Raw genomic sequence first — 72089 nt, forward strand, 5'->3', positions numbered from 1 at the left:
CTTTGGTGGTTTTGGGTGTCCCATGGTTGGTCCAACAAAATCCTCAGATAAATTGGGTCTATCGAACTGTAACCTTTAGGGATGGATTTTATCAAGCACCAGAGGGAAACGAAGCCCCAGAGGAGGTGGTGGGGGTAGTGGCAGCTGCGACTCCGCAGTACCCAACCCCTCCTCTTGAGGGTCTACCAGAGGAATACCAGGCATTTGCTGATGTGTTTGGGGAGAAAGAAGCGGATCAACTTCCCCATCGGAAAACTGACTGTGCCATTGAGCTGGTGCCTAACACCCAATTGCCTAAGCCAAAGATTTACTCAATGACTCAGAAGGAACTAACTTTGTTACGGGAGTTTGTGGACAAAAACTTGGCAAGAGGGTTCATTGAACCAGCTAGCTCGCCAGTGGGGGCACCGGTTCTCTTCCGCCCGAAGAAAGATGGGACATTAAGACTCTGTACCGATTTCCGTGGGCTCAATGCAGTCTCAATATCAAATAAATATCCCTTGCCTTTGATAAAAGATATCACATCTGGCTAAGGGGAAAATCTTCTCGAAACTGGATTTAAGGGAAGCCTATTACCGTGTGAGGATCCGGGAGGGGGATGAATGGAAAACGGCATTCAATTGCCCATTGGGAGCTTTTCAATATAAGGTTTTACCGTTTGGTTTGGCTGGGGCCCCTGGGGTGTTTATGCAATTGATCAATGAAGTATTACATGAACATCTGTTTAAAGGGGTATTGGTCTACTTAGATGATGTATTGATTTATACTGAAACTCTGGAAGAACATGTACAGTTGGTTAAGCAGGTGCTTCGCAAGCTAAGGAAAGCTGAGTTGTATGCCAAACTGTCCAAATGTGCATTCCATCAAACACAAATTGATTATCTGGGGTACAGGATCTCAGATAAAGGCATTGAGATGGATCCTGCTAAAATCCAGGCCATCTTAGAATGGGAGAGACCCCGCACCCGCGGGCAACTTCAAAGTTTCCTGGGGTTCAGCAATTACTACAGGTTGTTCATAAAGGGGTTCACAGAAATAACTTTGCCCCTGACAGATTTGCTTCGGACGAAGGGGGTGGGAGAAACCCGCCGGGTAAAAAACCCAGGTGCGCTGCTTAGATGGACTCCGGCTTGTCAGGCGGCGTTCAATAAGCTGAAGGAGTCTTTTACACAGGAGCCTATTTTACAACACCCTGACCCCTCCAAGCCTTTTGTTGTTCAGGTGGATGCCTCTGATTATTCTACTGGAGCCCTGTTGTTGCAAGCAGATGGGGCGGGTTGTTTAAAGCCATGTGCCTACCTGTCCCGCAAATTCTCTGAGACGGAGAGATGTTGGCATGTGTGGGAAAAGGAGGCTTTTGCAGTCAAAGCGGCTTTGGACTCTTGGCGCCACTTGCTGGAAGGGGTTAATCATCCATTTGAGGTGTGAACTGACCATAAGAACTTGGAAGCCCTTAGTACCCCTCGCAAGCTGAGCCCTAAACAAGTTCGCTGGGCTCAGTTCTTTAACCGGTTCAACTTCAAACTGAAGTTTATCCCAGGGAAAAAGAACTTCTTAGCAGACGCGCTGTCCAGGCAACCCCAGGACTCCAGCTCAGCACCAGAGGTGGTCAGCACGCTGTGGACACAGCCACAACTGGGAATGCCGGCTGTGACCCGCAGCCAAGCCCGTGCGCAGCAGCCTGCCGGCAGTGATTCCACTCCGCAAGGCACCTTGTCCATTTCATCTCAATTGCAACAAAAGTTTCTAAAGGAGCAAAAAACTGACACTTGGTTGCTAGCCAATAGAGACAGTGTTACTTTTGACCGGGGATTTGCTTGGAAATCCAATCGTCTCTATGTCCCTGACAGCTTGCGAAAGGAGGTTTTACTCCATTCGCACAATGATAAGGTTGCTGGGCATTTTGGCTTTGTAAAAACTTTGCACCTGGTTCGCAGAGAGTTTTAGTGGCCTACATTGTGCAAAGATGTGAAGGATTATGTGGCATCTTGTTCTGTTTGTGCTATGTCTAAACGTAAGGTGGGAAAGCCTCAAGGCTTGTTGCAACCAGTGGCCAGTCCCGCTTGCCCCTGGGAGGAGGTTTCCATGGATTTCATAGTGGAGTTGCCTCCCAGCCAACGAAAAATTGTTATTTGGGTAGTAAAAGACTATTTCTCCAAGCAAGCTCATTTTATCCCATGTGTCTCCATTCCTTCGGCACAATTGGCCCGCCTATTCCTTGTACATGTGTACAGGTTACACGGATGTCCCTCCCGCTTAATTTCTGACAGGGGCACACAATTCACCTCTCAATTTTGGCGGGCATTTTTAAAACTTTTGGGCACTAAACAGGCATTGTCCACGGCGTGGCATCCTGAGACTGACGGGGCCACAGAGGCGCTAAATTCAACACTGGAACGTGCTTTCGTGAATTATCAACAAGATGACTGGGTTGACCTCCTTCCCTTTGCTGAGGTTGCCTACAACAACACCATTCATCAAAGCACCGGTCAAACCCCTTTTCGCACCGTTCACGGCAGGGATTTTGTCCCAATCCCTGACTTGCCACAGCCATCTATCCCGCCTGCTTCACCATCCGAATGGGCAACACAGCTGGCGGACTCTTGGCCGGTCATCCAGCAGGCACTAGCAGACGCACAGTCTGCTTACAAACAGTACGCTGATAAAAAGCGTGCCCCTCACCCTTCGTTTCAAGTGGGTGACATGGTGTACCTGTCTACCAAATTCATCAAGTCCTCTCAACCATCGAAAAAATTGGCTCCTAAATTTGTGGGTCCATTTCCTATTGTGGCACAAATTAACCCAGTGACTTTTAAACTTGATTTGCCGCATAATTTGAAATGCTTACACCCTGTCTTTCATTGCAGTTTGCTCAAACCCCTTACTCGCTCTGACCGCTGGCATGATCAACCTCCGCCGCCTCCTCCCATCATGATTGACGGGCAACAACACTTTGAAGTAAAATAAATTCTTGACTCTCGCCGGCTTCGCAACACACTGCAGTACCTAGTTCGCTGGAAACATTTCCCCCACCCGGAATGGGTGGCCGCTTACGATGTGGCTTCCCCTATTCTTGTTCGTCGATTCCATAATGCTTACCCCTCCAAACCGGGTCCATAAATTTATTTTTGGGGGGGGGCAGTATGTCATGTTCACCGTTTCAATGTGCTTGGTACATCGTAACGGTTCGCATGTCATTTGCCTGATACGTGTTTGATCTCGGGAGAGAGGAAGATTCGTCAGGGAGTTGTTATCTGTTGGCTGCTGGGTTGGAATGTGTTTGGGTTATCTCATGTGTTCAAGGTTGCTTTCCCAGGATGTGTGGAAAATGGTTACCAGCACCTGGGAGGGGGGTGGTTGCTATGGCTGGTAGGGGGGAGGGATTACGTTTGGAGCCGAGGGTTTTTAGTTTGTATTTGGCGCGCTTTTAGTCATTCTCAGCTTTCTCTGTATCTGCCATAATTTCCCTAATAAATCAGATTTCATTTAAGTAACCTCTTGTGAGTCTGAGTGTTTGGGGTAGGCAACCATTACACCTAGCTACAAGAGGTTTCCACTGAGCATCCTTATGCCATTAGCTGGCACCAATGGAATGGAGAGGACATGGATGGATAATTTTTCTTGATTTTCAAGGACATCAGTTGGGGAGCTTCTTCTGTCACGTTCACCTGCCTACAGAGCTATCAAGAAGTAGAGCTGCAATCTGGCAGAGGATGTTTGTTATAGCTCTCCAGGTAGAACAGGGCAATCCAGCCAATATTGGCAGGACATAAACAGGAAACATTCACCAGCAAATTACCTATTCACTATTACTGGCCCAACACACTGTGGAGCTCTTTATTTAGTCCACTTTGATGCCTTGCCTTTTGCAATCCTGGAGGAAAGATATAAGAATACCCCTTCTGGAGAGTGAACCTGCCCCTATGTCTGTGAACTCAAGACTCTAGCCCCTACGTTCTTTCAATGCCCTTTCTACAGTAACTTGTGTCCTACCTTCATAATGTCTCTTACTAATAGAAGCTCCACCTGTTTTGTTGCTTGGCTTTTTGCTGTTTACCTAACATTTCCAGGATGGCCACACCATTTCTGTCAGCTGCCATTGCTTTAAACAAGGAAGCATTCTTCTAATTTTAGGATTTTATAAATGTACAAGGCTTAGATTTTAAGATGATTAATAGAAATAAATAAAATGAATCAAGCTGCAAAACACTATAAATACTAGCAGAATACCTTTAAATCTGTATAAACCTACTTCGTGAATAAAGTATTAAAATATTAGATCACTACACTATTGGATATGAGTATATGTTTGTTTTATTTTCCACATTGCTACCTGGCAGCAATAAGAGATGGTATATGTGGATATGTAACTTTATTGCAGTCAGTGACCAGTGAGATGTGACAGAAAGACATCAAAACGTAATATAGAAAGCATAATGCCAGATCAGTAAAGGAAGACTTACCCTGCTGTGACTCTCAAGTTTGTAACTGAAAATAAGAAACATTCCTGTGGTACTTTATATAGCAAATTTATGATGGAGCTGACACCCAGTAGTAAAACGTATACTCTGCCTGTGGAAGATCCCGGGTTCATTTCCCACCATTTCCAGATGAGGTTGGAAAAAATCCTGGAGACCTACTGCCACTCAGTAGGCTAGATGGGTAGTTTGTTGTTTATTCGTTCAGTCGCTTCCGACTCTTCGTGACCTCATGGACCAGCCCACACCAGAGCTTCCTGTCGGTCGTCAACACCCCCAGCTCCCCCAGGGACGAGTCCGTCACCTCTAGAATATCATCCATCCACCTTGCCCTTGGTCGGCCCCTCTTCCTTTTGCCCTCCACTCTCCCTAGCATCAGCATCTTCTCCAGGGTGTCCATAATGAGAAGACATTATGTGGCCAAAGTATTTCAGTTTTGCCTTTAATATCATTCTCTCAAGTGAGCAGTCTGGCTTTATTTCCTGGAGGATGGACTGGTTGGATCTTCTTGCAGCCCAAGGCACTCTCAGAATTTTCCTCCAACACCACAATTCAAAAGCATTCCTTCTCTCAGCCTTCCTTATGGTCCAGCTCTCGCAGCCATATGTTACTACAGGGAACACCATTGCTTTAACTATGCGGACCTTTGTTGTCAGTGTGATGTCTCTGCTCTTAATTATTTTATCGAGATTTGTCATTGCTCTTCTCCCAAGGATTAAGCGTCTTCTGATTTCCTGACTGCAGTCAGCATCTGCAGTAATCTTCACACCTAGAAATACAAAGTCTTTCACAGCCTCTACATTTTCTCCCTCTATTTGCCAGTTATCAATCAAGCTGGTTGCCATAATCTTGGTTTTTTTCAGGTTTAGCTGCAAGCCAGCTTTTGCACTTTCTTCTTTCATCTTCATCATAAGGCTCCTCAGTTCCTCTTTGCTTTCAGCCATCAAAGTGGTATCATCTGCATATCTGAGATTCTTAATGTTTCTTCCAGAGATTTTAACTCCAGCCTTGGATTCCTCAAGCCCAGCATGTTGCATGATGTGTTCTGCGTACAAGTTGAATAGGTAGGGTGAGAGTATACAGCCCTGCCGTACTCCTTTCCCAATCTTAAACCAGTCCGTTGTTCCGTGGTCTGTTCTTACCGCTGCTACTTGGTTGTTATACAGATTCTTCAGGAGGCAGACAAGATGACTTGGTATCCCCATACCGCTAAGAACTTGCCACAATTGGTTATGGTCCTCACAGTCAAAGGCTTTAGAATAGTCAATAAAACAGAAATAGATGTTTTTCTGAAACTCCCTGGCTTTTTACATTATCCAGCAGATATTGGCAATTTGGTCCCTAGTTCCTCTGCCTTTTCTAAACCCAGCTTGTACATCTGGCAATTCTCGCTCCATGAACTGCTGAAGTCTACCTTGCAGGATCTTGAGCATTACCTTACTGGCATGTGAAATGAGTGCCACTGTTCGATAGTTTGAACATTCTTTAGTGTTTCCCTTTTTTGGTATGGGGATATAAATTGATTTTTTCCAATCTGATGGCCATTCTTGTGTTTTCCAAATTTGCTGGCATATAGCATGCATTACCTTGACAGCATCATCTTGCAAGATTTTGAACAGTTCACCTGGGATGCCGTCGTCTCCTGCTGCCTTGTTATTAGCAATGCTTCTTAAGGCCCATTTAACCTCACTCTTCAGGATGTCTGGCTCTAGCTCACTGACCACATCATCAAAGCTATCCCCGATATTGTTATCCTTCCTATACAGGTCTTCCGTATATTCTTGCCACCTTTTCTTGATCTCTTCTTCTTCTGTTAGGTCCTTGCCATCTTTGTTTTTGATCATACCCATTTTGGCCTAGATGGGTAGTAGAACCATAAAATGAAAGGGTTCAAAATAATCTTGGAGATCATCTAGTCCAACCCAGGCCCAGTGCAGGAATTCACTACTACAACATCCCCAATGGATGACTGTCCTGCCTTTGTTTAAACACACCTCCACAAAGAAGACTCCACCACCTCTTGACTTGTAGGATACCTTTTACAGTTGGGACATTTTTCCTAATGTGCATCCAAAATCTGCTTCTTGAACTTAAACTCACTGGATTCATGATCTAACCTTGTATATAAAGCAACTTCCTCTGTGCCATAAGCATTTGTTGTCTGCACTCTACTCCTATTATAATATGGGGCATTATGCCCATAGGGCTGGGGCAGGAATACTAACAAGTCAGAAAGAAATCAAATGCAAAGGTATCAGCAGCAACAAGGGATCGGTAGCCGTTACCAGGCAACGTAGACAGTAATCGGCTGGATGGGCCAAAAGTATGGACTTACTTCTAAATCCGTCTCCGGTGTGCTTTGTTGCTATTGCTACGAGGCTAACGTGTGTCCTTCTCTGGAAATGATTAAAGATTGCAGGATGCTCTCTGAAGTAGGGCACTCATTCTCTGCATTTGATCGGGGGACGATTAGAATCCCCTTTGGAACAAGCGCATTTGCCCTACTCAGCCCAGGAGGCCTCAGCGAGAGAGGCCTTTCCGCCTCCCCCACCCCAACAGCGCTTGCTTTGCTAGCTAAAACGCAAAGGTAAGAACGCGGCGAGCCCGTAATCGTCCGCACACCGTGACCGTGCGACGGGATAAAGCGTCTTGCCAGCTCCTGCTCGGCGTCGAAGACGGACTGAGCAGGGACAGGCATCCACGAGCCGAGTATCCGGGCAACAGGCTACGCAAAGCCACTCAGATAGGAAAGCCGCCGGGGCAACCTCGTTCGCGCCGCCCTGCAGCGAGCGCCCCCTCTGGGCTGCAAGGGAAACGCGGCCGCTTCAGCTGGCTTTGCGCCTCCTATGGCTTTCCGGCTCGGCGATTTGGCTCGGCTTTGCCGTCTGGACGCCGCCGCCAGCGACAGGATGCTTTGTGGAACGAAGAGCTAAGGGCGCGAGCGTCTCCAGGCTCTCCCCTCCCGGCTCTCCTCGCGCGGCAACTTCTGGATTGCTCCAAGCTGCCCCTCGCGAGCAGCCCTGCCCCCTACGGCCCCTCCCAGTCCTGGAGGAGGGGAAGAGAGGAGAGCGCGCACGAGAGAGCCCAAGCCGTCCAAGCAGTGCGCTCGTTCCACTCCCTCTCGCCCTCCCACAGTCTGAAAATGATACAGCGCCGAGCGGGCTCGGGTTGCTCCCGCTTTCTCGCAAGCGCACCTGAAGCTCGACGAACCCACCCGCCCCCTTTCACCTCGGCCGCGGAAAGACCGTTGCTCTCCCGCTTAGATCCGATGGTCTCCGACGGGAAGCTGCTTGTCTCGGGAGCCTGAATCTTTTTTCCCAACCCAGCGGACCACAGGCAGCCCAGCCCGCTCGGAGCCTCCCTGCCCTCTCCTATCTGGGATTGCTACGACGGAACCCGTTCAGCCGAAGACTCAACCGCCGAGGATGCGCCTTGTTAGATCGGCTTTTCCTGCCGGCTCCTCACCTCGTCCGGGAAACCGTCACGGCACCTTTCTGCTGCGCTGACAAGGTGGATGTTTTGTGTCTCTTGACCGCCTGGCAGGGAAAGGCGGGCCGTCAAGCGAGGGGTTTGGAACGAGGAGAAGGCAAAGCGAGACCCGGAGAGTGGGTTGCTTATCTCTCGGGGGTGCGTGGGAGAAAGGAGCGTGTTTATCCAAGGAGGTCTTCCGAAGTTTAAAATCGTCTTTAAAGTCGCGTCAAGCTCTCTTCTCTACTTTGCGAGGCTGGGCTGTTTACCAACCTGCTGAGCCCTGGCGAGCGGCGGAAAGCAGAAGAGGCGTTTCTTCCGGGCTGCTGCTCCTACCGCACTCCTAGGAATATCTGGCGGTGTTTGCTCTCAGGCTCTTTTTTGCTAGACCGGGAGCCTGTGCCCTAGATGAATTGCCCGCCCCGCCGCTCCCGTTCTGTGCCCATCTTCCAGCCCGCCTAAAAGGAGGCGGAATCCTTCGGCTATCTCGGCTGGCCAGACAGGGCCGTTTCCTTCCCACGTCCGGGCTTTGCTCCCGGCGCACCGAGGCACTTGTTGCAGCTCCTCGCTGGGGTTCGGGCGGCTTCAGAAGACTTTCCTCCCTCCAGAATAGCGGCGGCTGCTCAAAATTGTAAGCCAGCCGAGCTCGATCGCAGCAACCCCCTCAGGGCGCAGCCGCCGCAGGGCCCCGCTCTGCTCCTTCCCCGCGCGTGCTTCTGGGCCAGAAGAAAACGGGTTATTAGAAGCACCTCTGGCCCACCTAGCCTAATCTATGATCAGCTCCGTGTGTGTCTCATCTTACCGTGGGCGCAAATCGGGGAATAAGCCACCCTCCAAAACATGCCTGAAGGAAGAGATGGGCAAAGGAGAGGAGTCAGACAAGATCACGATCAACGTGGGGGGCACCCGGCATGAGACGTACAAGAGTACTTTGCGCACCCTGCCAGGAACCCGCCTGGCCTGGCTGGCGGATCCCGATGCCCAGAGCAATTTTGACTTTGACGGGCAAAGCAATGAGTTTTTCTTTGACCGTCACCCAGGCATTTTCTCCTATGTGTTGAACTATTACCGCACGGGCAAACTACACTGCCCAGCAGACATTTGTGGGCCCCTCTTTGAAGAAGAGCTCACCTACTGGGGCATTGACGAGACTGATGTGGAGCCCTGCTGCTGGATGACTTATCGCCAACACCGCGATGCTGAGGAAGCCCTGGATATCTTCGAGAGCCCTGAGCCTGGCAGTGGGTTGGCTGGGGAGGAGACTGAGGATGAAGGGGCCCGGGAAATGACCCTTCAACACCTGGGCATGGAGGATAGGCCTCCTGGGGCTGGAGGAAGTGGCTGTTGCCGCAACTGGCAGCCCAAGATGTGGGCACTTTTTGAGGATCCCTATTCATCAAGGGCAGCCCGGGTGAGTCACTAAGAGGGCTGGGGATGGGTGACCGCAGTGCACCAGTTTCCTAGGGTGGGTGGGTATGAGCTCCCCTTCTAATGTATAGAATACAATTTGGTGGCCTTCTGATATGTAGGACTGCAAGTCTCATCATTCCTAGGCAGCCTTGTCAGTGACCAATTTGATGGGGGTGAAGGGCAGTGTGTTGTAGCATATCTGATCCGGGAAGGTTGAATTAGTCCCTGGAGTTTTGTGGCATGCAACAACAACAAAAAAGCCCCCCTCCCCATACAAAAGTATGTTTCTTTGGGGATTTAGTAGTTGCTTTACATTTCAAGCTCTCCTCAAAAGTTTTCAGTGGAGCTCTTCACCCTGAGAGTGACCCCCTCTTGCTTTTCTGCTCCTTCTCTTCTCTTATTTTCCACTTTATTTGCCCTTGCTGATACAGGTAACATGTCTTGCTCTCTTCTTTTTCATTGTGCAAGTGTGTTTCTTTATTGTGCATGAGGAATACCTAGCTGTTTTATATTCCCAGGTTATTTATCACTACTGTACAACTTTCTGCAGACAAGAACAGAGCTTGTATTTAGGGGTCTCTTTGCAGGAATTGGAAAAATCTGCTTACCGTAATACCCTAGAACAGATTCTTTTTTCTCCCCTTGAATCCAACATTTGAAAGAGTTTGGGGAAAGCCTGATAAAAGTTTTCCCCCCTGTATATCCTACTTTTTAGCTGTATGATTGCCAGGTGCTCTGAATTTACTAATGGTATAAGATCTAGTGTATATCAGGATGGGAGTGGATCCCTGGGTGTTAGCCAGACATTTCTAATTCTCCATTGTTAAACAATAATAACAATAAAATGATTTTTCCCTGAAATTAGGTGGCTAAAATACAAGAAAGGTTTGTGTAGTCATGAGTGGGCTTTTGCATAAAAGAACCGTGATCTGAGTTAAATTTGGGTACAGAAAATTTCCTCCTAGGCTGAGAGACATCCTATTACTTAATTTTAGGTCTCCTTTCAACAGGGCCCCATCAAGAAAGATCATTTGTCCAAGTCTGCTTATCTCCAACAAACATCTTTCTCTTGTGTCTGCATGTATACAGAAGTCCATGTATATGCACTCACATACACACAAACAACAAAAGTAAAAAAAAAAACTTACTAGACTTACTTTTGCCCTTCCCTTTATTTCTTTCTACTGTGCTATGTGAGGTTTTCCTATAGTTTCCCCATAACTGCATGAATTTACCTGTTTTAAAACACTTCTTTTGTGCATATTAATAGAAATATATCCATTTCATTCCCAATCAAGCCCATGAGAATTAATAATGGGCAATGTCCACACTTTTTTGCTCTTCCTTATAAACTTTTTTTTTAATAAGCTCATCTTTGCCATACAGGCATACTCTTTATTTTATATGCAAGAAACAAACATCTATATACCTGTTTTCTTAGTCACATGGTATACATACATGCTGGCATACATATTCTGAGCTTTCCATTTTGTATAGAACACTTGGGATGAAGAACATATTAAGATTTAAAAGTGCGAACTCTGAACCTAGTTTTGCCCCTCATATAGTTCACCTCAAAATGTATATGCCATGGGGAGGGTTAACTGGGAAGTGCCAATAAAATTTATCCAAAATATTTTCTTTCAGGCGGACAATTTAGGCAGTCATATCCTCAAAAAATACATTTTAGATGGAATTTATACCCTGTTTAGGTCTCAGAGGTCTTAGATTTCCAAAGCTACTCTCTGTTTATGAGAAGGTATAAACAGATTTGTTGAAAACAACATCCTGGGATTTTTCTGTATCAGTTTTGCCAGAATCTTGCCTTCTTTAGAAAAAAAAAAATCAGTCATTGATCTCCATGGCCTGGCAATAAAATGATCATCATAGGTGAGAAATTAACAGTTTTGCTAGTAATAATCATCAGTATCAAGCAAGTGGAGAGCGAGGACAGCCTCCTCCCAGCTTGTTATGAATCTATGAAAACATGACCATTTCCGTTTTCCCTCAGTAGCTAAGTACCTTTTTAAACCTTCCTTTTTCTTTTTAAAGGAAAGTATCAGTGTTATTATTTAAGCAAAAATTTCAACCTGTTGGAGAAGATAAAGATAAATGGCCCAATGTCAAGGTCAGAGAAAGAATCTGGAAAGAAATGTGGCTCTCCCAGGCACAGAGCCATTACGTAAGAGCATCCAGTGTTGTCTAAATTAAAGGAGACAAAATATATATTAGCATTTGGCCAGCATGTCCTGGTTGATTCCATTGCACTCTACAAGAATTGACAACAGTTGGCGATAGAGGTTCAATTCTTCTTCATTTCCAGGCTTCCTTCCAACTATGATAAAGATTCTCATGGAGTGCAAATGGTACAGTACAACTGATTTTAAAATCTAGAAAAATTCAGCAAGGTTATCCCAACATTTATCAAGTACCTATTCTAATATCAATGCTGGATTTAAAAAGAGTGTTTAAACAGTGCATGAAACATGAATGGGATATCTTGCGAAGTGTTTTTATACTTAGGTAGTGCAGAAATACTCTTTTTCCTAAGAGGTTTTGCTGTAAAGGAAAGAAATATGAATACCTTGTGACAGCCTCATCCCCAAATGTTTCCACAAAAATATATCTGTTTGTTCATAAACTCACTGTGGTTGCCTGTCCCTCCCCACATCCCTCAGCACACAACAGCCATTTTGTTGACTCCCACCTCTCTTCATCTTCCTGTAGAGCAGTGTTTTTCAAACTTGGCAACTTGAAGATGTGTGAACTTCAACTCCCAGAATTCCCTAGCCAGCATGCTGGCTGGGGGATTCTGGGAATTGAAGTCCACACATCTTCAAGTTGCCATGTTTGAAAAACACTGCCATAGAGCCACAGAGGACAGAACATAACCTGCCAGACAGAATCTCAAAAAGCCTCTATCATCACCCTGATTGTGGGCTAGTTTCCCTGAATTGGCCTGCAGGAAGAAAAACACTCCCATCTTCTTGGCAAGGGAAACAAACCCTTACAGTAATGAGGTGGAAAAGCAACAGTGAAGGAAACAGCTGTCCCTAATCATGAGGAGCTCAACAGGGGGTTGATGGAGGCCCAGAAGTGGAAGATGGCAGGGACAGGAACTTAAGGCATATCTTTGGCATCCAGGACAAGCAAGCAGGATGGGCAGACCACAGAAAAGAGAGCAGCAAACATCATCCTGCTCTTTCATCATCTATATCAAATATGCAAGTAGGGCTCTCCGGTAGTGTTGTTAGGAGCCTGTTTGTTTACATTTAGGGGCAAGTGCATGAAAGGTTTCAGACTTTCGGCATGGGGGCACTATAGATGGTCTTTCCTCCCCCTTGGTGTCCTTGATGGTTGTGATTCCAGAACTCCAGGGGTGAGTTCTATAATGGAGAATCTAGCTTTTCCAGCAGCTCTACAGACACTTTCCTTTTTCCTGGAGTAAGCTGGGCCATTCGCCACACTTTTTGACTGGGTGAGGACATTTACATGACGCAGATGGTGAGGGAAAGGCCTGTTAACCCAAAACAAACCTGGACTGATTGAGGTTAACGCTGCCCCTCCATTATCACACAATTGCCTGGGTTGAGATGATCACGCAACTCAACTCTGCACACAATCCAATTAAGCATGTTGGAGGTTATGGTGTGTGTGTGGGGGTGCACGTGTGTTCCTGAGAATTGGACTATGGTTTGAGTAATGATTAGTGAAGGACATTTTATAACTATAACAGGAAGGAAATTTATTTACAGGAAGTACAGGGATAGGCAAAGCCTAGAACCTAGCTAACTACATCCTACCAGGGGGAGAGTCCAGGAGCATGTGATCTGCATATTGTGTGCCTGAGAAGAAACAGAAGGAAGTGACCTTTAATTAACCATCGCATAATCAGAGCAGGCAGAGTACTAGACCAAGAAGGGACACAGTAAATCCTTAATTTTCTATCTACACCCTACTGCCTACTTGTGGCCACTAGGTTATGAGGCATTGAAGAGTCAGCACCATTGGATTTAGACCTCCAGCAGTTCCAAACCTAACTTACAGATTCATTGTGAAATGATTGTAAATCAAGTCACAGTGTTCTTTGAAGACCACATTGGCTTCAGGTGAATGCATGTCTGGCAGAGGAGGATTCACTGCTTTTTGCCAGGAAGAAGTCATGCGCTCCTGTGGTGTTGAAGAAACAACATGCAGAGAGTAGCGTTACAGTGACCTGTAATTTGGAACATAAAATGCAACAGACTGATTCCCAAATGAAAGTGGTTCTTTTACCTCAGTTACTCCCAATTATGGCAGATACTGGTTTTGCTTCCAATGCTGGAGGTAACTACAATTTCTGTAAAGACAGAGTTGCATTAAGAGTTTAGGTCTTTAGAGGCACCAATAGAGGCGCACATACTTACCCTGCCATCATTGGGCAAATGGGTTGAGGGTAATGGTGATGCAGGGAGCTTCTCACAGAATGGATGGAAATAGTGTGATGTTGTACAGTAGCTCAGAATGCCAGGGAAATTCAGATTCAATCTCCCTTTCACTCATTAATTTTATTGGGTAAACCAAAGTAGCTATGCTCTCCCAAGTTAATATAATGTATATCACAGGTTACGATTGGTCTATCCTGAATATCTTGAAGCAATAGTAAGGAACAAAATAATAAATGCAAACATAAATTTATTGGTTGATTAACCCTGGTTTGATCAAAGTAACGGTCTGCTTGATGGCTACAGTCACTGTCTATGCAGTTTCTCCGAGACATCAGACCTGCTGGAGAAGAAAGACATGTCCGTGCACTGCATGTATTGAACCCAGCAAACTCCTTTGGAGTGAGAGTTTATGGGAGAGCTGGGGGTGAGTCAGTTGAATGTTTATCTCAGAAAAGGCAACTCAGTCCAGGTGCTGAGAGATCTGGGGAAAATACTTTTTGCCTTAATTAGCTCAGTGTAACAAAGCCTGGGAAAATATTATTACAGGGTTCAAGATTCTGTATTAATCTTGAACTAGTATTAAATATAACTTACTGAAATCCATGTCATTCTTGGTTCCTTGGTCTTGCCGTGTGTGAGTGTGTGTGCGTGCGCTTAACGCTTAATCAACAAGAATGTGCATAAGCTTAGACCCACCACTTCATAGAATCATTGAGTTGGAGTAGATCATCTAGGCCTTCAAGTCCAACCACCTTTTCAGTATGGGATCTCCAGAACTGAACATGTTGAATTTCCAATCCCTCTCCCATCGAAGCACTGACCAGCCCCAACCCTGTTTAACTGCAGCAGAATAATTACATCTTGGCTGGCTGGGGAATTCTGGGAGTTGAAGTCCATACATCTTCAAGCTGCCAAGGTTGAGAAACACTGCTGTAGAGATTCTAATGTTCTAGAGATTCTCCAGGGTGAGGATTTGCAAGATACTAATAATTTGTCCAATAAATTTTGCAAGATGCCAAAAGCTGTTTTAGAAAATGAGAAGAAGTGACTTGACCTTCCCATGGACCAAGGTCTTTCCTTTAGCAAACACTGGCTGGTTTCACACCTGATTTGCTTAATTGTAGTTTGTTGAATGGACCATAGTTGGCTGGGTTCACAGTTCATAATAAATCTTGAATTATAATTCACAAATCATTTGGCTGAATTCACACAACATCAAAACCAAACATATTATGGCTTAGCATGTTGGATAAACCTGGCTATCCAACATACGGATTGAGGAAATGGGAGAATGAGTATAGTCTCATGTTTCAGTGAAAACTGATTGATCTATGAAATGATTTGACAGCAAATGAGCAGTGGTTACTTTTTGGTAAGGAAAGTGCCAGGTCTCAGTTCTGCCAGGGGGCATGACTTCTAATTTGTGCATCTTGCTCCTAATCCTAGATTGTGAGAATCGGTTATGGTCCCACCATGTAATGAGAGATAGACTTCTAGGGCATTTTTGATATCTTTTGGGAGTCAAGCCTGACTTGAAGACGACTTTCCTTTTTTTTGTCATCAGGCTTTTAACTGTTCATTAATTTTAGTCTTGATTTTAAAACCTTTTAATATTTTGTACGATAGTCATTCTTAGCCACTGAAGTAGAAAGACAGCATATACATGAATTAAATGGAAACAGTTAAGACTCATATACAGAGTACCACTCATTTTAAATGTGTACACAAATGTACAGTAATATTTCTACACGAAGGTTAAAAACAATGCTCCACCATGATTTAAATATTGCAGTGATCACAATGCTTGATTATATTGAACTTCCCTTTTTAACTATCCAGTTTATAATGGTGGGGGAGAGCTATTACATCAGTTCTGTCCAACTTTTCCCTTTAGATCAAAAACACCTCTGTAACACAATGCTTTTTTTTTTTTTACGGTACTGATTTGCCGGATGTCCAGCACATCCCAGGCAGTGATAGCTTCATCACTGTTTATTTGTAAGTTAGCAAGCCTGTTTATGCCATGCAGGTAATGTGTCATAGCAAACAAGTGGTCTCATTTGCCTTGCTGAAGCAGTTTGAGTGTCCATAGAACCACTTTGGGTCATGCTGTTGGGCATGTGCTTCCAGGCTGTGTGGCTTTGGAACTGCCCACTGCATGAGCCACTCAGACTGGTCCTTTGGCACACAAGTTTTTGGTAGGTGGTTCAGAGGAGCAAACAGCTTTGGATCTGTCACGTCTTCCTTTGTGCAGGATGTGCCATTTGTCTCCTCTGGATTACTCACCAAAGCTTTTGATAAGCAGTTTGTATATGAGCGGTGGCTCCTCTGCAGTTCTTGTTGAAAGTGGAGGCAAATAGCAAATGAAAGAGCATTGCCACATACCAGAGGGGGGTACAGTCCAGGCTGGCCTCCTTCAGCTGTCACTGCAGGCAATCCTGAGGTCTTTGCTGAAGCCACCCAGCTAGAAGCATATTGGCTAGGACTGTGCAGATATGGCAGAAGAAGGCTAAGAAGGGCTCTAAAGCAAAATGAGATGAAGCAACCCCATTGTTTCACGTTATGTCATTCCTCGAAGTGAGGGGACCATGTTGCTTTACAAAGCATCTTTGAGGGTGTGCTTCATTGAAACCTTCAGCGAAGCACTCCTTTGAAGCTTTGCTCAGCCCTTAAATTAAATTGATAGTATTCTGAATTGATTGCTGTAATAAGGCTATTCACAAGTCCCCATTGGTTCAGAAGAGGACAACTAAATTATTGGGTTTAAAGGACCAATTTACACCAGAATTCTTCAGCTAACAAGGAGTGTTCAGTGCATACTCCTCTGATTGTATGCTGTGACTCCTCTTATAAACAAAGATGGCTTAAAAACCACAGCTTTGTCCAGTGTTTGTTTATGGTGCTCTCTGGCTCTGGCTTGTTCATTTGGCTTTTTGTGGCTTGTTTTGACAGTAAGAAATCAAAGTTCCTGGATCAGACAACATACCAAATTGCAGATGGATGGAATTGTCCATGGTTTATTAACTGTACTGGTAGCAGGAGGAACAAGTAGATATTGCTCATTTTGGCAAATTCTGGTTTAGTGTGCCATATGAATATGATGGTTAGCTTGTTTTCAGGTTGAAGAGATGAGCTTTGATTTATAAATACTAATTGTTTGGAGGTCAGGGAAAGAAAGAAAATTAGAGCCCTAATATGCCTTCATCTCATATTAAATTGTTTTCTTCCCACTGACTGAAACTCTTAGAAATGATCACAGGGAAGTCACAATGTTTAGGAAAGCAATTTTTTTGCCACTACTTCTGATACGTGTTTCTCTAGTAGTAAAATATATGTTCTGCTAAAATTCTGTTCTCCTTTCTTATGATGAAAATACATTCCTAATTGTGTACTTTACTGAGCAATAATTGTTTTTTAATACACCATTCAGAATTTATGGGGATCAGCATTGCTCCAGAGATCTAAATGGAATCCTCTCTCAAGGAATATTTGTTTCCAGAGTGATCCTTAAAATTCACTTGATCCTGGCTGCTTGTTCTGTTTTGATTTAAGATCCTGGGCTGAACATCTAATGGATTATCTTTAGTGCTGCTGATTTTAGATTAATTTTAAATTAAAAAAAATATGGAAGTGTGCTGAATTAGCAGAATTATTTTCACCTGCTCTTTTACATAAGCGTATTTACTTTAAAAAGAAGACCATGTTGTTTTATGGTTATTTTTTGGTAAGCTACTTTGTGGGGGCTTGGAGGAAAAGATAGCAGAGAGATAAGTGAAATTACTGACATTCTTTCATGCAGCTGTACCTGCAGACTAACATTTCCATCCAGAAAACAGGGTTTATTAATCTCCTTTTGAGTTGTTTTCCACAATATGCCACTGTAATGATTAGAGTTTAACCAGTGCCACAGAGGAGAATGAAAAAGCTCTTGGCAGCCATTGCCTTCTCAGCGTGCCGGTCGCTAATTCAGTAGGAATGTTGAGTAGACTGGTTTTTCAGATAAAGCATCCAGTGGCTTGAAGAAAATGGTGCATATTTGTGTGCGTGTGTTCATATTTGTTTTACATTTGTCCCAGTTACGCAGCTTTTGAAATATCCTGCATTTTGAGGAGCTGCAGCCAAGAATTTTTTCTTTAGAAAATAGGCTGGAAATGCCATCAACTTGAGTGGTGCAATGTAAAATGACATCCTAAGCAAAGTAAATCCAAATGGATGATTTTTTAAAAGTGTGTTTAGGCATTATATTCTTAAAGTTTCAGTACAGTTTATGCATATTTGAATTAGATGAAGCTCCCCTGTATTTAATGGGCTTTTTAAAAATCAGATTAGGTGTAGAGTTTGCATTTGATTGTTCTGTTATACAACCATTGATTGCATAATTGGAAATGGGACTTAGTTACTTAAGAGTAAGTTATGATATCATGTAAGAGATTATTATGGGGAGAAGATAGCAAACAATGACTCTGTATAAACTGAAATGAATTGGCATTTATTTCCATAACACAGAATAAAACAGCTTTGTTCAATAGCTACCAGCTTTTGCCTTTAGAAAATCCTCATTTTCAAAACTAGTTTGATTTGTGATGTGGGTGACTCTTGATCAGAGGAAGCAAACCTGCAGCTCCCTTGGGTATTTAATTAGTTTTACTATGTGTCCAAGCATAATATCCTTCCATGTGTACTCAAAAAGCAAAATGAAATATATTAAGTGATAAATGATCACTTTTTGTTAGTGATATGTCAGTTCCATCCAAAAGGCATGTTGTAGGTTTAACTATAAAAAGACTTTTATTCTTCTAAGTAACATGAAGATACCAATCAGTAGCAAATCAGTAAAACTACTATAGGGTAGCAAAAGGATTCATGGATTAACAAATAAGAAACATGATTTTGTTTCCTTGTTCTTTGGAATTGTCAAAGCTTCGCTGCCACTGTTAATGAAATAAAGTAGAGAAATAGCCATCCTGCATATTCATATAGGTGTTAATTCCTCTGTTGGCAAACTAATCTACAGAGGAAAATGAACAGAAATGAGGGTGAAGCACAAGCAAATATAAACAGTCACAGCTGGGCAATTGAGTTTTTCTGTTTATTATTACTATCAGGGGAAAGTGTTAGATTAGCCTTTGGGATGGAAGGCAAACCAAATCTGCCAACAAGTGTTACTGTAGCCTATGAGATGGCAAACTTCATGTTGCAAAAGAACTGAACTGAATTAAGAGAACCTGAGTCTCATTTGCTCAGTCTGTATCTAACAACTGGGTACAAACATATTTATTATTATCCCTATTACACAATTTAGTGAAGCTAAGTTCAAAATAAAATATATAGCATTAGAATGTGAATAACTCAGATGGGTAGATTGAAAACTGGGATCTTCCATTTTGATGGTCTAAAATGAATCATAGGAAAGAGAAGAGGAAGACCCTATAAACTGTGTAAGGATGTCTTTCAATGGTTATTTCTCCTCCTAGACTCAAATGAAGCATGCTTCTTTATTCTGGGCCTTCTTTGTAGTGATTAAAATGAAAGCGAGGGAGAGAATAAAACTGATTTTAAAACTTGCAAGCTGGTGTCTTAGGTTGCTTTTCTTCTCCCATAGTTGTTTTAACCATTGAGCATATTTTTCCCTTCCTTTCCAGATCATTGCCTTTGCCTCGCTTTTTTTTATTCTGGTATCCATCACAACTTTTTGCCTGGAGACACATGAAGCCTTCATCATAGATACCAATGTGACTGAGACCCTAGTAGTGGGCAACACGACTGAAATTGTTGTGATGAACAAGACGGAGACAGAGCCTATCCTCACCTGTATTGAAGGGGTTTGTGTGCTGTGGTTCACTCTGGAGTTTCTGGTGCGCATTGTTTGCTGCCCGGATAAATTGATCTTCATTAAGAACCTTCTTAACATCATTGACTTTGTGGCCATTTTGCCCTTCTACCTGGAGGTGGGGCTCAGTGGCCTATCATCCAAGGCTGCACGGGACGTGCTGGGCTTCCTGAGGGTAGTTCGTTTTGTCAGGATCCTCCGGATCTTCAAGTTGACCCGCCATTTTGTGGGACTTCGGGTGTTGGGCCATACACTCCGGGCCAGTACCAATGAATTCCTCCTTCTCATCATCTTCCTGGCTCTAGGAGTTTTGATTTTTGCTACCATGATCTATTATGCTGAAAGGATTGGTGCCAAGCCATCTGATCCTAGTGGTAGTGACCACACTCACTTTAAGAATATTCCCATTGGGTTTTGGTGGGCAGTGGTAACCATGACAACTTTGGGTTATGGAGACATGTATCCCAAAACTTGGTCAGGCATGTTGGTGGGAGCTCTTTGTGCCCTGGCTGGTGTTCTTACCATTGCTATGCCTGTTCCAGTTATTGTCAACAACTTTGGAATGTATTACTCGTTGGCCATGGCAAAGCAAAAGCTCCCAAAGAAGAAGAAGAAGCACATACCCCGTCCAGCACCACTTGACTCTCCAACTTTCTGCAAATCAGAGGACAACTCACCTCACAACAGTATTCAGAGTTATAACAGTCCTCTGGCCTCAGCCACAGCAGCTGGGGTGATGGAGAGGAAAAGATCAGGTGAGATGGAAGATTTTGGGCTAAGCAAAACCCAGAAAGAGACAGAATTATAGCAATTGGAGACCGAGCATTTCTCCTTCTGAGTATAAGGTCTCATTCTGAAGCCTATATAGAACCTGATAGGCAACCTATTGCCCACCCTGTCTTTTGGACAATAGCGCCTGTAATTCCCAAATAGCCAATATTCTGGCTAGAATGCATGAAGTTATTTTCTAAAATATTGGGAGAATCTAGGTTGTCATTCATTGCACTGCACAAAGGGTTAAACTAAAATTCTTTTTAAATTTCATATCGGTTTTTTTCTTTTTGTTTAAATTAAAATACCTTGTGATCTAGATCCTAGTATGGGGAAGATGGCTGTGGATGATCACTATGCAGCAACAAAGAGATGCAGAAAAGTTTAACTCTTTGCTGCCATCTGTCTATGGTCTATACTTTATACACCAGATACGTTAACCTTAGTTAAGCCAAGTATAGGCAACGTTTTAGTGGTTTGGGGTAACTCTTGACATTTTGGGGAGGATTCAGGGCCCATAGTTCACAGGGCTGAATTACATGGACAGGCCAGAACATTGTGAATGTTTCTGGCTTTGGGAGATAACATGATAAACTTATCTCAGATGTAATGTTATAATTTTCATGTGTTTCTCACCTCCAAATGGCAAGAAAACTCTCTACTGATTTTTGGCAACTGCAATGCTGAAATTTAATCCAGTAATTGGAAGAAGCACCGGGGGCTCAGAAAAGGGGCCTAGGAGTGGCTTGAGGTCTTTGATTCACATGTTGTCCACCTTCAGATTAAGCCAATCTCTCCCACTCATGCTTTTTCTCCATTAAAAAAGTAACCCCCTACCAGGGCTGCCAATGCTTCTGTTAGGAGTGGGATGAGGTAAGGGTTCAGCAGGAAAACATTAGGATATAGGAAGAAAAGGTTGAAAACCTATGCCATGCTCCTGATATTGCTATGCCAATTTTAAAAACAAAAGAATCCCACTTGTGGAAGCCAAAGATGTGTTTAATGTTTTGTGTGGCTTTTGTGAGGGCTGACAGCTTGAGCTTAAAACTGCCAAAGAAAATGCACAGTCTCTGAGTGCCTACTTCCTCTAATATGTAAAGTCACGCTCTTTGCAATCTAATGTTGCATTTAAGTGGTCTGTCATGCCTACTCTGTTTGAAGGATAGCTGTTCTTCTTAAGCATTGATTAACCATCTGACCTTTTCTACAGCAGTAAGTCTCTAAGGATTGTCTTTGGAATCCCAAAGTCAGCCAGGCAACCCTTAATGGTATGTTCTCTGGAGTGTGCAGCTTGTTAGCATGAAAAGTGGATGTTCATAGATGCAGGTGATGTATGTTCTGATTCCTGCTGTGCCTTCTGTTTCAGCAGTGGGTGGTTCTTAAGTTGTTTGTACTTGCTGTCTATGGCTGTGGCTCTCCAGGGCCTCCTGTTGCAGGTTCCGTTTCACACCGGGAAGTGCTTTGGGACACCTATGGGAAACCTAAATGTACTGTATATCAGCATAGAAGTAAGAAAAGCCATTATCTATCTATCTATCTATCTATCTATCTATCTATCTATCTATCTATCTATCTATCTATCTATCTCTAATTTGTCCCCGCCCATCTCCTCCCATCGGGGGACTCTGGGCGGTTTACAACAATTGATTAAAAACAACAACCATAAAATACACAGTATAAAAATACAATAATAAATAAGATAAATAAAGATAAAAATAAAGAATCCAGGTGGCGAAAGAATCTAAAACAGTCCAAGTGTGGGAGGAGTGGTCTATAGCAACCATCCCCATGTAGATCTATTCCCCTCTCCAGCCCAAGCGAGGTGGCAGAACCAGGTCTTCAGACTCCTCCAAAAGGCCAGGAGCGATGGGGCCAGCCTCACCTTCGGGGGCAGCATGTTCCACAGGGTGGGAGCTACTGCAGAGAAGGCATGCTTCCAGGACCCCACCAGATGGAATTACAGACAGGGTCCACATGCCTTCTCTGCATGATTGGGTGGGACGGGTTGATGTAATGGGGAAGAGGCAGTCCCTCAGGTAACCTGGCCCCATGCCATGTTACCTGAGGATCATGGTAAAGATCATGCTTTTTGACTCTTTACAAGAGGCAAAGATTTTTTGTTAAAGAGCCATCCGGTAAATGACTCCAGAATGGATTTGAGGCTGTGTGGTTGGTATATGCATACCTGCACATCTTAAGCTCAGATGTGCTGTGGAATCAGGGCAGCCCAAGAGCAGATGGCTCTTCCTTTTCAAATATCTTGTCCAAATGCTGCTCTTTTGACACTTAACACTGAAAATCCCATGTTTCTCTTTTTCTCTTTCTAATTAAAAATACAATTATTAATTAATAATGAAGTAAGAATGGATTCATATGTCGCACTAGCTGTGTGTTCACTTAATGTACTTGCTTACTCATCCCAATGCACAAAACCATAAAGTAACCATGTGGGCTGTGTTTGTTCAACATGTGAATACTTGGCTATTTTCTGATTCAGTGTGTCATGCAAACACTTCCACTAAGTCATAAGGTGGTGGGCATTCTTTTGATTTTGTCTTGGTGTATTGTCTCAATCCAGTCATTTTGGTTTGTAAATTATGGCATCTGAACCACACCCATGGCTTATTCTACTAGCCATGGTGAAAACAAACTACACTTTAGTGGATGTATAAATCTAGACTGTGATATATATGCTAAATATAATAGGGTCTTATTTTAAAGGAACTCAATGTTGGAAAAACATACTTCAACTGGTGGGAGAAAAAGAGAGTCAATGGAGGAAAACATCTGTAATCTTTGTTGGCAGATTGCTAGGAAAGCCTTTGGCCCAGGAGAGATCAGAAAAGTCACACACCAGGCATTTCTATAAAAAATAATTTTATTTACAGAAAGCAAACATATTTACAGGCTCTCAGTGAGAGCTGCTTAACTCTCTACATGCCTACACAGAAGGGAAACTGAAACTAAAACAAGTCCAGGCAAGTTCTTCCCCCCAGGTGCAAAAATTAACATCTGAAAAGAGGACAATTAAATTCAACCTCTTTACCTGGCCAAAATGATTAGTTACCATAGTAACCTTAATCTGTAGTAGAAAACATATTAACAATCTTTAGGACCTGTGGGGCTTCTTTGCTACTATTAACCCTCGAGACAGCTTGCATCTAAGGGCAGAAGGGCTAGACAGTAAGACAAAAGCAACTGGAAAATTCTTTCTTATATTAGTTTATACTAGCTTGCAATAGATCTGATTGCTGTGGAAAACAGCAAGGAGCAGAGACTGAAAGTCACAGCTCTCCTTCAACAAGCTAGAGTCTGGACAAAGAAGCAGCAGCATTTCTCACTGAGGAATCCCCGATGGTTGAGGGTATTTCTCCACTTGTGTCTATGTATTGATGGTACATAGCAGCAGCTCAGCAGAATTATGAAGAAGGTGACTGATTCTCTGGCCTGAGAGATGGGACAGGATATGGCTGCTGCAGTCCTTCAGACCATCAGATGAACAGCAGCTAGGAGAGCAGCAATGGTGGCCTGAGGCCTTGGTCTTCCTCTGCCTCTCTGTCCTCACTTGCAGAAGTTGCTTTCTTATATGCTTCATCACATGGCTAGGCCTGAATGGAATTTGCTTGAATGGCTTTTCTCTCTATTTAGATAATAAACAAAACTCAAAACAACATAAATGATCTCAGCTCTAAGAGTACTTTGCTTTCCCCTAGTGCAACTCATCTAAAAGAAAGCAAATCTTTTCATTATTTTATATTTGGTCAGCTTCTTCCAGTTTGTAACTGAAAGCCAATCAAATAGTTTCAGTGACTGGATTAACAGACTATGCTATGTTGCTGGGTTCACACATTGTACTAAGCCATAGGGCTGATTCAAAAGTCATATTTAACCATAGTTTGCTGAATAAGCCCCAGTTAGTTAGATTCATACATGCACTAAGCTACAAGCCATAATTTATCACTCACAATGGCTAGTTTCACACAGCATGTAAGTGAAAACCAAATAAGTCACATTTGGGCTTAGTTCAGTTTGTGTAGCCAGTCTATAACATCTTTTCCCTCATCTAGTGCCTTCCTGGTGTGTTGGAACAATAAATCTGATTTAGTGTTTTGCACAAATCGTAGGCAGATTGCATCCCTTGTTTAGTACTAATCTTGTCACTCGAAAGAAGTTCGAAAAGTCTTGTGAAACCTTTCCTCAGCTTGCGGCTTTGCAGATATGTTGGGACTAATGCTGTCTGGGAATTCTGATTTCAATACATTTAATACACCAGGCTGAGGAAGCTTGCTCTGTTACCAATAACTTAGGGAACCAGGTATGGTACAACTTTCATCAGTGGCATTGACTGAGCTTCTAAATGAATCTCACAGCAAGAAAACCAAGAAGTCTGAGATGTGAGGAGATACGAGCAGGTCATTTGTATCATCTTCTTCAGTCTCAGATAAGGAATACCGTATTAATCAGAATTAAAGATTTAGCCTACCACAATCTTATCAGTACTAGAGTGATACCTTTGCTATATTATAAGTGATATCTGGGCTATACATTCATCAATCACATGAACAGAATTCTGTTTCCAAAAAACATCAGTTTCTGTGGAAACCATACTGCAGCATTAACATATGGAATATGTTTACAGGCATTTTCTGTAAGCTCTGTCTCTGGAAACATAAGGGTGTACAGGATTGAGGTTTCGACACTTTTTTCCCTCAATATTGGTGGATTCACCATCATATAAAGGTGAAAGGACTGAATGCAGATCTCCAGCCAAGAAGGTGAGAAATTGATTCCAGTGCAGTTTGGAAACATCACAGGATTATGGCCAGACTTCCAGATGACATTAATTGCTGTAAATCAACAGCAAAAGAATGGCTGTACATTGCCTTCCACTATGATAAGGGCTTGAAAGGTACAGTATATGTATAAGATGCAACTTGTGTTGCTCATGTAGCTAGTATTTTAGTATCAATAAAAGAACTAGGGGGTGAAATACTGTCTCCCCTGGATTATGTAGTGGCCAGACATCCTGGTCTCAAGAGTGTTTTAACAGGGCAAAGGAGGCACATTTTTTAAAATTAACAATTCATTTTCCTGTTGCCAAAGCAGGTGCAAATCTGGCCTCTTCTGGCTTCAAAGGTTGACTTCCTTTCTTTTCTTTCTTTCTCCTTCTAAGACACCAAGCAGAATGGAGATGCCAATGTGGTTCTGTCAGATGAAGAACAGCCCCTTTCATCACCACAAGAGGAGAAGCAGCTCATGAGGCGCTCAAGTACCAGGGACAAAAACAAGAAAGCAGCAACCTGCTTTCTCCTAAGCACTGGAGATTTCTCTTGTGCTGCCGATGGCAGCATCCGGAAAGGTATGAAGGAGATTCTGAGATGTATGTTGGTGAATGGAGGGAAAGTTGTGAAATATTAAACGATATCTATGAAGCAAGTTTCTCAGTTGGGTACAAACTGAAAAACAAAGGCAATGCTACTTTGGAAGGCTGTTGATCTCTCTGCACTTTCTGGGTCTGTGACAGGGTTGATAGGTTGAGACCCAGGTTATATTTCTATAACCCTTCCCAAGCAACAGTAAACAAAGCAGCTATGGCTTTTCCCTCCCATTGCATTCCTGCCCTGGTTCTGTTGGTTGACCTCTTTTCCCACTGGGTCTGGGAAGCAAGAAGGTAAGGACTAGGGAGAAAATGGATGGGAGAAGCAACATTGCCTTTCCCCCACTGCACTGTAAGATTTAAATTATTATAGTTTAAGCTTAAAGAATAAGGACTTTTGTGATGCTCATACAACCCCCCCTCCACACACATGATGGCTGTGCTCATGGAAGCAATGCCTTCCTCTAATCTGTAGCTTATTCAAAGAAGAAGAACTAATCCATGGCTAAGGCATTCTTGAACCACCCATACCTACAAACTTTTGATTCATCTTCAGCTATTGAGGTTAGGGCAGTCTTCTCCTGCTTGGTGCCCTTCAGAAGTCTTGGGATGATAACTCCCATGATTCCCAACTTCATGCTGGTTGGGAATTCTGGAAGTTACGTACCTTTACATCATGAAGTGCCAGGTTGCAGAAGGCTGACGGGAGATAACATCTTTGATTATGGTACCAAATGTATTTTTTCCTTTGGATATCAATCTGTTACAGAACTTTTTTTTTCCATTTTCATTTGTTGTTCCTTAATGTCATTTTGTGTCCATTGTATTTTGGTGCATTTTATCCTATTAGACTGCACATATCTGGCATTATTCTAAAACACAGCAGAGTGGAGAGAGGAGAAATACTATGGCTGGGAGATGGGACAAGAGGGTAAGAACATTGCATTGTATGTTCACAAGCATGGGACAAAGTTAATAATTGGTTAACCAAGCATTTTCATGTTAATAATGCAATTTCAGGTTTATTTTTAATCAAAACAGTACACAGGATGATATAGATGGCAAAAATAATTAGCAGTACATGTGGTACAAAAATCATGTAAAGAAATTAGTGTAGATACACTTGTCTTAGTGGCATTATTTCACTGTTTCTTTCACCATTTCCTCTATCTCCATTTTTAACCTCTAACCTTACAAAGTAGCTTAATAGTTTTTCTTGAAACATACTATAGTTTTATGGACCAGGAATAGACAGCCTAGAACCATAGGATTTCTATTTCTATTGAATCCAAGTTAAATTCTGGCATCTCCAGATGGGTCTGAGATAGATTTCCTGTCCCTAAACCTAGAAAGTCTCTGCTGGTCAATGTAGATAGTATTGAGCTAAATGAATTGGTTGGTTATAAAACGGCTTCCTGAGTTCCAGATAAATAATTCAAAGCTTGTTTTAATATCCATAACATCTAGATCTGAAGTTCACTCTATGCTGGACCTTTCTGATTCACACAGTGGACAGGGACATGCACGGCATGTGCAGTCTTCATAGAGGGCATCTCACAATGAAGATTTGTGCATGTCCTGAAAGAAAGGAGAGAGATCAACATCTAAAGAAGCTTTGTAAAATACTTTAATACTCAGGTGTGGGTGAGGGAAGTTGCAATCAAGTCAGAGTGGAACACACCAAGAAACGTATCAGCTTTCATGCTTCAAGTAGCCTTTAGCCTAAAAATGTTGCAAATAATCAGGTCAAACCTTTAGTAAGAGTTAGCTGCTTGAAAGAGAAATAGAGGGGCTGCTTGATTCAGACCATCTGCTTATTTCAATGTCACCCCTTCCCCAAATTATCCCTGAAGAAATTAGGCTCTCAGCAGCTAAGAGGTTGCCCAACCTTACTTTAACAGGATTGGGTAATTTGGGACTAACAGATGAAAGATGAAAGAGTGAGAAGTATTTGGGGGAGAATGTTTTAAATGACAGTAGAATTTTGTGGGGAGGAGATATTACTTGTAATAGCCTTTTAAAAGAAACTTGCACTTTGTATGGACTTTGGCAATTTACATAATTACCATTTCTAAAGGGCAGGTGAACGAACAGTCATATGCAGTCAAATATACAATGAATGTGCTTGTTTGCATCATCTAATGTACAATATGAATTGCTCAAATTCATGCCTATGAATATAGCAAGGATCTGATGTAAGTAAATATCAGATAAGAGCATATGGATGGTCCTGGCTTCAAGCCGTGATAGGCTTCCTATTCTTTTCATAGTTCTGTAGAATCAAGAGTTTTATCAGGTTCACATTCTCCCAACTGTTGATAGCCTCCCACTCCTGTAGGTTCTGGCAATCATAAACTAAAGGTAAATATGTAAGCAGACACATATAGTTTCTGACATGAGTAATTGATCATAAGGCTATGTGGTTCATTCCATGTGCATGCGTTCCTATATTATCACTTGTAACTGTGCAAATATGCTGTGCAAGTATCTGCATATGGAGAATGCTGAACTTCTAAAACAGTTGGATACAAGAGAATAATATCCCCTGTCTTTCTGTGATGCATCCAAACAGAAGATTCCTAGTAGTACTGATGAAGAGGCACATATTTATATCTTTCTCTTTAATAGATTCCTTTTAATGGTTAAAAACAAACCAGAAATACTGGGACAAACAGGAGGGTACTCAGCCTGTGTTTGAGGCAGGACAGTTACACAATAAAGGATGCTTCTAAAAGCACCGATGGTGGCACAGATCTCTTTATGCATCCAGTCAGTTACTTGGCAACAAACAAATGCATTTTTATTCACTTAGAATGGCTTTAACTAGCATCTGTACATATTGCTGGGAAAGCTGCTTTTATCTAACTTGTGCTCCTAAAAATCAGCACAAAAATAATGAAAATGTGCTCTTTAACATTTTCCTAACAGGTATTTCAGTGTAGTTTGCTACCAGTCCCCATTGCTTGTGCTTGCTCTGGAGTTTCATTTGTTCCTTCTGGACATAAATATCAATTAGAAAGATACAATCTGGTGCAATATAATGATCTGCCAACACCATATCTGTATTTGCAGATTCCAGGTTAGCTATAGATTGTTTTCATCTTTTTCAAAACAAGCCATACTTTGGAGGTGGTAGGCAACCTGTGGCGCTCCAGATTTTGCTGCAGTACAGCTTCCAGAACTAGTGGCCATGGCACTTAAAATGCTGAGTATTACTGTATATTTCCACAGCATCTGGAGTTTTCTGATTACTGGGGTTTGTACAGATGTAAAGAACAGTTGACTTGATATGAGAATAAGCTGTTTTTCTATGATTCCATGAAAAAGGACAGCTGCCATTTCAAAACCTTTATTCTGTCCATTTGCTTCTTGTGCTAAGAGGCTGTCTTACAAAACCTAAACCCACAATACAAATATAAAACTTCATTGGGTGCCCCTGAGGCCAGAGCATAAAATGTTATACTTTGTTCCTCTGCTGCTCATCTTGCCCAACTTTCTGTGGTGTTAGTTTCACCCAGGACAGACTCAGGAACAGACAAAGCAAGATTTGCTTTTTCAAAGTGTCACTGAGCATTATTTAGACCTGGATAATTCTGCTATCACTATTCACTCTTTTCCTATTCTCTTCCAACCTTCTTCCTCTCCTTGTCTTGTCAGAAGGAAGGAGGGATGGGATGGGATGGGATGGTACTGTGGGTCTTGATATGACTCATCTGGCTTTAGGATGCAATTGCTAAGGGGTTTCTCACCAAGAAACAGAAAATCAATGTTTTAAAGAAGAGCATATGCAACTTAATGCTGTGTCTGGTTGTTATTAAAGTCAACAAACTGGCATAGAATTTTCATCTTGAAGTTATCATTTGCAGGGACTTTCAGTCCCAGAAAAAAGGAAAAAAAACCCTGTAAATAATGATCTGAGGTTGAGGTTTCTAGGAGATCTGAGTGGATGACCTCTCAAATTCTTTCTGACTGCACCATCCTGTTTTGGAGGTGACCTATGTACCTCAGGTTCTAAAACATGGAAGGAGACAGATAAAAAGGCAAGACTTTCACCACATGTATAAGCCCTATGCTTTGATAGCTGTGAATGACTTCTTCTGTGTTGTAGTGTGAGTAATATGCTGTTTAAATCCAGCAGGTTTGTCAGGCATTTGTTTCATAACGGCGTGTTTTGGCATTGTGCGATTTTACTAATTAAGTGTATTCATTTGCTTATTAAGCTTTCAGTTCTCAATAGTTAGTGAGTCATGCAATAAATATGCTGAATGCTGTATGCCTTATTCATCTGTGAGAAATAATACAGCTTCAGATAATCATTATAATGATAAGGCACTAATATATGGCTCCTGTTTTCATTGGCGTATCTGAGAAGAAAATGTTATTTGTAATGGGCCCAGCTGTGGACCACCCCAGTGTGGGATACTGTCAGTTTTGCAGGCTGAAAGCCACGTAGCCTGCATTTCAGTGGTTGCTTAAGCAGTCTTGTGTATGTGTAAGCTCCTTCTGTGCAGGCCTTATGGAAATAGATTGGATTGAAAGTAGCAACACTGTAGATTGAAAACATTTCCTTTGGTAGAACCACAGTGTATAAACATTTCAGCAAATATAAGGTTAAACATACAAGTGGCCTAATTTAACACAAAGGGCAGATTCAGAGCCCTCCTCTGTCTGAAAAAGGCAATGAAATCTTGCTTTCAACTTTAGATTCAGCTGGCCCAAATGTTCTGGCTCCTCATGGTGCAGGGAACTCTGTTCAAAGCTGCAGGATAATATCATTAACCATCAAGGTAGAATTTTGCCTCCTGAAGTCAACTTTGCAATATCAATGCAAATAAAAGCAATTACTGAGATACAGAAATTAATTTCTACCCTTTTTAATAATTCAGTCTTGCATATCTATTTATTTAATATATCTTATCCAAAGTGTTACGAACTCATAATTACAATACAGCATTGTACCATCAGTTTTCCAGCCAAAGCATACTAACTGTTCTCCTCCCCTCCACCATTGTAAATGGTGACTCTGCCAACAGGGCTAAAACCAAAGAATTCATGGGGATTATGAATTCATGTCTACAGTCCTCAAAAGGAAGATGCAGTCAGGTTAATGCAAGTATTATGGGACTGCAGCTAGAATATGCTAATAATGACTGGCTGCAAAAGAGAACAGGACTTTTCAGTACCTACAATTATTCTTGGCCTTACAAGTCAGGGTATACTTCTTGAAATTTCATTTATTAAACAGAGTCTGCGGATGGGATGTGAGGGGAAGAGAGATTTATGAATGATTGGTGGGCTAGTATACAAGACTAATGAGTAGTGATCGTTCAATGGCCAGCAGCTATATGGATCTGGGCTTCATCTATTCCTTGATTGGTATTCAGTGATTTGTACACAATTGTTTCTTATTACTGTTTGAAAGCAGGCTTCTTAACTTCCAATAGGTAAGTAGCAATTACCTATTTCTATAGCAGTCAACAGTAAAATAAAGTGTAAGCACATGCTCTTAAGACCTGGATTTAATTCAGCCACAGTCATCTTACTCATTACTGATTAGACAGCTGTGGCCTTTTGTAAGACAGGATGTTTAATCAAATTATCCCAGTGAGATTTCACCATTCCATTTATATGTTTTACAGACAATATTTATACAGGAAGTTTGTAGGGAAGCCAGTACAGAAAACCAGGAATGGTTTTGTTGTGCTAAATGATTTGCCAATCTTTTAAAAGGAACTTGGATTCTGGGTTGAAGAGGGGAGTGCTTAGCATGATAGGGGACAATAATTAGGCTCTACGTGGCCAGATAGTTTGTTACACGTTTGGAATCTGGCACCAGACAGAAGTTAGGTTTGAATCTGATTCCTGCTTAAAGCAAGGACAAACCTTTACCATCTGTCATAAAGAAACCTTAGTGAGCCAAGTATTTTTAATCAGCAAGAATAATATTGTTTGAGCCAGTGTTTATTAGAAGTGACATGCAGCCCCACTATGCAATTTTTAGACTTGGCATTATGCAACTTAGTGTACAAAGCATGACTAATATCCCTGCTGCTGTGAGAATAAAAACTAGAATTAGGGAGTAAGACACCAGAAAGCTTAGCAGAAGCTTTTTAATAGCAGTAAGACCAGCCCTGATAAGTAAAGGTAGCCCTGCTAGCTGGAAATTGAATGGACTCTGCTAATTTTCAGAAGAGTTCTTTGAATTGTTATAAGAAAAGGACTGTTTGGAAGCTAAGTGTTCTTGAGTCCTGGAACTCTTGAACTCAGATCCCAGTTCACTGATGTTTCCTTCTTAAATAGGAGGACAAAAAATGTATGAGTGGACATTTTCACACTACCACTGTTTTTGTTCTCCAGTTTTCCAAAAGCAGTTCAAAGGCCTGTGATCATTCTGCTGTCTTCAAACTCTGAAAGCACACAATGAATACCCTGAGTCAATCAGAGTTCATCTCTAGGAAATCAAAAGGAGGGTACAAAAATATGAAGTGTTCCACTCCTTGAGCTATCATTGATCCTAGACCAACAAACAGGTTTTCACCCCTACTCGACGCAAAAGGGAAGTGAGTTAAATTGATAGCTCTTGTACCCATCTGTATTTTCAGTCCATGTTCTGTACATTTGATTCTTTGCAAATAATTTCTGAGTGGTTTCCATTAAGGAAAAATTCCTGGCTGTGAAGATGCCATTCCTCCGTTGCACGGAAAAGCCTCCTGCAAGTTGTCATGATGAAACTATAGTATTCAGCATTTCTGCAACCCGTGCTTTCTCCATTATTTCTAAGCATAGTTGCAAGTTACTAGGGCAGCTTGGATGGGGGGTGGGGAGTAATTGTTCAGAATGCTTACAGAGAAGTGCCAGGAACAATACAGAAGCTATGCAAGGGAGGGGCAGTAGAAAGGGTAATGATGGCTGCTTTGAGAAGTGATGAGGCAAGGCTTCCCAGCAACAGAAAAATAGGCTACCTATAGAATTAAAACATTACAAATGGAAATTGTACCTGTAGCTAAGCCAGTAACACAGATGACTGTGTGGGACTATACAGGCACAGCTAATTTTTGGAATGGTGCAAAGTCTCTGTGTAAATCAACTGTACGCTGTTGTACAACTGTACATACACTGTTCTATGTAGATCTCTAGGAAGAAGACAAGGCAGATATGAACTGACATGCTGATCTAGTGAAGAGGTGTGCAACATCTGTTGGTTTGAGAGACCCCACCATGCTCTGCATGGCATGTTGAAGGCTATGCTTCAAAAGTGAGTGTTCCTTAACCCCCACAAGCTCTATAAAATGCAAAAAAGATACAACATTTTCAGCCTTACTCATTCTGGTGGGTCCACAGAGAGAATGCTGATAGACCAGATTTTTGCATTGATCCAGGGCAACATTTTGTTTCCAGAAAATTGTTCAACTACAATATATATTATGGCAAACGTATTGGCAGGGCATGTTAAAATAGCCAGCCTGCTGTGTCACCATCATACTTATCAGTCAAAAGTGCATTGATTCTAAACATGGAGGTTCCGTTGATTTTGACATGAGTGACACTGACAGACCAGTCTCCTGGAAAATTAGTCTGATTCTTTTTAAATACAGAATGAGGCATTTATACATTGTGTCAAGTTATTTTGTCAAAAGAGACAGTGCACATGTGAAATGTTTTGCATATTAATATTATTGTTCTTATTTTCAAATATCTTCATTTTCTCAGAGGAGCACAAGGAGAGTGGAGAAAATGGAAAGACAAGGATATTAGCTGGCCAATATGCTTAAATGTCATAGCAATAATTGAGCTGCCCAGAAATCATCTGTACTAGCGGTTTTCCTGCCTTGCCAGCAAGATTCCTTTTGTGCTTACTGTTAAAAGAAAAATATCAGTAAGGGTTTGCTTGTTGTAATGAACCAAATAGATACTTGGATCAAATACAGTCTTAGCTGTAAAAACAAGCATTTAATTTCTGCAGCATTTATGAAAGCACAGATCTGTCAATCTGAGTTCTCTCTCAAACGTTCATCCAGATCTACCCCTTTCAGCGAAAATGATCACAACCAAATATATCTAAGAGATTAGGCTATAGAACACAAGAAACAGTTACATGTGTGTGAACTCTTGGGCTGATAGGAATGTATTAATTTTGTATAAGAGTTACAAGATACTATAGAAAAAAGGGAGTTCAGAACTGAAACAGAAATCAATTCAGTTTGAGGGCTGGATGTTGAAAATTACAATTCTCTGTGTACTTATTAGGGAACATCCTGGAGAGCTCAGTGGAATTTACTTTTGAGGGAACATGCATAAGTTTGCAAGTTCTTTGATCATGCAATCTCCATTCCCTCTTTTCTTTCTCTCTCTTTTTAATAAAGCAATAGCTTAGGGAGAGGCATGTGGTTGATACATATAAAAAATCCTAACAGATCCAGCTAAGATGGAAAAGACTCCAGGCTGATATTCTAGACTGCTGCTGATGGTCTGTGCAGATAATGAACTAGGTAGACCAGTATCTGACTCAATATAAAAGCAGCTTTCTGAGTGCTGGGACCCCATTTCTCAGGGAAAGGGGTTGTGTGAAGCTCACCCTACATATATGAAACTTCAAAATCCAGGCAAAGGTGATTAAGTTACTTTTGGTTCTTATTCTCATTGGAGATTGTTTCAGTTTAACTGTCCCTGGGCATCTTCTTTCAGTAAAACAGGGAGATGATGAGAGGAATTGAGGGTTGATTCACTTTTACAGAACTCACTTGCGTTGCCTCTCTCTGTGTGTAGTTATCTGTGAAGCATTTGTGTACTCTGGTGTGTGTGAAAAGTACACCATACTACTACAGTAAATAACATCTATATTGTTTCCATGCAGGATAGGGCTTCCATGTATTTTGAACTGGCTGACTACTCCTGGGTTATACTCCCCTGCTTCCCATGTTCATCTATTCAAAGCTGCTCTAATAACTTGTAGTCTTAGGATCTCAGATGCTAAGCCAATGCTTTGATTGCCAAGGACTGCAAATTCAGATTGCTGGGAGAGGAGATGACCTGATATGCCTGTTTCCCCCCTAATTCCCCTCAGTGGAGAAGATTTGCCCTTCATTAGCTGCGTGAGATTTTATAAGCAATATTAGATTTGCATAGATTTCCTCTTTCATAGAGAGGCTTCAGTCTGCTTATAGCAAGCTCACATATAGCTTGGACTGTGCCTCGTGTGAGTGAAACAACCATTAGAGATTAAACACTTGTCATTAGATCTAATATGCTTTTTAACTGAGGCACTTCACAATGCCAGCTGCAGGCCAGAGTGATTAGTCATCAAGTGATGTGATGTTGACATGCATATGTGAAGCAGCTGGAGCTCTTTCTGATCATGACTTGGCTATAATAAAAACCACAGAGGATACTGTGCAATGATAATACAAAACCCCAGATATCACCAGGCTTCAGTCCCCCTTAAGCTGGCTTTGCTATTTTTTTTCCAGACTTCAAGCCTACCAGCAGCAGTTTGGCAGAATGAAATTCAACCAATAAACTTTTCCCCACCAAGGGCTGCAGTCCTGTGGAGAACAGCATTTGTTCAGCCCCTTGAGGCATATCCTTCCATCAGGAAAAACTTACGTTCAGAGCACTGCCTTCTCATAACAGATAATGCTATAATATCAGCAATGGAAGGGAGAGGAGTTTTCTATGAATGGATTCCTTTTGACTTCAAAGGAAAGGCTGGCCCACCAATTAAAGCTATGAATTAAAAATCCAGTCATTTAATTATCAGCTGGATGTTCTCAAACTTAGGTACAGCACTCCATTTATCTATACCCATTTTTTAACTTGTAAAATGAGAATAATGTGCACAATAAATTCTCCTTGTCCAAACTGAATATATATCTCTTATGGCTTGGTTTACAGTTTTGCCAAAAGGGAAGACTATTTTCAGGAACTAATTCTGTTCATTCCACCTACCAAGTTGCCCACAATCAGCCTTTCTGCACCTGGGGTTCCTTAAATGGGTTAGTCTACCCAGAGCCCCCATAATCTGTGCTCATCGTGGCCATTTAACCATGCTATCTGAAGAAGATGCAAATGGTACAGGTCAGGAAGGAGCCAGGTTGTTGAAGGTTACCTTACACACTGTTGGCAAGTTGTGTCCCCAAAGGAAATTGTAGCAGAACTAGAGTTCTGAATCCTTTATGAAGGCAGTGCTCGTTCTACTGGGTAATGAGGGGGAGTAATAGGGAAATTTCATCTGCCTTCAGTGCCACATTTCTTCGCTTTTCATGGCACTCCATTTGGAGATTACCTTTTCCTGGAGATGCCCATGCAGTGGCTTTTGCTTAAAAGACTGCAACTGAAGATGTACCCTTCCAGATGCAGGTCTGGGTATCTGGTATTTCTATAAACATTAGGTGCAATATTCTTGGTAAGGTTAAATTGCCGAAGGCTGTATTATAAGTCTATTTGCTGTTTTTTTACCTCATTGATATAAAAATGTTTTGAAACAGGGTGAAGTAGTTGTCCCTTCCTTTCTTTAAGTAAAAGATTTCTGCCTCAAGAGGCCTGCATTCTTACTATATCATCTGATTTAATTTCCAGTCTCTTAAAGTTTTATTAAAATAATGCTAAAGTAAATAGTGACTCTGCAGATCTAGTGTGTTAGCCAGAAACAGATGTGTTCCAGAAAAGTATTCATACAGTCCAAAATGTGAGGTGGGCATCTCACTGTGAACAGATGCTACCCTGTAATGATCTGATGATCCTTCTACTTTAGGAGATGATACTGTGGTATGATAGCAGTTTCTCAGATACTGGCTACCTAAAGCTAGTAATGAGAATGCTCTGTGTGTAGTTGGTCAGACATGGTGCTCTGAGCTTTTGTTTTCTGAGCTTTCACTGAGGTTTGCCATCTCCTTCTGACTCAGCCAAGCCACCATAGGTGCCATCTGGGCATTTTCTCCAGCCTTTAGAAGGCTAAGTGAATCATCGCTGCTCTTCCCTTCAAAGCACCTTTGGACCTTCCAGCAGAAAGCTCACATTTTTCTGTCATCTAGCTATAAATAAGTTTATTTTAAAACCATTCAAGTCCTGGTAGTCAATGGGACGCAAAAAGTATTTAATAGTGCTGTCAGTGCCAGACCTATTAAATCCAAAGAACTGGAAAAACTAACTCCAAGGCAAACTTTGGTCATGAGACAGAGACAAACTTAAAAGGAGAATTGGATAGATTTTATTTTGTTTTATTGCCTGTTTGGAATCTTTTACTGCGAAAAATCTGAAAATCCTTGTTTTTGCAGGACTGTTGAATCCTCAGTGACTGTCACTAGAAGCTGGGATTGGCTCAAGCAATTTTCCTGTTAAAATGTATACGAGGAGAATGTAAGCTAGAAGGACCTATCTATTTGTTGTAATCCCGCTTGCTATGTATTCAGTGTATAAAAATGTATCTGAGACATCCAGGGTTACTCCATACTATCAACGTCAAGATGGGCTCTCAACCAGTACAAACATTTGAACTGTTTCACAATCAGCCTTCCCCCTTTTACTGTGTTGACCAACTTGTTGGCCAACATTGCTGCTATTTCACTGTAGAAATTTGAATGGTTCCTGGACTTCATTACAGATGGACATTGCTAATCTTAGATACCTTCCAGCAGGCTCTTGCAGATGCTTCAGTATGTAAGTGCCAACTTAGCATTGTCTGCAGATAGTATTTTGTTTTAGACTCTACTGTGTGTATTCCTGGCTTCTTCAATAGAAAATTCCCTTTCTGTATATGATATTCATGGAACTATTTGGGAATTTGAAGCCACAAGATGTTGCAAGGTAAAAGTAGCTTGTGGATGTATTTAACGAAAAAGAAGAACCATTAGACTGTTTTTTCCCCAGTGCTGTTACTGCATCCCAGACAGTATTTAGTACTATTATCCTCTGTGTTGTACACATGCCTCTTGTCAAACTATACAAAAGTCTTAATAAAAAGATCTGGGAGCTGAGATAACAACTTTGGGTATTCTACTGTTGCCTTTTTAAAAATAACTTGGTTAATGGAAAGGTTGACCAACCACCACAGCTAGTATAAGGTTTCGCTGGACTGCCATGACAGTGATACGGACCTTGATTATCTACTCAGAACCCTTGCATTCATGTCATAGCCTCTCACACTCTCCAGCACAGTCCTTGGGAATTGGTTCTCAGAAACCTAGTCTATAAAGTGCTTTCAGCACAGAAATAGGACACTGATGTTCTCATAGCCGTGTAGTTCCCATATTAACTGCTTGACAGCCCCTCTAACTGAAAGTGTTTGTGCATCGCTATTCGTTAGCTCTTTCTGGAATAGCCAGAAGAATTCATATCTTCAGCCAAGATTCTCAAAAATGAGACCCTCAGTGCGAGCAGTTCCAATGGAATTAAAGCTGTCATAAGTAATCCAAGAGACAACTGTCCCTTTCCCACTCCATAATGCAATGTTTCTCAACCTCAGCAACTTTAAGATGGGTGCAAAGCTGGCTGAAGAATTCTGGGAGTTGAAGTCCACCCATCTTAAAGCCACTGAGGTTGAGAAACACTGCCATAATGCAGAGTATTTCACTGTGTGATTTCCTTCCAGCATAGCCAATTGCATTAAGTGGCTGTGCCAGAGGGTAATAGAGATTCCTGCTTTGTGCATGGTTTTGTATATCTCCTACTTCCCCGAAGAAAGACTTGCAAGATGCCATGCATGCATTCGTCCTTCCTGTAGAATACTCAGCCTCACATCTTGGATGAAAGTGAGCCTGTCAATTACTCTCCTCTCTTAGGAATGAAATTGTTGGTCTCTTAGGGATAATCTCCCACAGCATGATAAATCTTTGAACAAGATCTCCCCCTTTTAAAAAAATGTTAACAATAGTTGTACAGGTTCTGAGGGACTTACCCCAATCTTTCCCACTCTGGCAATTTTTTTTCAGAAGCTATAATTTCCTTTATGTGGGGACGGGTAGTATAAGATTACCTGCAGTTCATCCCTGCTAGAGCAAAGAGCAGTGAGGAGTGATTTTAACCAGAAAAATAGCTTGGTATGGAAGAATTAACCCTTGGTTGCTGTGTCTTCAATTAACATAAGAACAAAACACTAGATACCCAGTGCACGAATCTTCCAAATTATATCTAATTTGGTCAATTTTAATATAATCTTCAGTTCACATATGTTGGCAGTAGTAGTAATAATGTATATATATTTTTTTCTGCAAGGAACTTAAAGTTGTATTAATTCCTGCTACTGTTATCCACAAGGCCACAGGGAAGAAAAGATTAAGCACACGTTGCTTAACCAAAGGTCGCCCAGTATTTATTTATTAATTTCCCGTATATTTTGTCTTATCTCAAGGAGCTCATGGCTTTCCCACCTCCAATATTATTCTCAAAACAGCTCTAACCTAAGGAGGTAGGTTAGACTGAAAAATAAGTGGCTCCTACTAATCTTTGTGTGAGCTTCATGGCTTTGTGGGGATTTACACCTGGATTTCTCTGACTCTAATCCAACATATCACACTCACTTTTTGACCTGTACAACACAATTTTTGTCTGTTTTGAAATCTTCAGCAAAATGTTACTCTATAGGTGCTTTATTCCATATTTCTGCCAGTCAGACTTGCACTCTAACATACTTCATTCTGTTCTCTTGCAAGATTTTCTGCTTGCTTACATAACACAGTATTCCGATGCCACTGAGCATGCTCAGTCTTCATTTGGCTGTTTTGGAAAATTTCCCCTCAATTTTATTCCTAAAGATTTGTTATTGTTCTGGAAAATTTGGGGTTCTGTCAATGCTATGTCTACCCCTTTTGGCTACAAGGGCAAGAGCGCTCACCTCTAAAGTCTGGTAGAGGAAGGGATTCCTCTATAAAGAATAAGTAAATGTAATTGACCTTACATTTAGAAATATAAAACATAGTTTGCATTGGAAGGATTCACTGTTATTTCCATTGATTAGAACAATCGTAGGTCTGTAAATCCTCACAGAATATAATCAAAACAAATATAAAAATCACAGGTAAAAGGAATACTCCTTTGTAGGTCAGGGAGCAGGTTCTATTGCTCTCTGTCAAAAGTGAAATGAAATGTTTCAGAACATTTAAAACCAGCATTCTCCAACCTGATTCCCTCTCAGCATGCTGAGCCCATCATTCTGAGCCATTGTGGCAATGGATAGGAACTAGTCCAATGCTGCTGGGGAGCACCAGATTGGGGAAAGCTGATTTAGTTAAATATCAGGTTTCAGTTCTTCATCAAAGGCAACAAAACCAGCCAAGCTGCATTGCCAGCTGCATGTTTCAGCATCGGTGTATTATTAGAGCAGTTTATATACCTTCCACAGCTACTATGTCAGACTGTTTGCGAAGCAGGAGGTCCTTTTACATAATAACATGAATCCAAGTTGCTAAGTAAGATGATTGCTTGTTTGCATGTATGTTAAATGCAGAGTCATCCAAGCAAATGGGACTGACGCACTAGGGAGCATTGCCTTTTCAACTCCCCACTCCTCAGCTGCTTTTTATATTATGACTTGAGAGATGTACATTCCATGGCAGGCATTGTTTTTCTCCCTACAGCCTCCTCCTGTTTGTGTTGCTACCATTGAAAATGTTTCAAGTGGCATTGCTGCTCCTCTGTCTGCTTCAGCTGTACTTGGTAGCCTGGCTGAAGAGAACCCTATGGAAAAAGTCAGGAGGAGGACAGTAGAGCTACAGGTGGGATACAGGAGAACTGCTAGCTCCACAAGGGTTCTCCACAAAGGTGAGTGGTGCATCCCACCTAGAGCACCAATGAGCAGTCTAAACCTTCCATTCCAGTTTTCCTGCTGTGGCATTCTTTCCATCCTGTGGTCTCAACAGAAAAGTTAAGAGGGGCAGAACTGACTTGTCTCTCAGCTGATTTAATGTTCATATTTTGGCAGCAGCAAGTAGGCTGAGATCAATTCTTTCTGTATCCTACTGCCCTGAAAACCCAACACTTTGGAAAGCTGCCCAGTTTGGCTGCTGGCACCAAGCCCACTCATCTGAAACCACAGCCTTCAATCTGGAAAGAAAACAGCATCAAATCCTAAACAATCTAGGCACTGTGGAAGCTGGCCAAGAATCTATTACAGATAAAACTTCTCTGGGAAGCACAAAAAGAAACTGTCTACTTCCACTGAGATGGGGAACAGCCATTTGTAAGTCAGGATGGCCTGAAAACGGTGTCACTGCTGAGTCCGTAATGGCTTTGACTGCATCGCTTGGGCGCTAATCATATTATACTGCAGGGCCTGTTTCCAACTTCGCTAATGATCAATATGAAGAGCTCAAGCTGTCTGTATTTTTGAAGAGATTGGAATCATTCTGCATGTGGGACCAGATTCCTTGATGGCTGAGACAAAGGTATAATTGCAGGTAGGTCTAAATAGGACTTCAGCACTGAATGCAGCTGCACAGGAGTTCTACTATAGCTGGGTTACCGAATGGAGTTCCAGGGCCCTGCTGCCTGGAAATCCCTGTATTGTTGTTTCCACATAACCCTGCCAGTTCCCACTGGTGTTCATACCTGTCCTCCCCACTTTCTCCTCCTTTCTTCCCTTTCCCCCTCCCCCTTGACCACATGATTTAGAAAGAAATTATACTTTTGTCTCACATCTTGATTTCCCAGAATGCCTCTGTCCCTAGATGCTCCCATGTTTTGCATAGTGGCAGTATCATAGAGTCCCCCATATGAGGGAGATGGGCGGTGATAAAAATCTGCTAAATAAATAAATAAATAAATCATAGCCAATGAGGTTAATCTGAGGCACAGTTATTACTCCTCCCCCACCCCCAGACAAATGCATATGAGAGACCTGGGTTCCAACAGCCAACTCCAACTTTTGAAACACAGCAGGTGTGATACCAGTGAAAGCAAAGGGACATTAAGATGCCAGATTATTGCCATAGGGCAGTAGTTAAAAGCAAACAGGTTGGATACTTTTCTGTGCATAGTATTTATAAATACATTCTAATGAACAACATAGGCACCACATAGGGGACAGATTATTTCATCATGGAGTAGGTACGTGGTTTGAAAGTTGAATTTGTAAGTATTATCTTTGATCAAAATAGAGTTTCTGTAATAAAACTCAAGGCTACTCCAGACTTGACTGTTATTGGTTTCTTATTTCCTATACTTTTCTACTTACCGATGTCTTCCTCTTTTTCTGACAGCCAACCCCATCCTGTGATTTCTTCTCTATCCTTTTCCTATCTAAAATGACTTTAGTTTGGAAGTTGGTTGTTATGTATGCAAGAATTAGACTGGGATACCCAGCACTTTCTTTTCTGTCACATTAAAAAAAATAAATCTAGTAACAACTTTTGGAGGTCTCTGGGAATCTTAATCAAGATTTTGGGGAACCCATATAGCCCTGAGGCCCCAGGTTCTGCACCTCTGGACTAGAGGCTCCTGTAATTTGTAAGAGTTTGAATATTTAGATCTCCACTGGGACATAAGCTAACCTCCCCCTTTACAACTATGCTATATGAGAGCTCTGCAGAAGAAATGCACTTCCATTATTCCAAAGGGTAAGGTATCTGTTGTCCCTAGAATTATCACATAAGCCAGCAAAATCACCCATGCAGTAAAGACATTTCCATATATGCTATCTGTGAGCTGTCATTACTGTCTTCCCTGTGTCTCCCTTTCCTGCCAGGTATGACTGGCAGTCTCAGGAAATTCTTCTTACTTCCTTTATGCATTTCAGTTTAGTGCTTCGACCAGCACATACCAGTGCCAGTCAAACACTACGAAATCTTGTGCTGGCTGGAGTTTAAATGATTTGCATTCATTTCTTCCTTGCACAGCTGAAGCTGAACATGCTACTAGCAAAGCATAATGTTACCAAAAATCTAGGTGCCATAACTATTAAAACTGTGATACTTAGATTAATAAAGATGTGATGGGGAGATTTAAGTAAAGGAATTTGTGCATGCATATGTACGTTTATATGAAATGAATTGTGATAATGACTGTTTACGATGATTGGGCAGAGACAAAGATTCCAGAGGAAATCCTATTCCTTGTTTCTAAGAATGCATGTCCTATATGCTTGACCTAGATCAGAGATGCCCAGCCTGAGGTTGCGGGTCCACACATAACCTCAACAGCTTTAAGTGTAATACTTACAGCTTCTCAAATAATGAATATTGAACTATTTTTTAAAATTATTATAAAAGAAATGGAAAGCAAATATATAGCAGTAATATTATTTATAGATAAATTGCCAATGGTATTAAAATTAAGTTAAATGAAGTTTTGTTTTGGCCACCCAACTATTTTTGGAATGCAACCCCAGCGTGCCACAGAAAGATCAGAGGAGAGCCTCAGTTTCCTGAAAGACTCCTGTTCTAATTCTGGTATGGAATCTCGCTTTATTCGTAAGTACTTTTATACTGCCCAGCTCAACAGGATTGCAGGCAGTTTACAATAAAAATAAAAACAGTATCAATGAAAAAACCAGTATGTTAGGAAGATAGATGGTCACCACATCAAACATCACTCTCTTGATCGCCTTGTGGAAGGCTACAAAAGGGATGAGCGTTCCAAAGCATGGGAGCCACAAGACAAAGGACTGCCTTCAGGCCTATGTGCCCATCCTTTCTCACAGGGATGCAACCCTCAGCATATCCTCCCTGCATGAACACACAGACCAGACAGACAGAGTCTACTTGCAGAAAATACTTGCTAAGAAAGCCTGGAGCCAAGTCATAGAGAGTTTTACTAATCAAAACCAGCACTTTGAATTGGATTCAGAAGTTCATTGGAAACCAACACAGCAACCGCAGAAGAAATGTTAAGATTGCATAGTGGCTCTTCCCTGCTAGCATTCTGGCCATCTCATTCTGTATCAACTGTAGCTTCCAAGAAATGTTTGAAGGCAGCCCCATGTAGAACATGGTGTACTGAAACAGCTTTGTGTGATAACTTAGTACATGTGTTGATGAAAAAGTAAAAAATACAGCAAATAAACAGAAATTGAAACTTGATCCTTCTGAGATTGTTTCTAAGGCTACATCATCATTTTGTACTTGAAATTTCATATGTAGTTTTAGTTTCAGTGTTGTCCAGTCTAGAAAAGATGGAGGGGGAGATCTAATAAAACTCACAATGATCCAATATATGAAAGCCTATAAAGAATTGTTCTCTGTTGTCCCCAGGAGGCAGGACATATAATGGACATAGTTTACATGTTGGTAGAATTTTGTTGAATATTAATAGAAACTTCTTGATGATAAACACATTTCATCATTGGAACCAAATACCTGGAGGGATGGGAGATTCCTTTCTTCTTCAGGATCTTGAAAGGACTTTTTGGAAAGAACTATTACCAGATCCCCTGAACTTAACAGAGGGGTGAACTAGTAACATGGTGACCAATAAGCTTGGAGCAACAGGCTAACTCCAATCTATGAAGCTTCTCCACCTCATCTAAGTCCCAATTAGCCACAAGTTGCCTCCCTTTAGCATACTGAAATTGCCTTCAGTACATGAAATGGAAGCTTTGAGAAACATAAATAAATAGAATACATTTGATAAAATTACCATTTTAAGGAAAAATGGGAGAGAGATGTTGCTCAATTTATTTCACAGAATGAACAGAAGCAGTTTTGGAAACATATCCAGCTCATTTAATCTGTTCGGGAAAATGTTTCATGTAGATGATTTCCATTGTCACAGGGCACTTCTGCACCACTTTATTTCTGCTCTCCAATCCCTCCCAGAGCAGTTTGAAGCCAAGCTGCATCCATCTTATCTCAAAATAGCAAGAATGCACAGAGAACACCAGGAACCAATCAGTGCTTATTTCCAGTAGACCAACAGGAGAATACAAAACATGTATTTCAGTCAGGGTTTTACCCCTCAGCTACAACAGATTCTACAACAAGAAACATTGCCTCATCCACATGTCAAACAAAAGGGAAATAAATGAATTGCTAGAACCCTCCTTCCAGGTTTCTAGTTCACATTCTGTGCATTTGTCAGATTTGTCAAAAATAAAATCTGAATGGTTGCTCTGAGAGGAAAACCTTTTCAGCTGCAAAGCTGCCTTTCCTCTTGGTTTAAAATTCTCTTGCATGGTGTAAAGTGAAAGGACAGGATATTGGCACCAAGGCTGCATGCTTCTACTGATGCTTGAATGGGGAAGGAAGAAGTGTTAGCAGATTGCTAGGAAAGCCTTTGGCCCAGAAGAGATCAGAAAAGTCACACACCAGGCATTTCTATAAAAATAATTTTATTTACAGAAAGCAAACATATTTACAGGCTCTCAGTGAGAGCTGTTTAACTCTCTACATGCCTACACAGAAGGGAAACTGAAACTAAAACAAGTCCAGGCAAGTTCTTCTCCCCAGGTGCAAAAATTAACATCCGAAAAGAGGACAATTAAATTCAACCTCTTCACCTGGCCAAAATGATTAGTTACCATAGTAACCTTAATCTGTAGTAGAAAACAATATATTAACAGTCCCCTTTTTATACTACAGAATAAGACACAAACCAATTTTCTTTGACAACTCTGTATGTCTTTCCATTCACAATATTTTAACATTATCTCCCCTTTGGTTTAACATAAAGCTACCATCCTTCTTCCTGTGTATTTCCAAACCTAGGTAATTTGTTACAGTTCCAAGGCTTTTTAATGTGAAATGGCTTTTCATGCAGGCTTCAAAATCAAGCCTTTGTTTTTCTGTTGATGTGAACAGCAAATCATCAACATAAATGCAGATACATACAGCCTTGTTTGTCTTTCTTCATATATACACATGGATCTGCTTTTCCTTTTTCAAAACCAAAATTCTGCAGTTTTTCATCTAATTTTTGGTTCCAGGATCTAGCAGCTTGTTTTAACCCATAGATTGACTTCTGCAGTTCACAGACTAGATTCTCCTTTTTCATAGCCAGGGGGTTGCTGCATGTATAATTTGTGGTCTAAATCACCACAGAGAAATGCAGTTTGAATGTCATAGTGGTGAACTGACGTTCCTTTGAGTGCAACAATTTTTAACAGTAATCTAATTGATTCACCTTTAGTAACTGGTGCAAAAGTCTTGTCAAAGTCTAAATCTTTGAACTCTTTTGCAACTAACCTTGCTTTATATTTTTGGATTTTTCCATCAGCATTCCTTTTCAGTTTGAAAACCCACCTGCATCCTAGACAGCGTTCATTGGGAGGTAGATTTACCAGTTTCCATGTTTTATTTTCTTTCAAGGATGCTAATTCCTGTTGCATGGCAGAATGCCAATTTTGTGCAATCTCAGGTGGTAAAGCATTCACTTGTTCTAAAAACTCAGGTTCTGTGAATATGTGAAAAGCCTTTACTGTTTCAGCCTGAAAACGTGATGGAGGAATGCCTTTATTACTTCTCTGAGATCTGCGAGGTAATACAGGGCTTAAGTTTTGACTCCTATCACTTTCCTGAGAAGCATCTGTCTCATCAGACAGATCTTCAGTTTGCTTTTCTGGTTTAATGTCCTCATCAGGCAAAAGATCACCATCAGCAAGTCCTTGCTGTTCTCTTGTGGTGGTCAGATCAACTGGAGAGCTAGAGTTTAATCTCCCCCAGTTTTGTTCAGCAAAAGAAGCGCTTTTGCTAATTATCAATTTCTCTCCCACTATGAACCTGTAGCTCCTTTGGCTTTGTTCATAGCCAACTTTGTTGTGGGGCCTCCTTTCCTTCTCTGTTGTTTTGGAATATGAACCCAAGCAGTGCTACCAAACACTGTAAGATGGTTTACCTTTGGTTTCACACCATAAAACAAATGGAATGGAGTGTCCTGAATCACAGAGTTATACAATCTGTTTTGTACATAACAGGCAGTAGATATTGCCTCTCCCTAATACTTAAACAATATATGTGAATCTTTAAGCATGCATTCCATCGCATTTTGCAAGGTTCTGCCCTTTCTTTCAGCAACACCATTTTGCTGAGGGGTGTAAGGGTTAGAAAGAATTTATTCTATCCCCTTTTCCACTAGGAACCTTTTGAATTTGTGAGAAAAGTACTCTCCTCCTCTATCACATTGGAGTGCAGATACGGGCCTAGGGAATTTTCTATTTGCCCATGTCACAAAGCCTTTAAATTTATCAAATGCCTCATCTTTATGTTTTAAGATGTAGATAAATGTGTATCTTGAGAAAGCATCAATGATGGTCATTGCATACCTTGCTTGTTCAAGACTTGGAGCAAAAGGACCAATAATGTCAGACTGTACAATTTCCAAAGGTCTAGTTGTAACACTGTCACTGTGCTTACTCACAGGAGATTTTAGTGTTTTGCATTCTTTGCAAACTACACAATCTAAGTATTTGTCACAGGGTTTTATCTTTAGGTCAGCACACAGCTGTGGCATTTGTGCTATATACTTGAAATTAGCATGCCAAATCTCCTGTGCATCAGGTGTACACATTGGTCATGATATGGCATGTTGCCAACTGCAGCCTTGCAGCTTGGCTTCCTTGCATTTTGCACAATGTACAATGAGTCTTTTAATATACCAGTAGCACACAATTTTCCATTTTTATGTATCTCACAACCATTTTTCTTAAATGTTATGATATACCCTGTTGCAGCCAATTGTGCCACAGATAAAAGGTTTGATTGTAAATTTGGCACATACAACACACCTTTTACAGTTTCTCCCGAGCAGGGTAAATACAAGTCACCTTGTCCCATAATTTTGGTCACAGACCCATCAGCCAAAGATACACTTTGTCTTTCAGTTTTAGACAGTGACACAAAAGAGCATTTACAATTACATAAATGACAATTGGCCGCAGAATCTAACACCCATACATCAGAATTACCCTTCTCAGCAACCTGTGCAATTTGGGTTGTCTGAAGAGCCTTCTTCTGTGTTGCCCTTGTGTTCTTCTTCTCTGTCTTTCTACTCTTGGGTCTCAAGGCACAGTCTTTCTGCAAATGTCCAGCTGAACCACAGGTGAAGCATCACTGGCAGGCTAGTGCTGTGGCCTCAGCTTCTTTTCCCTTCTTTTCTGGTACTGCAGCTTTCCAGAAAAGATTGGGGGAGGGGGGAATCTTTCCTTTCTCTTCTCCCATTCAGCGAGTAAGTGCTGTGTAACATACAATGGGGTGAGGTCTGCTTCAGGCATAGCCTCCAGGGTACAAATCAGTGTGTCCCATGTTTCATTCAGTGAAGACAGGAGGATATAGGGTTTTGTGAGAGGTGTAAATTCCATTCCTCTTTCCTGCAACTCAACAAACAGCTGCTGAATATAATGCAGGTGCTCAGGAAGGCTATCTCCTTCTGCAAGGTAGGCTTTGTACAGCTTTTTTGTCAGGGTAACTTTACTCCCTGCTGTTGCCTTTACATACAAGTCTCTCAAAGCGTCCCAAAGTTGCTTTGCAGACTGCATACCTCACACGTGCACTAGCTGATTGTCCTCAACTCCCAGGATAATGGTGGCTCTAACACGCTCATCCTGTCTAAGCCATTCAGCACTGGGATTTTTGGGGGGTTGCTCACCAATTGCCAGCCAAAGATTCTCTCTGCGAAGATACATCTCCATCTTCAGGGCCCAATTCAAATAGTTGGTCTCTGATAGGCGCTCCAGAGGCATCACTGAGGGCTGGGAGGTAGCCATGGCTGCTTCCTTCTTTTGCAAGTCACCTCAGCTGGCTTCTTTGTCCTGTAGACCAGCAGTTGCTGGAAAATCTCCAGGCGGCTCCGAAGAAAATCTTCACAGGTCTTTGCTACCTGCCTTTAAATTGTGCATGAGGTGTGGAGCTGATCTCTCTATTCTCTCTGGGTTTTACTGGGCTTACTGGGCTGCTTACTGGGCCCATAACCTGTTAGCAGATTGCTAGGAAAGCCTTTGGCCCAGGAAAGATCAGACAAGTCACACACCAAGCATTTCTATAAAAATAATTTTATTTACAGAAAAACGTATTTACAGGCTCTCAGTGAGAGCTGCTTAACTCTCTCACAGAAGGGACACTGAAACTAAAACAAGTCCAGGCAAGTTCTTCCCCCCAGGTGCAAAAATTAACATCCAAAAAGAGGACAATTAAATCCAACCTCTTCACCCATAGTAACCTTAATCTGTAGTAGAAAACAATATATTAACAAGAAGTATGTTCTGAGCAATCCCTACTGTTAGGCACCAGGGGTAGGACAATGAGCCTAAGAACGAGGAAACAGGGTGAAGCAAGCATTTCTACCAATAGGAAAATTAAGTGCCCACACAAACCTTAATGGCAATGACAACACCACCACTCCAGTTTCAGATAAACCAGCATGAACGTGACAGTTCTCAAAGACCTATGACCTTATAGGAACACTGGGGTTTGGGACTGATTCAGAACTAGCACAATGATCCTGTGCAAGTGCCCTTAAAGGAAAGTTGCTAGAGTTCAAGAGCATCAGTATCTTACACTCCTTAGTTTATGCAACAGGTCAGAGTGGTCTCCTTCGTAGCTCTCTTTCCTGCTGCTCAGCTATTTTCCAATCTGGGACCAGAGATGAAGACTGCAGGGAAGAGGAATAGCCTATATATATATATAGGCTATTCCTCTTCCCTGCAGATATATGTGTGAGTGAGTGAATATATGTGTTCGTGAGAAAAAGAGGTGTGTCCCTACCTAGAGACAGCACAGTCCCTGCCTACTTTGGTTTTAATTCTGGCAGTGGCAGATGGCTCTGCAAGGTTAATCTTCCCAAAATTAAGACTGAAAAAACTTCTCTACTCCAGGACTAGGATGCCTACATACCTTCATCTGACTGCATTTATTTCACACCAAAAATTATTAGAAGATTTACAATTGCTGATTCAATGAAAGGGGATTTTTTGTAGCAGGTAATCTATAACAGATCTGGATGCAGCTTAAGAAACATTTATCACTAGCATCACATGGGATTTTCGTTGGTGCTTATCTAGATCAGCAAGAGCTCATTTTAACTGGTTTAGCTCACTTAATATGAAGAGCATGGAGAACTAAGCCTTGCTATTATGACTTCTTTTACAGAGATCTTCCTTCCTTCTTGATAGATGAACTTTCCTTTAAAAAAATAACACATGTATTCTTATGTTTCTTAGACTTAATTCACTCTGCACTTGTCACTAGGCTCTGGCTGGGTAAGACTTTTTAAAATTACAGTTGTAATTTAAAATGCCTATCAACCAGGAGTAACTAGAGCATAATGTAGTATAGCTCCATTATTTAAAATGACAGGTACAGAATGTATACAGGTCAGGTTCAGTGTATCTTGTATTCCATTGGCATAGTGGAAGCTGGGTAGAGGTGGCATTGCTCTGAATGACCTGACTTTTGTAGTTAAACTCAGCCTCACCCATGGCATGAGGGGCCCACTGGAAAATTCCTCCTTGGAGGAAGAATACTTAGGAACTGACTAACTAACTTGGCATCTTCTGTTGGAATTATCAGGGGTCAGCTCAGCATTGTCTCACAAGCATAGTAAGGGGGTTTCTCTAGTAGACATATCTCTATTGTGCTTGTGGGATGTCACATGGGTCACCTGATTTCCACTTCCTCCTCGGGTTTGGGGATTAATAATCTCCATTACCTCTTGGGCACACCTGCAAGCAGGAGGTGCTGCAGAATGCAGCTCTCGTCCTCTCATCTCTCTTGCACGCAGACTTTCTATTTCCATAGAAAGTGTCTACAAAGAACCAGTGATGAATAAGTGCTTTCTACTATGAAGCTACTTGTATCCAGATCTACTGGATAAATGTAAGCTATCTTTTTTTTTCCTCTTCATCTAACTACTGTGTGAAGACTGAATTTTATTTCTGAACGTAATTAAGCTTAATGTGCAAGTTTCTCTTTGGTTCACGCCTCTACTTTGCAAGATTGTTGTTAGCTGCTTGGAGTTCTTTTTATTAACCTTTTATTAACTTATTAAAAACTCGATCATTGTCAGGGAAAGCTGTGTTGCCCTTGTCAGCAGCAGGCATTGCTGCTCCCAAGCCTGATCTAGAGGTCAAGATTGCATAGTGAGGGAGAGTGAAAATGAGAGACTCTGGAGTGCTTGATTAGTCTTTGGGATTAATAGATCTATTCAGGAATAAGTCTGTATTCCAAAGTAATCCCCCTGACCTGGTGAACAACAGCTAGCATATCGGAAATATAAAGGCATAAAATCCTTCAGCTGTGAGTGGAACAATATTTCATAACAACTAAACTCTACTTTCCTGTAGCTCCTTGTTTTCTAATTTTTTTGTGTTGGATTTCTTTATGCCTGAACCTTGTGGAAGAATTTTTTAGTTTTTAAAGGGAAAACTATGAAGCAAGTGAATTATGTAACAATAGCAAGATAGGGTTGAAGAAATACCCTGAAGTAAACTCTAATTGACCTGATGAGTTGGCACAATCACTTTAGGTTCTACATTAATTATTCAAAACTGGTCCTTATCCACAGATAAAGGAAGAGTGTCTATAAAAACGGCAGGTGTAAGGAATCTTCTTGAAGAAATGTATGCACGTTTATGAGGTAACCTTGCTTGGCTGCTCTTTATTAATTACATGAAAATTAGTTAAATTAATGAATATGCTGGAAAGATGTATATTCCATTCTTGTTTTTATCCAAGTGCCCTTTTTCCTTTCTGAAGAAGTGTCTGATGAATTTTTTAAATGGAATTAAGATGCCCTTGTTGACTCTCTCCAGCTTCTTGGTTGTTTCAGTTTGGATATTTCCCCAACAGCTTTGGTCCCATAGACTTGTTCTTCTTGGGACACAATTTGATGTTGTTTGTTCTGTTCTCTTATGTTCAGTAGCTTTTGGACTCTTGCATGACTCTTGTCAGGCTTCACCCAACAGACAAATCTGAAGCCACTTAGGCACACTCTCTAGAAATCTAAGAACTTATGACAAGTAACATTTATTGAATGACGTTAACAAGCCATAACCAAAAGAATTTTAGCAACTACTGTGATTCATGAATAAGGCCTATATAGATAGAGAATGTTCAATCTCTTTTGCATTTCTTACATGACAGAATTCTTACCCCACCCCACCCCACCCCACCCCACCCCCAGGCTGGCCTGGTTTTAATATGTTCTTCAGTTTTGCAATGATTAGTTTCTCACCGACTGTGTGAGAGCTCTCTCTCACATCTCTATTCTTGGATTTTACTTTATATAAAGATTAGCAATGGCCAAGTCCATACATTATACTAAGTCATGACTTCTTTAATTATTGTTTGTTGAACAACCCCTTCAAAGAATAATAATGCTTAGTATGTTGCATGAACTCAGCTTATGTAGAAGTCTTCCCCAAACCTGGCTGCAGTCTAACAAATGTGTTGGATTGCAACCTAGATTTTTGGGTTAGGGCCATGCTAGCTAGTATTTATCATGATCCTAACACACTGAAACAGCATTAAATTGGGAAAATCTAATTTCATTGTGGAAGGCTACTAGATCTGGCCTGCAAATACTTGGGTGACCACTCAGACACAAAGAGTCATCTAGATTTTTCAGCCCAGAACTGGTAGTCCTAAATAATAACTATAAGGTATGATACTAAAAGTGATTCCTGGTTCACAGTTCCTTAAACCACCCAGAAGTTTGAAAGAGAACTGCAGTGAATGAGCAGGCAAGCTACTTGCCCATCTGCGCGCACACCCCCGCACATTCCTCCCCATCCAGTGAAAGCCAGATGCATCTGAGTTTCAATCAGCATTCATTCATCTGAGATATTTAGTCATTTTTTTCTTTTATTTGCCAGTAAAAGTCCATAGACTCTGGGAGTCTTCTCTCTTACATGCCAGGGTTGGGGGAGGATGCCAGGTGAGGTAGTGGCAATAAGAACTTCCAAGTTACCACATGGAGGCAGGAGGCAGATCTAGGGAATGTAAACTCAGAGAGATCTATGGGCTCAGCCTGCCTCTGCTGCTACAAGAGCCCAATAGGTAAAATAAATATATGGCAGCCATATCACCAGTTCATTGGGTTTAATATAGTCCCATAACTATGCCATCAGGCTTCTATGATTTGTGATTTAAAATCCTAATTATAATAGTCATTACACCTTAGTTTTGTAGTTCTGAATGCAAAGATGAACTATAGTTAATAGGATTAATTTGTTGAAGACTGAAGAATGCAAGGGGAGAGACTGTGTAGTCCCAACACACATTCCCAGTTGCTCAAGCATGTACTTCCAAAACAGAACAGTGAATACACAAGAGCACAACTGAGTGGAAACAAATTGGTAATGAGGAACAGAAATAAAAATGCCAACCATTATGTACAGCCAACTTTTCCCTGACAGAATCTCAGTGCAGCTTTCCCTGGCATGGAGATGAGAGGATGAAAAAAGCATATTTGTTGAACATTTATATGCCAAGCAGCTGTTAAGGCACAAAGCCTCTGGAAAGAAAAGGCTTGTGCTTCTGCCAGCACAAAGAAGGGCATCTTTCTGCATACAAATGTCCTTCAAGTGCAAAAGAATGAGAAAAAAGAAGAGCAGAGCAGCAAGGCTTCCTTCATTGTGCATCTGGACAAAAACCTGACTAAGAACTTTACTCTTTCAGTGCATTATTTATAAGTGTGAAAGCAAAACATGGCATCTGGCAAGTGAAGGACTTTTTCTAAGAGGAGTCCATGCAGTGGAGTCTGAACTCTATTCTCTTGCCCCACTGTCCCCACAGGCAAAAGGGATAAAAGCTGAATGTTTGAGGCCCAAGATTTCTCATGGCCAAATCAGTTCAGAAGATACATACAGAACTTCTTCAGCTGGGCGTTTTGAATGGTTTTAAGGACATCTCAGTGTTCATGCATGTACTTTCATTATGGTTTGACTGTGTTGCTATGATTTTGTTCTTCGTATTGTTGTTGTATCATCCAATCTTGACTGCCCTGCTTGGGTGGAAAGGTGGGATACAAACAAACGAACAAATACACATAGTACAGTGACCTAGAACTATGAAAAAATAATAGGTGTTTTGACATGGACAACCTGATGCTGCTTCTGAGAGACTGCAAATGTCAAAATCCACAATTTCAGCAATATCTGGAAAGAAAACAAATGGTAGGTATAAGCTGAACTCAGAAGGGAATCAATAAGAACCACAAATGGTTCACCATAAATATAGGAAAAAAAACAGAGAAACCTGCTTAGCCATGATCTTTTACAGCAACTTCTTGTCCCTTCTCTCTAACAAATAAGCAAAGTTATTGCAAACAGAAAATATTCTGTTGATGTTCTAAGTGAATTTGTTCCATATCTGCAAGTTGCCCAGCTATTTGCCTTATTTTCTAGATCAGATTAAAAGCTGTTTTTCTTTGAACGAGTTGCCAGACAGTATATGAAAATTCTAGTATGTAAACCCACTTAACAGAAAGACATTGAACATAATCCTATGTGTGTAAAATCAGAGAAATTTCTGCAAGTCATCAGGTTTAAGAGCCCTACCTCTCCAACAGTCACTGGCTCGCCCTCCTTTCAGATACATATATGTATATGTTCATTTTGCACATCTTCCATGTGCTCCTGGGCACATGAAGATGGAAACCAGAAACAAGGTTAATAATTGAACTGATTGTCACTCACAGTTGTGTGAGATTGGTGGAGATGATGATTGGCTGCCTTCCAGTTACAGTGAGCTGGGCTTAAGCCGCATTGCTTCCAATAAAATCCATTGTGACAAAGTCCTAGAAATAAAATGAGGTAACCAGCATATGTACCCATTTTGTTCAGTTGCCATTTAAACCACGAAAGCCTCTATCCTGCAAGATAAGAAAACCAACAGGGTTGGGAAAAAAAAAATAGGGCTCCTACAGAAATGTTTGAAAAAAATTCCCAACTTTCATTCCTCCCCAACTCTCTCTCTCTCTCTCATTAATTCCTTCTATTTCCAATGTTTGAGTATGTGTGCTGACACTTATGCAACTAAAATAACACCGTCTTTGCAAGTGAGAGGTATCAGCTACTTGAGGGAACCTCAAGCTGAAAGAAGTACAAAATCCTTTTTTTACCTCCTCCCTTCCGCCACCCCGCCCCCAATAGCCAATGAAGAGCGAAAATGCTGAGTGGCCACAGAATACTGTAACGGGATGGTGGGTGGGAATGAAAAATGTGTTGATGGGACAGATTATGCTGGAGCAAAATATGCTGTGTGTAAAAGCACTGTGTGATTCATTAAGAACATAAGTAGTGCCTTGCTGGATTGGACCCCTGCCCCACCAAGTCCAGCAGTCTGTTCCCACAGTGGCCAATCAACTGCGCCAAGAAGCTCACTAGTCTCCCAGCAGGTGGCCTTCAGAGACAGTCCCACAGCCATCAAGGCTAAAGCCATTGATCCCCATGACTTCCATGAATTAAAGGTAAAGGTTTCCCTTGACATTAAGTCCAGTTGTGTCCGACTCTAGGGGGCGGTGCTCATCTCCATTTCAAAGCCGAAGAGCCGGCGTTTGTCCATAGACACTTCCGTGGTCATGTGGCCGGCATGACTAAACAGAACGCTGTTACCTGCCCACCAAAGCGGTACCTATTAATCTACTCACATTTGCATGCTTTTGAACTGCTAGGTTGGCAGGAGAATTAGTCCAGCCCCTTTTTGAAGCCAACTAAGCTGGCAGCCAGAACCACATCTTGTGGTAATTATTTGTTTGTAGGTCCCAGTTGTTTCTGTTCTATGCATTGCAATATTATTGTGCTGTGACTCACTAATTCTCTCTCTCTTTCAAAATCACTATAAAGCACTTCCTGTTTCTGGTTATTTCATTTCTTGGGGAATCATTGCAAGTTATTAATCAGATGAATGATGATTTTACTTGGATATTTCTTAAAATACTCAGTTGAGCTTAATTGTAGCCAATTCATAGAAATGTGGAGCTTCAGTGAAAACGTAAGACAAGAGGAATTATTTTAAGATGCTTATTAAAGTTTAGTAAGAGAACTGATGTATATTTTTAGCCAACAGGCAAGTTAAGTAGCATTAAAATTCACTCTGTGTCACAGACACTTTGATGGAATCAGTATTTCAGCATGAGTCTCTCCATACCAGTATTTTCCATTCAGTGTCTGAAAAGCAAATGTAACCATGGAGACCCAGCTCCAGGGCAACAGAACTTTGTGTCAGAAAGTGGCTGCACAGGTAGAAAGATGGCCCTGTAGAAACATAGGCATCTGAAACAATGTTATATGGGTCATCTTAACAAAGCCAATCTCTTTCATAGACTCTATCTGGGAGATGCAAGTTAAATTAAATTTAGGATACTAGGTCTGATGATCCACATGGGGAACATGGTTTGCAAAAAGCATAACCCAAATTGTACATATATCCCTGAAACCTTCTTTTTTTCCTGCTCTTTTTTAATGAGAGCAGGGCTCTTCTTTTTAGTTTCAAAGCCTTCCCCCCAAAACCACAAAGCAAAAAACCCCAACTGTACTTAAATCAAATATATTTTTCGTAGAAAGTAAGAAAACAGTCAGATATAGGTAGTTCTACTGGAAGATAAGAAGAATTTCAGCAATAGAATGGCAGAAATGTATAAAGGATTACTAGCTTATGGTATATTCAATCTAGTCTTCTGACCTGAGGCTAAATGTACAATAATCAGAACCATCGTAAAAGAATCTCCCTTTTCTGCCCCCAGGATATGACCTGGAAGTTCTCCTTATCAAATGTTCTTGCCATTCATCCCATATTACTCCTGTTGCATTGAAAAAGCACATTAGTTCTTACAATATTGTGAAATCATCACTTGTCCTCCATTACATACATGCACACACATGTACATACACACAGGCTGCATTTCAGTTTAATTATTTCAGCACATTTTTTCTAAACATCAAGACTGTTTTTCAAATTGACCAGATTCTCCAGGCTGGTGGAAAGTTCACACTTTTCAGTACAACCTGAAAAAAATAACACTTCGGTGTATAAGCAAATCTATTTTTTGCTATTAGTAATGACAGACCACCTCTATATGCATGAAGTACAAATCAGCATTTCAGTTCATTAACTTCATTAGCATGAAGTTAATGGGATTGGACTATAATTTCCTGTAAAGCCCCTTTTTCAAAATACAGGAATTATCCTTCACATTTCCCAGTTTCCTTATACCATATTTTCTTTTTCAATGAATTCTCATTGACAGGCAGTCAAACTCTTTCAGGTTTTTGACTGAGTCGTGCTTTAAATCTATGTAAATATGATCAATATTCTTTTTCCTAATTTGTTATCACTAGCTGCATTTTCCCCGTCCTTTATTGACAGGAATGTTACTTAGCTTTAGCATTTTCTTTCACAAATGTTGGGTTACCCAATTCTTTGTTCACCTTCCCTACATTTTTCTGAATTTGTTTTGTGTTCCTAACAACTTCATTGAAAACTTTCTGATCAGTTCAAGGCTTCCTGAGAATATTTTTTAAGAATAAGAGAATACCTGATATTTACAACTCACTCAAAATCATATTCTGCAGTTGCTTCCTATATACTGTTTCTCTGCCTTTCACAATTTTCCCTTCTGCAAGAGGATGCTTTGTTGGATTCAAACCATTATCCCCAGGGTTATTGGGCATATTGGTCAGATATGTTAGTACCTCTAGTCTAATACATCTGGAGGACATCAAGATTGGAGCAAGCCTGATCCATAATTGGCTAAAGTAGTGGCAAAAGACTAGAGTTAAGAAAGATTTCAGAGATCTTTCAACAGTGCTTCTTATATGAAAATGAATAAATAAATAAATGCGCTTTAAGGAAAAGATGTGAGGATTTAGAGTTAAGCTTTATACTCCTTTATAGTTGCTCTGTTCCATTTCCTACATTGTGCCATCTCTGCTGTGTACTAAGTTTAGCTCCTTTAGTTTGAAAGAATGGGGTGCATTCACCTTAGATATGCACGGTGATAGGCCTTCACATCTAAGCCCAAGTGACAAGATGTGCATCATTAAAAATGTTTCAGTAACAAAAGAACTTTGAAATAGTTTGCATCATCCCACTGCATGAAACAACACAGAAACACAAACATTAAAAAAAAAATCCAGGAGGAAAAATTCTTCCACAGAGACCCAAATCATAGCTAGTAGTTACACAATTCTGCCTTTGCTTCCAAAGGAGAGGAATACAATGTCAAACAATATTTCATTCACTTTATGAATGAAAAGAAAGACAAGTGACCCCCCAAATTAAACAATTCTTTAAGACACACGTCTTGAAGTTGAAGTCCACACGTCTTGAAGTTGTCAAGGTCGAGAAACTCTGCTTTAAGAGGTTGTTTTCACCAGGTCTTCAACCCACTGAATAGTTGGTAAACCAGATATTATTTGCAATTCATAAACAAGTCCCTTACAGACATATACAGTATCATATTTGGACTATTATTGTGAAATATGGTCATTCTTTATTGAAACTTTATATAGTTATATGGGCGCATGAGAAGCTCTTCTCTATATAATTTTGTGCTTCTTGTTCAGAGGCTGGTTTCATTGAAATAAACATGCTGGGGGGTTTTGTGGAAGGTGTGATAGTATGGCACTAGACATTTAATTGTCATTAATTATGTATTTCTAAGATGTATTAGTGACCCTAAAGCTAAAAGGTTGAAAACCATAGAATCCAATAATTTGGAGAGAAGACAGAGAAAAGGGGGGGCTGATGACAGCCACCCCAGAAGCCTGTTCAGCTGGACTTCTCCTTTAGCGCCTCTCGGGAGCAAAACCACAACATTTCTTGTGGAATCATTGAGGGAGAGAAAGGGAGGGAGATGAAAAGCAGCACAGAAGCTTGCTCAGCTTGACTCTTTCCTCCCTCTGCAACCCCGATACAGCTGTACTAACAATTGCCCTGTGGGAAGGATTCTAGATATTGGTTTTTATAGACTACTGTACTGCATTTTTATTTCCACCTGTTTAGATTGCTTGCAAACCGTTTGGCATGGCTTTTATCATGTAAGGCAGGACATCAATAATTGTAATAAATAAAATTAAAAAGAGTTCAGTATAACTATACATTTTTTTAAAAGCAATCAATTGAAAGTGCTTTGTAGTACCCACATGCAAGGAACATCTGCTGCCAAAAGTGGTTTTATATCTGGGCTCTGCAAAACTTTGGAAGTGATAAAACAATTGAAGTGATGAAGCAGCTGAAGCAGGAGGGGGGATCTGCAGGAGAGCAGGGTGGTAGGGGGAAGTGAGGAAATGGACACAAGATAAACCTACAACTTGCATCAGATGTCAGGACCTCGTCCATCAGGGTGGCATTTGTCTCCTGGTCTTGCCACAGACTTACCGTATCGTAATGTTCACACAAGTTCAGTTTGCTGCAGACACCGATACCTTCAAAACTGTTTCACAAAAGGTGCACAAAAGCCTCCAGGCTCCTGGATATGCCAGAGGCCTCAAAGAAAGAATGTCATAATTGCACCTCACGTAAGATGAATCGTGTCACCTCTGAGAAGCGAAGTGCCTTTGAGGTAACACAAGATTGCCATGTACTGACCTAGCCTGGATTAACATGGTGAAACCACAGCGTAATGGACTCCAGTTTAGCAGATTTCAAATGTAAAGTTTAAATTTATGTCTGGACATTGCCCTGAAATAATGAACAGCTTCCCTGCATCTAACTTTGTCTGGATGAGGCATTTACCTTTATGTTAATTGTATGTCCTTCATGGTGATCTGCATCATTTGTGTAAGTGTATCATTGACATAAATTAGGTAATTTGCAATTCAATCTGTCCCCTCAACTGATCATTAAATGGAAGTTTTGTTACATTACATTATTATATAAATATATTAAATGCCATTAGAAAGATTATTCACAGTTTTGTATTATATAGCATATGTATATGCCTTAATAATCCAGGTTATTGGGCAGAAGAAAGTATTTTCAAGCCTATCCTCATGCCCTCCAGTTGCCCAATAGGGAGAGAAAAAAATGATGGCCAGAAAGTCCCTAACACACTTACTGTCATCCTCACCTTGAATTATGAGGGTTGTGTGATGGGCGAAAATAAAATTACCACCCACTGACTGGGGCTGCATAACCCCACCTCTGCTCATTGAAACAGGCAAATGATACTATGCTGAGCTGAGCTAGGCATCTTGGACTCATCTCTAGGAACAAAGAAAGATTCTAACAGCTGGTCACAGCAGCACACAGCTGTTTGTTCTAGTACTGAATCCTCTCCAACTGATGAAATATTTATCCCCTTTCAGACTGCTGTCTACTTAGAAGCAATAATAACCCCTAGGTAGACCGTTATTCCAAAGTAGCCTTCTCCTGTGGCCTGGCACTACTGTAACTTTTGGCTCTTTACCTGTTGTCGCTGTCACTCTCAAAGGCTTGGGGGTGCTTTGGGAGTCCTAACTGGGACTTGGGACTGCTGGTACTCCTGCAGGGACAGCTTTTCCCCTACTTGTCTGCTGGGCCCTGGTTGATGGCCCCATCCATTTCCAAGCTCTACCCAGGATCATCCTCTGAGGGTATTTTCTGTGATGGCCATGACAATTTGGTTGGCCTAGAATGAGTCACTGTCACTTATTCAACAAAACGTGATTAAAACAAATAAGATCTTAGTGCTATTTCTGAAAGCAATCACTCACATTCTTTTCCAAACAGAGTACCCAGCACAGCTGGCATGTATCAGGCTGCTATTAAAAGGGATGGATGATGGCAGTAGATGCCTGCAAAGGTTACATAATACAAGAATGTCCAGTTATTTTTTTCTGTTTCATTGTCTTCACCCTCTAGCATATGGCCATGACACTTTTATCTGGCATCTGGTCACCACCATTCTGTATGTATGCACCTGGATATTAGCAGTCCTTATATTCTCAAGTAACTTAGTACAAACAGCAAACTGTCTGCAGGATTGTTGCTCCACTTTATTTCTTTGCCTTCAAGACAATGCCAAGAGAGAGAGACTGGCAGTTCCTTTCCTTAGAACAGCATGTTAAAAGAATAGGGCTGGAGCTGGCCTTCCATGCCATTCATGAGTTTCACAAAATACAGGAATCACTCCTATTGAACGGGCTGATTTTTTTTTTGCTAAGTTGTAAAATTAAAAAGATTCTTTACAAGTGACCCCAAGCTGAAATGGTTTATCTGAGGATCCTGCAAGCCTAGCAGCATTGAGGCTATTGAACATTTTGGAACAAGGCGAACCAAGCCAATTAATCCTGTGACACATGGCCCAGGTTGGAGGGAGGAGAAAGCAAAGCTCTGTATATCTATTAAGGAATTTGGATCTGGTAATTAAGAGACAATACCAGATTTCCTAGGTAGGTGAAGTCCTGTGTAATTGGTTAATAGGAAGAGTAGCAGGGCAAGGACACCCAGCTTAATCTAGCAACAATTGGAGAAAACATTGCGCTCAAGTTGTCACATGAGGCTTGAGGATTTTTCTATAGGCTTTTAAACTGAAGAGTAAATACAGCAGTTGGGAAATACACATTTATTTGTTTAGAAAAATTATATGCTGTCCACTCTGTTAAAGTTGGAAGGTGGGGGCTCTTACCAGGATCAGTAAAAGTATCTGTAAAAACAACTGATAGAAAATACAAAATGCAGAACAAAGCCATTAAAAGGCTAGGAAAATATACATTTAAGCCCTGGTATTAAGTATATTAAGGAGATGGCCATTTTAATTCCAATGGCATTTTTTTCTATCTGCTATTTCTGGATTGTCTTCAAGGGCCACCCTATGAAGAGTGAACATTAGTACTCTGTAAAGCATTGAAACATTGGAATCTTTAAAAACCCTTATAAGTCAAGAGAAAGAGGGATGAAATATGCAGTGCTGACCCCAACAGATCCACAAATGTTATCTGTTTCCTCAGGGAGCAAGCAAGGAATGAGCTTGATTCAAATAGATGGTGCAGAGGACTTCCTAGGTCACTGTACCAAGTGCTTTGTATCTGGTATGAATTTGGGTGGTCTTCTCCCTGGATGACAGAACCAAGCTTGCCTCTGACTCAAAAAGTGAAACTAGTTTTGAGTCAGAGGAGGAATTGGAAACTTAACGGGCTGGAATTGTAGAAATGAAACTCCAGCATGACTCAGCAGAGTGGGAAGAATCTACAATGCTGATTGGGCAAGATCTGGAGGGGGATTTGAATATGCCAATCAGCACGCGCCAGGGACGGGCTGAAAAGTGTGTGAAGGAGAAGGCAGCCCGATTGGCTGCAGGAGACTCCAAGCTCGCCAAAGGTTGGAATCAAAGACAGCCACACAGACAGCAAGCTGCCAGACACAACCAATCCTCTAAGCCTGCAGCTTCGGGAGAAGAGTCCTTACCAGTGTCGGAGTCAGTGTCTGTGGCCAAAGAGGAACCAGCGTTTGAGCTCTACTCTGAAGACAAATTGAATCCTGCATCTGCTGCCAGTGAGGAATCAGTGTCAGCCATGCCCAGCAGTCTTTGCCTTGCTTCCAGCCATGAAACTCTGTGATCTCCTAAGCAGCGTGGGCAAGCCTTGATGTTCCAGCACCACCATTTGCCTTCAGTCCTGCGAAGCCATGCTTTGCATGCTCCGTTGTGTTCAGGAATTTCACACCTATCGTGTTCAGGATCTGGTTGCCAGCTTAGTCTGGGGCTTCCAGCCGAGTCCAGCCGAGATCCAAGTTCCAAGCCTTGCTCCCAATCTTCAACCCTGAGAATCAAGCCTAGTCTGGGGCTTCCAGCTGAGTCCAGCCTAGTTCCAAGTCCCAAGCCTTGCTCCAAGTCTCCAGTCCAGAGAATCCAGCCTAGTCTAGGGATTCCAGCCAAGTCCAGCCTTGCTCCAGTTTCAAGCCTTGTCTTCAAGTCTTCAGTTCAGAGTACCCAGCCTAGTCTAGAACCCCCAGCCGAGTCTAACCTTGCTCTAAGTCCGAGTCCTGATCCAAGTCTTCAGTTCATCCCTGTCTGTTGTTCGTAGTCCTGGTCCCAGATCCAGTGAGTCAGAGATTCAGCTTCAGTGTCATTCCAGTACTGTTCCAGTTCAAGAACTGTTGCCTCCAGTCTTTGTGTTCCAGTCAGATCCAGTCAGCCCAGTTGGGCTTGTTTAACCTAGTCTCGCATATCAAGGACTTACTTATTGTAAATAGTTATTTAATAAAGAATATTCTTTGAGAACCTGTCTGGTGCTTAGTCTGAACAGGACACTGGACCTGCTCAGAATTGAACGCAGGTGGCATTCAAGTGACATCAACAGCTACTCCATTATCTTACCAAAATGATAGCCCAGCAATCTCCCCAATAAACTCTTTTTACTATTTTCATTCCCCAACCTCCTTCGGTATCACCAGGGACAAACTTCAGAACTCCCCAACCCTGAAAACAACCACAACTGCAGCAACATTGGCTTAACAGCACAAGATGAAGTAGGTTTACTTTGCAGGAGGCCCACAGGTATGATTTACGGTATAAAAGCTGAGAACACCACTGATGCCAACTGCCTTCCAGCCAGTTCTATAAGTACAGACATTGGGGAATCCTGTTTCTGTACCAGTCCCAGGTAATATCCTTAACAAAAATTGCAGTATTTCATGCAATCTGTCTTACTGTTGTAGCATGTTCTTATTCAGTTCCACTTTATGATATATCCAAATAAGCAAGTTTTGAGAGACTCTGTGATGTTTAGACTTCGTCTGTACTGAACTCAGATGCCTTATTTTTAAAAAGTCATGGCATAATGAGTATTGATGGGATGAGATCAAGCAACATTGTTTTCTGAACCCCTCATTTATTCTGCTTCTGTATTAGCTTCCTTTATTTTCCTCCTGTCCTCCTGGTCCTCCTCAACCATGCTTCCTACCCTGCAGTCCTTACTCGGCAGGAGTTGTGTTCCTAGCTCTGTCAACTCAACACTTCATGAGACATTGGATACTTGCTGTTTTCTTCATTACATTTGCCATCTGAAACTGGGGATTGTCATGATTCTTCAGTTCCATAAGTTTTTAAAGTACATACTAAAAAGATCTTGGCTGAATTTTCTTGGAAAGGCTGAAATATCAAAGATGATGATATTTCTCTTCTGAAGGAGGAGATGTATGCATACAACAAATACATTTCAAAAAAAGACTCATATTAAATCATAACAGTAAGAACACAAAACCTCTTGTGACATTTTGAAAGCTAACTGGTTTACTTAAGGCAAACTCTTATAGCCAACAAGAATTAACTATATTATGAGGAACTATAGAAGTTAAGCCTGTCTTCTCACATCATACTAAATGATCATGTGATTTGTTTGGTTCTGGTTTAGTATACAGTGTGAGTCAAGTCTATATATGCAAGGAAGATTGGTTGTAACCTTTTAATGCCATAAAGGAAAGTTACAGTTCTTCCACTGGCCTCTCCCTAGTCCATCATCCCTTCTGGGCAGCAATAGTGATAGAAAATTATTGTCAGTTATTACAAGGCTGCCCATTGCTCACAGGATTCCAGCTATCCATGATGGCACCATTCAAACTGCCATTTGTAAAAGATAAGAGATAATGGCTTATCTACCATTCCTCTTTGGGAAAAAAAGTGTGGAACAATTATATATAATCTACCTAATGCTTTCAAACTTGGAAAAACTTGGTTTTTGAGTAGCAGTGCACAATCACTCATGTCCTTGTCTTTGATACGTTGTCAGCTGATGACAATAACTGAAATGAGCAGGTCATCTTAAGCAACAATACCATTTGAGCAAGGCTGGCAAAGAACCAAGGAGAATCAGAAGCTGTAAGAAAATAAAAGACACAAAATAATTAGGAAGAGAAAATTATATGTATCTCCTGCTGGGCTTGCTCAGATTCCCAACTCTTTCTTACATTAAGAATATTGGAAGCAAGTTTGAAATTACAGCACCTTCTCAGACATCAATGGTGGGATAACCTCAGAACTATTTGTGAATTTACACTGTGGCTTCCTGGCAACATGCACAAGCTTAGTAAATGTTGGAGCACAAGCCTGTGACTGAGGCTTCTAGTGTCATGCGCTGCCTAACGGTGCTCATGACATCTAGTATGTAGCATGAAGTCTGATAGTGCAGGAAAATAAGAATAGAAAATAATGTGGCAGCACTTATGTATGAAACCTGTCAAAAACTACCTTGGTAACAAAAGACCGAGAGAAGCAGTTAGTTTTTGTGAAATGTACCACACGCTGTTTATCTGGTAGAAAAGCAACATATCAAGAAAATCATGAAGTTTTCATAGATACATTGGGCAGATCCCTTGCCTTATCCACTCTCATATCAGTAGGAATTCATCTCCTAGGAATTGCTGAAACACATTCAGATTCTGCAGAATGGCTGGTCTTAAATACAAAGTTTTAGAAATAAAGTTTTCAAAGTTATAAAATGAAAACCTTTACCATTGTGGTCCCAAATGCAGAATTATCATAGCATTCTCAGTTGCTTTCCTTGGCATTTAAAGCTTTGTCAAGTGAGCAATCTGAAAAGTGAAGGTCTACCCTCCAGCTGTCTTGGGGTCCTTCTCCCCCACTACCTATGCCTCAGAAAAAGTAGAAAGAGAAGGTAAGGCAGCTGGGGATGTGTTTTCTGATCCCTGTGACAGTGATCTTACAAACTTATAAGAAGCAGAACATTCTATCAAAATCATAGAAATAATGTTCATCTTAGATGAACACTTCAGAGAAAAAGGTAAGAAATTGATCAGCCCTTCAGAAAATGACTAGTTAAAACAGTGTTTCTCAACCTTGGCAACTTTAAGCTGTATGGACTTCTTGCTGGCTGGGGAATTCTGGGAGTCGAAGGCCATACAGCTTAAAGTTACCAAACAGTGAATTAAAGCAACAAGACTAGAGTTTGATATTAATAGTACTGATATTCTGCCTCTCCAAAAATAAGAGTGTACTTTTTATATTAGCTTTCAGGAACTTAAAAATATCTGTCCAGTTCTGAAAAAGTCAGTGCTTTTGTTCAAGGCTTAATTGACATTTTTAAAACAAGGTTAGCTTGCTCGTCTACAACATTTTCCGTTCTAGTTCATGTAACTTCCAGACTTATTATCACAATGAAAATTTAACCAGTAACATCATGTATATAAATACAGATTAATATGGGTATATAAGAAAATATATATTTATCTCCTGTTTAAAAGACTTGCACAAAGAGTATCAAGTCTGAATGTGGGGAAACAAACAGAAAACAATTAAATTTGAGCAACAGATTAGGCTTTGTTTAAGATGAGTATTGTACTGGCCACTATGTACAACAAAGAAGCCAGTGCTAGTATAGGAGTATCTTATATCACATTGTTTTATCTATATGCCATATCTGTTACAGCAGCAGTAGCAGAACAGCTAATAATGTTAATAAGACGATAGAAGATCTGGTCCTTCTTCTCCTTCTCCTTCTTCTTTTTGGTGCCTTCAGGCCAATGCTGACTCCTGGCAACTACCTGAATTAATCCCTGCAGTTTTCTTGGCAAGGTTTTTTGGAAGTGGCTTGCCATTGCCATCTTCCTAGGGCTGAGAGAGAGTGACTAGCCCAAGGTCACACAGCTGGCTTCACGCCTAAGGTGGGACTAGAACTCACGGTCTCCCATTTTGTAGCCTGATGCCTTAACTTCTACCCTAAACTGGCTCTCAGTTTTTCTTCTAGTTTTTGCCATTTAATATCAAGAGACTTCCAGATGACTAATTGTTCCTTCTCCCATCACTTCTGATTCTGGTATAAAAGACACCCAAGAGTGATCTGGCCTATTTTGGATGGGGACCTATGTTGTCTTTCATTCCTCACAGCTCTTCCAGTGGATATAGTAGCTAAGGGGAAATTAGTAGGGGTAAAAGAGTTAGTTGCCTAACAGTAAACCAGCAGGAGCTATCTTCTGAAGTGGCTCACAAGAAAAAGACCCCTTCTCTCCACCAGCAGGGAAACAGCCGGCATACAAAGTGCCAGGCTGTGGTTTGTCTTGTTTGCTTTTTTAGAGGAAGTTCCCAGGCAGATCAAGTTATCCATCTCTCCAGCAGAGGATGAGTCAGAACACAAAAAGGCTGCTCCTGTTTTGTTTTTGGCGGGGTGGGGTGAGGGTCAGTTCTGGAAAGATCAAATGCATTGAAAGGAAACTTCCGATCTATTGAAGTAACAAGGGTACAGTATAAATAACCCCTGCCAGGTTAATTAGTCCCATTTAGTTGTTCACTTCTGTATTCTCCACATGTCAGAAGGAGAGGACAAAGCATGCTTACTTGACCCCCTCCCATGCCATTTTTATTATCCTGTTCAAGTGGTAGAAGGTGACCTCAAAGCAAAGCATTCTTGAGACTTTAGAAATCTCACTTTCCTTTTTTTTTTTTAAGACTTGTAATGATATGTGGAAATGACCTTGGGAGACAGGGGGAAAAGCCACATCCCAGGGAATGGTTGGATAAGAGTCAGCTTAGCCCATGGAAGGAACATGGACATGGCAAACATCTCAGAAGGGACTCTCCCTAGTTTCTTGGGCTGTCAAGTGATGGGAGAGAAATGTATTTTCAGACTTGCAAGATTCTGTTAATGTAACCTTACAATAAAGTAGAATTAGTTCATCCGGGTGTGCTTCCTGTCTGAACTACCTCACAAGGCTGTCAAGACCTTAGGGAGAACTGCTGTGAACAGGGGAGGTTCTCCTCTGCAAACAATTACTCTCTGTGTATAGAGGACAATAGGAGTGATGTTGAAGAGAAGGGAAATCAGTCTGTCAAATTGTTTGGCTGGGTTGCAAAATAGTTACATCAAGATATGAAAGTAGTCGGATCAGTTTGATTAGATCCTGTGGTGAGGAGAAAGCCACAGACTTGTAGTTCAGTTTATATACTTAGAAATAGGCTTATCTGTAATTTTCTAGTTCTGTTCTGTAGGCAATAGGAATAATAATAGTAACAACAATAATAGCAACAACAATTAAAGGCTATAAACAGGGAGAGAGAGAGAGCAGTATTAAAATGATGTTAAGAAATTACTAACATTAAAGATCTCAGGAGAACTTTGTGTGATAACCAGTGCTGAAAGTTTGCCTGCTTGGCAATGCTAATCCCACTTTATGTATAGAACAGAACAAGATGCGCAGTTCAAAAGAAGCACAGGACCTCTGATATATGGACAGTCAATTGCAATTCAGCTTTCAGCTAACTGTGGAAGAGCAATGATTGATAGTGCCAGGAACCCCCATCTGAAAGCACCTGATCATTCTCAGAATTTTAAGAGAAAGAAATCAATGATTGCATTAATGGGTCTTAAAGTTCTCTCATTATTTATTAAAACTTACCATTGCCACCAGCCATTTGACTGAAAAACTTAACAGGGAATGAATTATTCTAGTGAGATGAAACATTACAGCAGATTTTACAATTCAGACTCTGGATGCTATCATTATCAATGTCTAAGTTAAGTGACAGATGATAGAATATTACAATCAAGGAAGCATTAGGAAAATTCCTATACAGTTTCTGCCCTCTGCTGATCAGTAGTAAATAAAACAAGTGACTGCTTTCATCCCATTTCATGAAGGAATTCTATACCCTGATGGGGACAGGGGAAAATATGTTGCCACTATGGCAGTAGTGGCAAATTATACTAACTCATGCTAGTTAGTATAACACCCTAACACAGATATTAAGAAAATGATGTAAAAATGGTAGATACCTCTGCAATGTTTGTGGAAAAATTGCAAACGTTCAAGGATCAGGGACTCTGCTGGTGACAGTTTCCACATGCTGCCCAAACATAGAGGAATTCAATAAACTTATAACAAGAATAACTTTCCAAGTTGTTGAGGTTAAATCACAACATGCAAAACGGTGGCATAACTTTCTAATCCATCAGTCCTAGTTGCAGAAGAATCAACAATTTTGATAATATGAATATTAAGAGCAAAGGCAAGCAGCTATGTTAAAGTGCTAATCCCTAATCCTGAAGTGGAGGTTAACGTGCTGAACTCCAGAAAAGTATGTCAGCATAAATTAGGATGATCTCATTGCCGATTCTGATTCTGCCATAAAAAGGAGGACGGCATTAAAGTGAGACAAGTTAGGGAAAGTATACCCTTGGCTTTGTTCTTCCCATGCTTAAAATAACAGGCTTAGCTATCCATCAAGTTCCCAGACTAACAGGTTTGGAGGTGCTTCCAGCATGTGACTTCCAGTAATGCTATTTCTGAACATAACAGCCAATGTGGTGTAGTGGTTTAAGGCATCAGGCTAGAAACTAGGAGACTGTGAGTTCTAGTGCCCTCTTAGGCACAAAGCCAGTTGGGTGACCTTGGGCCAGTCACACTCTCAGCCTTAGGAAGGAAGCAATGGCAAACCACTTCTGAAAAACCTTGCCAAGAAAACTGCAGGGACTTGTCCAGGCAGTCTCTGAGAATCGGACACGATCGAACAGATTAAAAAAAAATTCTGAACATGGGTCCAGCACTTTTCTGAAAGAGCGCTAAACCATTTTCAAAGGTACTCTATCGGACAGGTCATAGGTGTGGATCAAGGATGCAAGATGAATCAGGAGGGATCTCTCCTATTGCTCCCTGCTCTATGCAATTCCATCTCTACCTGCTAGTGACAGTTGGCCAGATTACCTTTGAACAGCAGTTTAGCAAGTGACCAAGGTGCCTAATTCTGTCCTTATGCCTGGCTATTCCCAGAAGTAGTTGTGAACCACAGTGCAGAACACACATGCTAGAGTTCCAAAATCACACAAATGTGATTTCCCCACAGTCCTCACCAAGGCACCTAGTGCCACCAAAACTAGGACAAAGTTTGCAAAATCGTCCCCACACCCCACCAACAAGGGTGACATAAGTAACTGCAAACACCATGAAGACTGTAGGTACGTGGTACTGATCCTGGATGTGTTGACTGGTCAGGGTAGCAGTTACGCCAGTGTGTGAGTCTTCAGAAATAATAAAAGTGGTGTAAACAGAGAAATACGGCCACTCTAAACCTCTTGTCAGCAGAAGCAACAGAAAACTTGTAACAAAGCTAATGGCAACATGCTGCTGATAGAACATGTCTCTTTTTCCCAATTTAAAATGATATTTTGGGCAGTACAGGACTAGCACTCTCAAAAGATAGCTAAATCTATGTTTAAAGAAGAGGTCAAATGGATTTTGTAAGAAGTGCTAGGCCTGTATTTCTAAGGAGTGCCTATATTTCTACAACCTGACAAGTGTTCTGGAAAGTATTGGTCAGGCAGTATGAAGAAGCCAGGCGTCTAGTCTCTCTCTTACACCCCAAGCCAAAATGTCCATGGAGGTCAGTGTCCAGTGACTGCAGGGAAGGGGACATACTTGCATCAGCAATCACATTGTCAGTGAAGCACACTAGATCATACTGATAGCAAAAAATGTGTTGGAGAAAACTGGAAGATTACTTTAAATTGCCTCAGTGGTGGGTTGGAGGAGACAAAGACAGCATCATGAAAAAATGGCATAAAAATACAGGACATGTTTGTGCTGCCACAGTTAGGAGGACATCAGCATGAATCCTGAGTCCTTCTGGGCAGATTCATATTATATAGGTTTTATAAGGGGAGTTGAAGGGTATCTGCAGGATTTCTGAGAATTAATAGCAGTAGGGTCCCTGCTGGATGTTCCACTGTAGCTAATAGTTTAGAAAAGCTTTTATGTTACTTTGTATGTTTACATGTATGATGAAGCAAGGGAGATGACCTGCTTTGGGGTGATGGGTCCTGGAGTATCTCACCTTCAGAGCTCATGACAGGATATGTTGATGTTATTGTGAGTTCTTTGCCTGATTTGCAGGCAATCTATAACCACTGTTGCTAGGACAATTGTTGTGTGGTGCTCTTCTGCATTGTGGCTAGATACATCTCTCCTTCAGACTGTTTTTAAAACTTCCAGAACACCTCCTCCTTGCCTGAGCTGAGCACCCCCTGGATATGACAGCTATTCTGATTACATATTTCCAGTCCTAGTATAAGCACAGAATGTATTTGGTTAAAGTAGTTTGACCCTCTCTATAATTCTCTAAGTAAACCATATTCATTTATTTTGTCTCGTCTGGGTTAATGTCCTGACTATTTCTCTCCACTGATGGGATAGCTATCCTAGGTGTGGCTTCTTGTATATTAGAAGTCCAATATTCTGTCTTATTGGACAGGAAAGTAATTCTGTATTGTAGTTTTGGCAGAAAATATATTTCCATCCAATGTATTAAATTTCCTAACTGGGGGGAGGAGGCAGGGGGAGGAGAAAGAAGCAGCTGAACCACATAGTATTCATAAGAATATTATGTATCATTCAAAAGAGCAGCACATTCAGAATTTACAGTATGTAAGAATACAGCCTCAGTTCCATTAAGATCAAAGTAAGCTGTGTATGCTCTTCTGCTATGTCATTCCTTCTCCAAACCCAATAAAGCGGCTCAAAATAGAAGTTAATGGAGGTTCTGTCAATGTGATTTGAAAATAGATTCATGCTAACCATTAATCCGTTTCTATGACACCCAGTCTGAGTATGTTCTTCTGCCTGACTCCCACACAGCCTCTTAGTATTTTATTTGCATGAAGGCAAGTTATATTGAAATGTGGAATTACCTAGCACTGATTTCTAACCCTAATACATCTCAGGTTAAATCAACAAATGATTCCAATATAATCCAGTGATAATGTGTAGCATTGCTAGTACACAAAAGTAATCTGATCACATTCCAAACCACCACTATTTTCACTCCCCAAACTTTCAGAAGCAGTATGAAGAAAATCTATGATTATCTTCACTTCTTTGCAGACTTGAAATGCTGCAAACAAAAAGTGAAAATCACTGTCCTGACCTGAGTTACTGCAATAACGCCCCCACCCCTCAGTTCTAACATCACTAAGAGGCCATAGCTTGTGAATCAACTGAAGACTCTGCTTGATCATACAGAAAAAGTATCAAATGCAGGAGTATGCCAATTTATTTCTGTTCCTTCAAGGGAAATGCAATCCCATTCACAAAAGGAATATCAGGATCCCTAATTAACAGGATGTTGTTTAAATTTCTGTTTGTATATCCTCCTTCATTTCTTAGCACTATGTACTACTTAAGCATGTCTCCTGCCACTTTTAGGATTGCATAATGAAAGAAAAATCAAAGTTGTGTGTCAGCTGCATATTAAAAAGCTCATCTCTATTGAGTTGAACTTGAGTATGGGTAAACCTCATAAACAAGTGCCTGCAGTTTTCTTCACAATATTATGGAAGTGGTTTATTTTTTCAACAACTCAGTCTGTCAGCCCTGATGTTCACTAGTAGTCTCCTATCCAAGTAGTAAGTACTAACTAAGCACTAACAATGCTTAGCTTCTGAGCCCAGACAAGGTCAGCTAGGAGCTGTCATCTGTTCAAACTCATCAGAGTATTAGTTACCAACAGCACAAATCTCACAGTGATCTTACTGAAACAAAATAAGAGGG

At 41.2% G+C, this 72089-nt stretch overlaps 1 protein-coding gene across 1 annotated transcript; it reads left to right on the top strand.

The window, feature by feature from the left end:
• Positions 1-7537: 7537 nt before the first annotated feature.
• KCNC4 (potassium voltage-gated channel subfamily C member 4) lies at positions 7538-37729 on the top strand. Its single transcript, XM_063297737.1, has 4 exons — positions 7538-9357; positions 19426-20368; positions 25558-25743; positions 37035-37729. Exons 1-4 carry the CDS (start codon positions 8719-8721, stop codon positions 37052-37054), a joined length of 1788 nt encoding a protein of 595 aa, XP_063153807.1. The 5' UTR covers positions 7538-8718; the 3' UTR covers positions 37055-37729.
• Positions 37730-72089: the final 34360 nt, after the last annotated feature.

The sequence above is a fragment of the Candoia aspera genome, chromosome 3 (genome assembly GCF_035149785.1).
Source record: "Candoia aspera isolate rCanAsp1 chromosome 3, rCanAsp1.hap2, whole genome shotgun sequence".
Taxonomy (NCBI): Eukaryota; Metazoa; Chordata; class Lepidosauria; order Squamata; family Boidae; genus Candoia; species Candoia aspera.

Bases quoted from the DNA above. Each gene is read 5' to 3' on its own strand.
- KCNC4 (XM_063297737.1), top strand. From the start codon at position 8,719: ATGATCAGCTCCGTGTGTGTCTCATCTTACCGTGGGCGCAAATCGGGG. The intron at 9,358-19,425 runs GTGAGTCACTAA...CTTCCTTTCCAG, and splicing joins ATTCATCAAGGGCAGCCCGG to ATCATTGCCTTTGCCTCGCT. The intron at 20,369-25,557 runs GTGAGATGGAAG...TCTCCTTCTAAG, and splicing joins GATGGAGAGGAAAAGATCAG to ACACCAAGCAGAATGGAGAT.